The 72,089-nt window shown below is 43.6% G+C and overlaps 1 protein-coding gene across 1 annotated transcript; it reads left to right on the top strand.

The window, feature by feature from the left end:
* The first annotated feature begins 17,528 nt into the window (after positions 1–17,528).
* Positions 17,529–55,834, top strand: CCK (cholecystokinin). Its single transcript, XM_033935292.1, has 3 exons — positions 17,529–17,600; positions 26,266–26,523; positions 55,205–55,834. The coding sequence occupies exons 2-3, from the start codon at positions 26,268–26,270 to the stop codon at positions 55,336–55,338; spliced, it is 390 nt and encodes a 129-aa protein (XP_033791183.1). The 5' UTR covers positions 17,529–17,600; positions 26,266–26,267; the 3' UTR covers positions 55,339–55,834.
* Positions 55,835–72,089: the final 16,255 nt, after the last annotated feature.

Raw genomic sequence — 72,089 nt, 5'->3', positions numbered from 1 at the left:
GCTGCTGTGAGTTCCCGTAGTCTCTTGAGACTATAACGGGAACTCCCTACAGCTATTTCCTAATGGTGATCTGCACGGGGCAGGAGCGTAGGAAGATCGCTCCTGCCCCGAAAGCCCGCTAGACCACCAGGTAAGGCCGGGATGCCGGGGGAGAAGACTTAAGGATGTTTTTTTTCTTTTCTTTTTTCCCCCTCCCCCAAAAATTGCGAATATGTGAAATCGCGATTATTGAAACCGCGAATGGGGAGGGGGAAGTGTAGAGGCTTCTACCATGGCCCAGGGTGCTAAATGCTCCAACGCTGCTTCTATACTCTTAGGAATTCTTTGAGCATTGGAGCAGCGTTGGAGCATTTAGTGCTCCGGGCCGCAGTAGAAATCTCTACCACGGCTTAGTAAAAGGGGGGGGGGGGATTATTTGTTAAAAAGGCTTTTTTTGGGGTGGAGAGGGCAAATTTTGATTATAATTATTGTTTTCATTTTGAATAGTGGAGGTTTCCTGGACTTGTGGTGCTCATTTTTTTTCTTGCATTAGTTCAAGATTTTTTGTATTGACATTGAAGTCCTTTTCTCCACATTTTGATGGAAATATATAATTGTTTCTTTTTTCTGTTTGGCGGTACTCCTGAATCTCCAATAATTCTCTCAGAAGAAATCCTGAAATCCCCAGAATCCTCAGCAAAGACAGCAAGAAGGCTTACAAACCAGATGAAAGGTCTGTATCCCTATAAATAAAATTGGACACAGTCTGGTGGCAGATGAACACTTACTAGCACATTTCCTCTTATCAGAAGGGTGTAATTGTCACGTATCTGTATGCTCAGCTCAGAAATAATGAGCCTTGCGAGGTCAAAAATAATGAACCACATATCAAAGTAATACATAGCTGCAAGATATCTAGCTTAACCAAATGCATTGTTCTTCATCTAGTATAGAAAAATATAACTTACAAGAAAATATAAAAAAATCACAAATAAACTTTAGATGATATCAAACAGATCAATAAGTAATATAAAAATAATCATTAATCAGAATAGATCCAATAATTTAGGCCCCCTTATATCAAGCTGTGTAAGATTTTATTTTATCGCAGACCGCTGTGATAATCACTCCAATGCTCATAGAATTCCTATGAACGTTAGCGCTTTTACCGCAGCAGTCTGCAATAAAAAAAACCCTTGCCCAGTTTGATAAAAAGGGGTTGGGGAGGATTTAATTCTTTATAAACTTTTTTTATACTGTCTTCCTGACTACCCATTCAAAATGGTTTAAATCATGTTGCAAACGACAATTCAATCAGATAAGAACAAATTAAGACCTTCTTTTACGAAGCTGCGGTAGCATCCGGGGCGCTAAATGCTCTTATGCTCGTAGCATTCTATGAGTGTTGGAGCAGTGTCAGAGCATTTTGCGCTTTAGACCGTGGTAGAAACCTCTACTGTAGCTTAGTAAAGAGGGAGGGGGAGGGGAATGTAAAACTGTTAACCAGTATTAATAAACTTCCCCTTCCCTTTATCAAGAAAATAAATATGTGGGGCATGTGATTTCAAAATGTAGCAAAACTTTGGGGTTCTTTTACTAAGGCGCGTTAAGCAATTTAGCGCATGCTAACTGATTTAGCGCGTGCTAAATGTTAAGTCGACTATTATATGCTATGGGCGTCCTAGCATTTAGCGTGCGCTAAATCAGTTAACGTGCCTTAGTAAAAGGACCCCTATGACTGAAGGAGAAAAAGTCAGAAGCAGAGAAAAAAAAAAAAAAAAGAGCAGGAGCCAGCGAGTCTAGGACTAGAAGAGCCACATCAGAATGGTGTAGGGCAAATTAGCATCGACAATAGCCATCTATGTATGTTGTGTCTGTTTTGGGACAAATAGGACTTTGGGTAAGAAAAGGCTGAAACCAACATTTTTTGCATTTTGTAAACCACAGATACTAGAGTTTACACCTATTCTATGGGAAGAACATTATACACATCTGCTGGTTTTATGGTCTTTATTCACTGGGAGCACTCTGTTGGTATTAGGAAATAAATCCAGAGGTAAAGATCACTAAGGGGCCTTTTCACTAAGCTGCATTAGACGCTAACACCTACCTAATGCAGGTTAAAATGGAATTCTGTGGGAGGCCCTCAGGCACCCTGTGGTAACTGCCAAAAGTGTGCATACTAGCCACATGCTAAAAAGTATTTTATTTTTGAGGGGGCATGTCCAGGGGGTATTCCTCTGCTAAACAGTTAAGCCCAGAGTTTATAAATGGTGCCTGAAGTTAGGCTCCTAGCCGATCTAGGTGCCTAACTTACTCAATTAGGCTTAATCGGTGCCATTAATTGAAAAGCAATTACCAAAAAACAACTCGGTGATTGTAGGTATCTAACTTGGTAGGTGTCTTCCACTTCAAGGTAGACATCTACTCTAAGGCATCTATCAGAAAGTAGGCGTGGTTTGACTTAGGTGCCAAAAGGTCCCTAACTTAGGTGCACTCATATAGGCCAAGAAAACCTTGCCATAAATGGAGTGTGCCTATGGTTTCAATGGCTACCAATGCCTAAGACTTCTTTGGCGCCTTTAAGCATACGTCTATAAATGGCGCCTAGCAGATGATTGACAATTGCACTCCTCGGTGCCTAGAAGTTAGGCACTGCTTATAGAATCAGGGCCTTCGTACATCAACATTAACACGTGCTGACATGCGCTAGAAGGCTAGCACAGGGATACTGCATGAGTCGTTACCACTTACACAATGGGTGGTGATGCTCACACGAAAATTCTTTCTAATGGTCTCACACTAGCACTAGCACATGGCCATTAATAAAAAAATCAGCCGTTTTAAGGCTGTGGTAACAATAGTGTTAGTGGGTGGGAAAAGCGGCACACTAAAGCCACTTTTTTACCCCAGCTTAGTTAAAGGACTCCTAAGCTTGTATGAGGAAGAGTTGAATTTTATTCACATCTTGGTTGTTAAAATACAATATAGTCTACCTGCTTGATAGATGTTAAGACCAGCAGGATCTGAATTATGCTTATGTTCCATGATTTCACTGGATAATCCTCATGGTTGTTGAGTTTAATTATTAAAATCTCATAGCAAAATAGTAAGGGAAAGACTAAAGAAAGCCCATCTAGGAGCAGAAAAACACTCATATAATGGAAAAACTATTTATTTGGCCTGTTTGTAGTAGTACATAATCGAAAGACTAAACAATCATAAATCATTGTCTTTCACTGAGACTCATACACTTTTTGCCATCCAGAAAATCTCCTAATTGGGTAGAGTGAAAGAAAACATATTTAACATTAGTTTCTTATACATATTAACAAACAGTAACTCAGCTCTGTTACAACTTTTATTCCAGCATATTCAGCCACAATCCTCGTTCGTCAAAAAAACTAACATATTACATCCCAACCAGACAGGATTCAAAGTTAACCAGTCTACAGAACATTCATTGATTGGATTAACAACCACAATTTTATACCACGTTAATCATAGAAAATCAGTACTATTGATTTCTCTTGACCTTTCCACCTCTTTCGACATACTTGATCATTCACTCCTCATACAACAACTCAAAACCATAGGAATTACTGACCTAGCATTAGACTGGTTCATTTCGTGCTTTTTTGATCATTCTTCTAAAGTAATTAAAGACAAAACTATGGTATACCACTATAGTATACCAACAGAACTATGGAATACCACAAGAATCAATTCTTTCCCCTCTACTATTCAACATTTTTACTGCCCTCCTACTTACCCTGGGACAATCCATAGGCTTTACAATCTACACTTACGCTGATGACATTCAGATACTCCACCCCATATATCCCAATGACCCAAATGCAATTCAAAACATTAACCAGAAATTAGAACAGATAAGCCAATGGCTCGACAAAAATATGCTAACATCCAAATAAAAAAATAATGCTTTTTTCCTTGTAAAGACACATATTTCGTATTGACACCAGTTTACCTTAAGTCAACATCTCTACAAACAGTTCACACTATAAAAATTTTAGGTGTAACATTCGATGAAAAGTTGAGTTACCATAATCATATCAGTACTGTGGTACAAAGCTGCTTCCGTTGCCTACGAATGATACATTCCATAGCAAATTTATTAGAAACTCCTTCACTGAATATCTTTATACACTCTCTCATTATATCAAGATTAGACTATTGTAATGCACTCTATAAAGGGATTACTCAAAGAACTAAGAAGATTACAAATAATACAGAACACGGCAATTAAACTTCTAACCCAATCAAAAAAATATGATCATGTAACACCATTACTGATAAAAGCTCACTGGTTACCAATTTCTTACAGAATCACATATAAAATCTTATTACTGACATTTAAGTATAAAATCTTCAATAAACAGGAATTCATAAATAGATTACTTATTACCTACACACCTATCAGAAAACTCCAATCTCAAAATCAATATCTACTAGTTATACCATCACTGCAACAGATAATACATGATACCACACGCTCATCAATATTCTCCATTACATCCCCTCAATTATGGAATTCAATGCCTAATCACCTCCGGGGGGAAATCAACTTCAAAAGATTCAAATCAAACCGAAAGACCTTGTTGTTCAAACATGCATTTGATTTATAATTCTTGACAGCCAGATCTTATCTTCTATCACAGATGTAATTCATCCTTCCTACATGTGTTAACCTTCTATGTCTTCCTATCCTATTTAAAATTTTATAGTCTGATTAAGTCTACTCATTGTTCTGGTTTATTTACTTTCCCAATCCTAAAAATTGCCATTGCAAAAAGTTTTTTGATAGAGCCTTGGCCTATCAAGTAGGTAAAGTCCAAGCTTGGTTAGATGATATGATTCGATAAACTACATCCTATTGCACTTTCAGGAAGTTAGTAAAGACCTATTTGTTCAAGAAATTTGTTACTTGATTAGTGACTACATCATAGTATTTACACCATATAATTAAACCTCGGTTTGCGAGTAACGTGGTTTGCGAGTGTTTTGCAAGATGAGCAAAACACTCGAGCAAACTGTAACTCGCAAACTGTAACTCGCAAACTGAGCATTGATTTGATTTGCGAGCCCCCACCCGACCTGACCCTGGGAACTGGCAGTATTGCTCCCTCCCTTTGCGATTGACTCCTCCCCCCTCCTCATGAGAATCTTGGAGAGGGTAAGATCCAGATGGCCTTGAGCATGCGCAGATGCTCAAGGTCCAGCAGCATCCCAGTAGAAAACCAGCAGCAGGCACTTTATAACACCAGCGGTGCATGGGTAAGAACAGGTCCGGTCAGTGGGGGGGGGAGGTGATCGCAAAGGGAGAGAGCAGTGCTGGTGGCCTCTGGGGAAGTAATACTGCCGGTACCTAGGGTCGGGTTGGGTGTCAGCTTGGGGGTCGGGTCAGGTGTCAGCTTGGGAGTCGGGTCGGGTGTCGGCTCGGGGATCGGGTGGAACGAATCATCAGAGTTGCCATTATGGTCTATGGGGAAAGTTGCTTTGCTATATGAGTACTTTGGATTGCGAGCATGCTTCTGGAACGAATTATGGTCGCAAACCAAGGTACCACTATAATAGTATAAAGCTGTATATTGTACTGTTGCTTCTCATATGTTTTGTATTTCATCACTGAATTGTTCAGTCTTTTTATTTTGGGAACTGTCTAGAACTCTTTGGGTGTTGGCGGTATAGAAAAATAAAGTTATTATTATTATTTTACCTCTTGTAATCATTGTTAGACGGAGATAGGAAAGAAGTGGTGAAGGAGGAAAAAGAAGTGGCGGATAGACTAAACATGTTCTTTTTGTCAGTATTTACAAAAGAGGACACATCCAACATGCCAGAACCTGAAAAAATCTTCAAAGGAGATCAAGCAGAAAAATTAACATCCATGGAGGTAAGCCTTGAAGACGTACACAGGCAGATAGATAGATTAAAAACTGACAAATCTCCGGGCCCGGACAGAATCCACCCTAGGGTATTGAAAGAACTTAAGGAGGAAATAGCAGAACTACTACAGCACGTTTGTAATCTATCCCTGAAAACAGGCATGATCCAGGATAATTGGAAGATAGCTAATATTACACCCATCTTTAAAAAAGTATTTAGAGGTGACCCAGGGAACTACAGACTGGTAAGTTTGACTTCGTTTCTGGGGAAGATGGTGGAAGCGCTGATAAAAGACAGCATCGACAAGCATCTAGAAAGGAATAAACTGATGAAAACAAGCCAACATGGCTTCTGCAAGGGAAGATCATGCCTAACAAACTTATTTCACTTCTTTGAAGGAATTAACAAACGGATGGACAAAGGGGACCCCATAGACATCGAATATTTAGATTTCCAAAAAGCCTTTGACAAGATACTCCATGAATGCCTACTACGGAAACTGAAGAACCATGGGGTGGAAGGAGACATACATAGATGGATCAAAAATTGGTTGGCGGGTAGAAAGCAAAGGGTAGGAGTGAAGGGCCACTACTCGGACTGGAGAATGGTCATGAGTGGTGTTCCGCAGGGACCGCTGCTGTTCAATGTATTTATAAATGATCTAGAAACAGGGACGAAGTGCAAAGTAATAAAATTCGCAGACGACACCAAACTATTTAGTGGAGTTATAAACATAGAGGACTGCGAAGACTTACAAAGGGACCTGAACAAACTAGGAGAGCGGGCGACGAGATGGCAGATGAAATTTAATGTAGAGAAATGTAAAGTCTTGCATATAGGAAGCAGAAACCCGAAGTACAGCTATAAGATGGGAGGGCTGGTAATGGGTGAAAGTATCCAAGAAAAGGACTTGGGGGTAATAGTGGACAAGACAATGAAGCCATCGGCACAGTGTGCAGCGGCCTCTAAGAAGGCAAATAGAATGCTAGGTATTATCAAGAAAGGTATTTCAACCAGAATGAAAGAAGTTATCCTGCTGTTGTATCAGGCGATGGTGCACCTGCATCTGGAGTACTGCGTCCAATATTGGTAGCCGTACCTTAAGAAGGATATGGCAATACTCGAGAGGGTTCAGAAAAGAGCGACATGTTTGATAAAAGGTATGGAAAACCTTTCATATGCTGAAAGATTAGAGAAGCTGGGGCTCTTTTCCCTAGAAAAGAGGAGATTTAGAGGGGACATGATAGAGATTTACAAGATCATGAAGGGCAAGGAGAAAGTGGAGAGGGACAGATTCTTCAAACGTTTGCAAACTACAAGAACAAGAGGGCATTTAAAAAAGGGAGAGGGGACAGATTCAGAACCAATGCTAGGAAGTTCTTCTTCACCCAAAGGATGGTGGACACTTGGAATGCGCTTCCAGAGGGTAAGATAGGTCAGAGTACGGTTTTGGGTTTCAAGAAGGGATTAGATAATTTCCTGAAGAAAAAGGGGATAGAAAGGTAGAAGATTACTATACAGGTCCTGGACCTGATGGGGCACCGCGTGACTACTGGGCATGATGGACCTCTGGTCTGACCCAGCAGACGCACTGCTTATGTTCTTATTTGTTTATATCAATCACATACAACCTTAGGTGGAAATATTATTTATCCCATTTAGGACCTCAGCGGTGTCTGTAAGAGTTAGTTGAAAAATATATGAGAAATCGGTATGACTGAAGTTATTTATGGTGATTCTCTTTTTCTTTTGTCAGGGGAAATACCTTGATAAAGCCCCCTGGGTGAAACATAGCCTATGTTGGTGAAGAGCCCCTGCTATGCTTCTCTAAAGAGATGAGTACCTAGCTTAATATAAACTTAAAAACTTATCTATTAAGTGAAGTATTTAAATATAAAAATAAGAAATATATATACAACATTGAGACCGATGAAGACTTTAGTGCAAACTACTCTGTGAATGAACCTTTCTCACAGCTTGCACCGCTGAGGTCCTAAACGGGATAAATAATATTTCCACCTAAGGTTGTATGTGATTGATATTTGAGTTTAACCTTGGAAAAGTAATCTTCTATTGCCTTACTTATTTGTTTATGACAAATGTTTGTATAGCCCCTATTTTTTTTATAATTTTATTACTGTAAACTGCTTAGAAATTTGATAAGCAGGATAACAAATTTTAATGGAAACTTGGATTCTCCTTGATGATATCCATCACCACTGCTGATCCAGGCTGGCAAAAGGAGGAGTATGGTGTAGTGCCTTTGGCTATGCCTTCTTCCTCTGTCACCAACTACCTAAAGGGTTGCAGCCTTCAAAGCAGAAATCACACTGGGATGACAAAGGAGGACTTGATCTAAGGCACCACTGTCATTTTCCTCTTCCTGCAATAACAGATTAACAGTGATGGAGTTATAAGCTGGGGATACACAGGAGTGGGTGTAGAGTGGGAATGTTGGGGAGGAGCAGAAAGGATATGAGGGGAGGAGGCACTGGCAAAGAAATAATTTGGGAAGTTGGAGCAGAATCATTAGGGAGGAAAGGGGTTATGTTGTAGAACACAGCCTTAGAACAAACTGTAAAAGCAAGGTTGAAATAATCAAACTTTGACAAAAGAAGCAATTGTACAAAAAAATAAACTGAATGAATCTGCAGAAAAAAAATTCATTGTAGACCTTGGCTTTCTAAAAGTATAAAAAGATTTATTTTCTATAGCATGGACATGATGCAGCAAAGTTAATAAGTTGCCCACCTCTGCTCCTATGGTTTAGGCACAAAAACCCAATTTAATGATATTGCCAATTTAATAATGTTGCCATCTCTATCAACATGTGTTTCAGTCATTAGTGGACCATACCCAGAGAAAAATAGTTTGAACCTCATGGTAATTTTCCTGGAAATGTCCAGTTATCTTCTGATGTAATCCGCCTAGAACTGCAAGGTACAGGCAGAATAGAAGTCACTAATGTAATGTAATGTAATGGTTCTACCTCAGCTATGCCCAAATGCCACCTCCAGGAATACCTAAACATAGGGCACATAAAACTATGCATGTTTTCAGTGGTACACATATACATCTTCATTCAATTTTATAATGGTTATTTTCATGTATAACGCTAATGCACAAAACTGCTTTGGAAAATTAGCCCCTAAAATGAAGAAATCTCTTCAGTGAAGGGCTTCCTAAATCTTAGCTATGAATTCTACAGCCAGATAGATTTTCAAGATATCCACAATGAATATGCACAGACAGATATGAGTGAGCAGCCTTTACTGGATACAAATTTGTCTCATGCACATTCATTGTGGATATATTGAAAACATGAGGTACCCAGAGCAAGTTTGGGAAGCCCTCTGTGCTTACTTATTAATTTGATACCAAGCCAAAGGGAGACATACACCTAAGTCAACCTTTTGTGTCCTGGAATATTGGTAAGCTATTATCCCGATCCTCAGCGGCACCACTTGGAACTCAAACCACTCTCATTGTTCCAAGCTTTACGTGTCAAATCGTCACTGGATCGTTTTACATTATAACCTTATTCTTTTTATCTTTTTTCCTTTTTTTTGAAACTATTCATATTATTTCACAATACTTTTTATGAAGCTAATTTTTAAGCATGTTACTTAGCTTAATTCTGTGGTCTCTGGCAGGGGGTTAACCCCGACATGTTTCGCATTCAAGCTGTATCAAGGAACCCCTCCATATAAATCCCGCCAAACTCTGACCACTGTATCAATTTGAACATTTTTCCTATCAAACTGAACTCTGAAAACTTGACTGCTCAGCAAGAATAATCATATAAGATGTAGTGTTTTGGTGTTAATTTTGGATAATTATTAATTACTACTTCTACTATTATTTCTGTAGATCTACTAGACATTACCCAGCTGTACAGAGTCATAAAGAAGACAGTCCCTGCTCAAAAGAGCTTACAATCAAAATAGACAAGACAGACAAACAGGATGCCATGGATACAATTAAGGGGAATGATTAATCTGCTGGCTGGGTTGGTGGACAGTGGGGAGTAAGGTTGAGGACTGAAGGCTATTTCAAAAAGGTAGAGAAGTAAAAGGATTCCTGGATCTTTTCCAGATAAGCCCCGCCACTAATGGAAAAAGTGGACGCGCTGAAAGTTAAGCCCCGCCACCTTTTGCCAGCGCACGCAACCTTAACCAGTGAAGTTCTCAGCACAACGGCCCCACAACACGGCGTGATGTGTATAAAGTAAAGTGTGTGGGGGGGTTCTCCCCCACGCCCCCCCCCCCGTCGGAGCACCCAAAAAAAGATTATAAAAAAGAGGATATGAAACTTAACATTATAAAAAAATAGGATAAACTGTCGACCATTTTTTTAAGGGCTCCGACGGGGTGTGTGTGGCCCCCACTTTACTTTATACAGATCGCGCCTCTTTTTTATAATCTTTTTTGGGTGGCGGGGGTTAACTTTTTGGCGGGGCTTATCTGGAAAAGATCCGGATTCCTCTCTTCCAAATATATTTCCCTGTAGGTTGTCAACCCAAGAAAAGCAAGGCTTAGATAACCATCCCATTAAATATGCCTCGTCAGATAATCGAAAGTACTACTTCCAAGAGAACAAACTGCCTTGCATCTCTTTTCACAGTTCTCAGTTTGTTCCGACGTCAGTGGCGCTGTCCAGTGCTGAAACCAACAGAAGCACAAAGGCAGCGAGGGTTGGGAGATGAGCTCCAGGTGCCCTCTGCTGTTCAAGTTGCAGAATTACATGGGCCCGCTGGGACAAAGGAAACAAAAGTACCTTCAAAGAAAGGAAGTTAGAAGTCAGGGCAAAAGCCACTGTCATGAAGCTAATTGGTGCAGGTACACAAGTTCTAAGCATTCCAAAGTATGTCGAAATTGACGGATTTTGTAGAGAAAAATACATTGTTGGTAGATCAGAAAGTACTTAAAATACAGTTGAGAGCACAGATAGCACAAAAGGCAAGTGCTCTCATCTGGAAAGTAGACTTTCATAGTACATTATCGGCTTCCATACTACCTCATTTAAACTTGGAAATGTAATCTGAAATACTCGTTAAAATGACAAACAGTAGTATGCATCAGGTAAATAAAAAAAAAATGGAAAGCTAGTGTAAAATAGATGCATGAATTCCGTACCAACCAAATGCCCGAGAAGACCTGAAGGCAAGTCCAAACCCTAATTTGGAGCAACGTCAAAAGATGGACTCGTGCGCTGAACTTTAATTACGCTTTATTTGCGCATCTTTGTGAACACATCCTATGTTAATTGGCATCTTACTCACCCTTTCCCTAACGTGTTTTTTTTTGTCACATCTAAAATGAATCCTACTTCTCCAAGTGAAGGAACCCTTATAAAATAAGCGTGGTTATAACAGCGGTACCTGGAGTGGCCCGCTTCCTGTTACTTGACACCCCCTCCCCCTCCCAGTATACCTCTTACCAATCCCAAGAAGACAACACACCTTAGTTGGTAAACACCTGGCCGCAGCCCCGTTTATTGCATAATAACATATTCAAGAAATTCAACACAATTAAATATACATAAGTTAACAGCCAGAATCAAAACATTAACAAAAACCCCCTAACAATGGTATCACCATTGTTACCTGATCCCGAGCTACACCGAAGTAATTGGCTCCTGACCCCGCCATCCAAGCTAGGGTTTGAGGGGTGGCATGTCCCACACATGCCCCATTATCCAGGATCAACCGACCCACCAGGCCCGGCTCCCAGCCGGCCCACCGCTCATCCCTTGATGAGCCCCAGTAGCCAGTAGCTCGGGATACCGCCACAGGCCTGTAACCAGTTACAGGCCCCACCCCACAAGGAACGGAGCTGCGGCTAGGAGACCAACACCCGCTCACAACAGGTGGCAAAGTCATCCAATAATAAATCCCAACCTATATCGGACAGATGGACCCGATCCCTATAAAACAGCCCCCCGCAAGACACATCCACCCAGTCGTGCCTAACCTGAATGCCTCCCTGAGACTCCACCCATCGCCCGACCTGCCTATTAACCTTAACCAGTCCCCTGGTCCATCGTCGGGACGCCATTCGGCTGGGTCGGGGAATGATATCTGACCAGACCAACCGCGCCCCAGGGAACCAGCCGTGAACCACTCCCAAATCCCCAATGACCATGTCAATAAGGTGCTTGCCACTAAGTGCATCTACATCATTGCCCCCCAGGTGTAAGATCAATAGATCTGGACGCCGAGGACGCCGCCGAAGATCGTTCAGCAAAGGGAGCAACTGGTGCCATCGCATGCCCCTCTGACCCCACCAGGAGACAAAGACACCGCGATGCCCGAGACCCAAATGTCGACCGCCGGGCCTGACCACTGCACGCTCCCCAGCCCAGTGGATGAAGGAATGCCCGAAGATCCAAACCGATAGAGCCCGCTGCACCGCACCTGCAAAGCAAACCCCGAAAGTAAGGCACCAACCACTAACATCCATAGTTAGTAAAGAGGATCATGCAGAGGCCCCCGCCTCCCACCCTTACCCGACACCCGCAACAAAACCACCGACCCGAACCTAAGCCCCCCACAAGCTACCCTCTATTCTAAGTCCCCCACCTGCGAATCGCGGCGAATCGAACCCGACGGGCGAATATAGCCACGATACGCATTCGACGACCACCTACCCAGCCGACGAATGGCCGCATCTGGAACACCCGCGGCGAAGGCGCTGGTAGCCGCCCCAATGCGAAACGAGTGAGTGCCGTATCTGGCCGGGTCCTCACCACACTCACGTAAGGCCAGACGCAGCACCGCCAGGAGCTGATAGCGTGAGAGGAGAGCACCATCCTCATGCACCAACAACGCCGAGGCCGCGGAAGGACGGATCACCATATAGGCAGCCAGTGAGCGGACGGGGCATGACGAACTACCCTCCACTTGATGCAGGATCAACGTACGCCCACTGCCCAGCTGATCCGACTTAGAGCGAGCAATGAACACTCGTAACGTGTGACCGGAGATACACACCTGGCTGCTCAGCAGGCCACGAAGACCCCGCACATCCGACGGGTGGACCAGCAGCTCGCCCACCCGTAGCGCTCCAAAAAAGGATAGGGAGAAAGCGGCCCGAAACAAGCATGCCTCAAAACCCGATCTCGTCACCTGGTGCAGCACATTGACGAGATCGACTAACAAATCATGTGTAATGGGCAGATAAGAGTCAGGTAAACGCGGAGCCATCCTACCCCAGGCCGCCAGCATCCGACGAGGCAGAAACCCCGACGAAGGACAAGACCACCCAAAGGCCCTGCAAAAGAAAGCGAAGCCCGCGAGGTGACCCGCCGCCGCGCTTCGAGAGCAGCCCTGAAGCTGGGAAGAGGCCAAGAAGTCCGCTAGCAGCCTCTCAGACACGGGTCCCGGGGTCCATCCCCGAGACTGAAGAAAACCAGATATCGTTATAAAGCCCCTGTTGTACCGGACCCACGTAGATGGAGCTACCGATCGTTGCAAGAAGTACCAGATCCGTTCCCCACCAGGCTCCACAAATGCTCTGGCATCTGCAATCCCTCCGGCTGCGCTTCCGGCGCCAGCTGACGAAACTGCAAAAAGCGAAAACGAGAAAGAGCGTCAGCAAGTCTGTTATGCACCCCAGGAACGTGCCGCGCCCGAATAAACAGGTTAAGTCGCAAACAACGCACAACAAGCTCGCGCATCAATGCAGTTACCCGTAAGCATTTAGCCGACTGCCTGTTGACTACTTCCACGACCCCCATATTGTCACACCAAAACACCACTCGCCTGTTTCGTAACCCGTCCTGCCACAACTCACAAGCCACCAACAACGGAAAAAGCTCCAACAAGGTGACATTACAAGTAAGTCCCGCCCGCCGCCAAGCCTCGGGCCAGGCCGCCGCGCACCAATCGCCCTGGAAGTAGAGACCGAAACCAACACCCCCTGCGGCGTCAGACTGAAGGTCGAGATATAAATTAGTAACCTCCGGCAGTTGAATGGGAAGCGAACCGTTGAAGAACTCAAGAAACACCACATCCGCAAATCGGCCCGAATCCCCGCCGAAAGCCTAACAAAGTGTCGGCGATCACGAACACCAGCAGTCGATGCCGCCAAACGACGGGAAAAGGGGCGACCCATAGGCAACACCCGACAAGCGAAATTCAGAGACCCTAATAGAGACTGAATCAATCGCAAAGTCGGCTTACTAGCACCCCCTACCTGCGATATCAAATCCAACAACTGCCGCACCTTGCTTCGCGGAAGCTGAGTAACCATTGCTGCGGTGTCGATCTCGATTCCCAGGAACGTGAGACACGTGGAAGGACCTTCAGACTTGTCGACCGACAACGGAACACCGAATTCTGCAGCCATGGTCTCAAATGTAGTTTTCAATAGCAAGCAATCCTCGGAAGCTGCTCCCCCTACAAAAAGAAAATCATCTAAATAGTGCACTACCGAGTCCCTCCCCGCACGCCGTACCGTGACCCAGTGCAAAAAGGAACTAAACAATTCAAAAAAGGCACAAGAAACGGAGCACCCCATCAGCAGGCATCTATCAAAATAAAAGGCACCCTCAAACTGAAAGCCCAACAAAGGATACGAGGACGGATGAACCGGCAACAACCGAAAAGCTGATTCAATGTCCACCTTAGCCAACAGAGCCAACGGGCCGACCCGTCGAATGAGACCGAGAGCGCTGTCAAAGGATGCGTAACGTACCGAACATAGATCGCGCGGAATGCCCTCGTTCACCGAAAGACCAGCCGGTCTGGACAAGTTGTGAATTAAGCGATATTTACCTGGCTCCTTTTTTGGTATGATCGCCAGCGGAGACAGCACCATCACCGGAAACGGCCTGGCACGGAAAGGCCCCACTACCCGCCCCAGCTCGATCTCCTCCGATAACTTCCGGCGAACCACCTCCCGAAGCTGATACACAGAGGAAGCGTTAGCAGCCTGCACGTTAGCTAAAGGCAAAACACACGGGATCACAAACTCCTCGCTAAACCCCCCCAATAGAACATCCGCAGCCCTCAAATCCCGATACTGAGTCAGCCACGGACGCATAGCACTCACCCTAACCGGAGTGGGTAACCCACGGGACCCCGCCTCATTTTCCTGGGGGCGGAGGTAAACCGACTCCCTTCTTGGGGCACTTGGTGGCCGGGTGTCCCTGGCCGCACAGGGAACAAGCGTGTAGAAAACGGCAATCGGTGAAGGAGCAGGTAGACTTATTAAATTGCCAGCAGAGGCCCGGACCTCCACCGGCACCCGCACTTCCGGGGGGACGAAAGGAATGACCCCCGCTCATCGTTTGCAGAACCTGTTTACCCAAAGTTCCCGAACCCGAACCTCCCGGCTTCGCCATATGGGTGAGCCAGAGATTAATGTCTTGAGTACCCCAGGACATGTGCCGATTCTCCTCCATCTTATCGCGAAACGCCTCGTCGTAATTAACCACGCCCAGCCCCCGAAGCGCTGGTACGCATCTAAGACAGAGTCCGCGTAAGCTAAGAGAAGGCCATAATCCTGAGGTCTCTCTCTCCCCCAGACACTGGCCAACCGTAAAAACGCACGCGTCCAATTGACGATATTACGCGAAACCGCACCTATCTTGGGCTTTCCACCCTCTTTCTTACCCTTCTTCTTCCTACCGCGAACCCGACCCTCCATAAGCGCGAAGACGTCTACACAGGTCCGCCTCCTAATTTTCCGTCGCAAGGACCGCGGGACCTTCTCCCACAACTCCGACAACGCCACAAGGGCAGGAGCCCCCCGATCGTCACCCTCATTCACCAGACCCCCACTCACTACCCGCCGCCAGGACCCAGAAGAGGAAGACGAAGAAGAAGAGGAAGAGGATGTTAATGAAGAGGAAGAGGACGAAGAAGAATCCCGTTCCCTACGGCGCTTCCTACCCTTACCCTTCTTCCTCCCCCGCTTACCCCGATTATCAACCCCAGCCCCTAGGGCCATGTTACCCTTAGTCCGGACAGCTCCAGGTCCGCATCCGCCATCTACAGCTTCCACAGCGGCGCCGTCCGCAGCTACCACCATAGCAGGACGCTGAGTGGTCCGAACAGCATCCTCGACGCTCGTCTGCACGGCTCCAGCAGATCCTTCACGAACCGGTCCAGCCGTAGAAGTTCCGGCCATGGCAACGTGTCCAGCGGCGACCTCCTGTGGGAAGAAATCCGGACAGGGGCCAGCAACCTGAACAGCAGGAGGGTAAGTTAGCCCCGAAGAACTAGCAGCCCCGCCAGGGATCTCGCCCCCTCTAAAACCACCCACAAACCCCGGTCCCCAAGGTGACGTAGGGCCCACCGCCGGAAAAGACGGGGGAGGAGGGAACGAAGCCCACGGGCCCATCCCCCAAGGAGAATCCCACATACTCCATGGGGACCAATCACCCCCCATTCCCCCCTGTGGACCACAAACGGAACCCGACGTAGATGGAAGGACGGAAGCCCCCTGAGACCCTCCGGCCTCGCTCACACTCCCCATAACTGGCAAAGCCCCCAAGCCCAGCTGGTCCTCCATTGGCACAGGAACCACCTCCCGAGCCCCCTGAGACACCCCCCGGGACCCAGAAGCAGCAGCAGGCACAGCCATTACCGTCCCTCTCCCTGCCGCGGCCCTGCCACGTGAGCGCGAGCCCAGCAGTCGGCCCCTACCCCTGCGGGTCGAACCCGCACGTTCTTGCACGGTCGGGACTTCCCCCACTACCTCCAGAGCGATCGCCGTTCGGGCAGCCGAACAGGACCGCCTGGGAGGCAACTCCCTACTCACACTATCAGCCACACTCACCGGGGCTAAGTCTCCCTCATCGAAAGAGTCCCCCGCCAACAGGGACAGCTCGGCCAGGTCCGTGGCTGAAGTGGAAGGCGCGCACTCCATTCTGCAGACCGGATACCGCCCAGCGAAATCGGCACGACTCGATCGGCAGGCCGCACTCCGCAGGAGAAAATAGCCGCGAGGCGCAGGAGAAAACGACCACGAGGTGAGCAACGCTGTCTCGGAGGAACAAACCGTTTAAGTCCTCCGAGCAGGCTCCCCTTATAACCCCTCCCACCCACAATCCCCCTCGGCTGCGACGACCCGAGGAGAGGCGGAGAAGAGATCCCTCGACCACAGACCGCCCCCCTTCCACCCCCCCCTTCTCTCCTGCTTTCTCAATTCTCCCTCTGATCTAGCTAGCCCGACGAGCGACTCAGCGGGCCACCCAGCTCCGGCGTTAGGGTCGCCCGTCGAGACCAGCTCTCGGGCTTGCTTATTCTTATTAGGTTTTTTTTATATACTGCCTATCAAGGTTGTCTAAGCAGTTTTTACAATCAGGTACTCAAGTATTTTTCCCTCTCTGTCCCGGTGGGCTCACAATCTATCTAACGTACCTGGGGCTATGGAGGACTGAGTGACTTGCCCAGGGTCACAAGGAGCAGCACAGGGTTTGAACCCACAACCCCAGGGTGCTGAGGCTGTAGCTCCAACCACTGTGCCACACACTCCTCCTGCTTCATTGTTCGATTTAGAGAAAGGAAGAAAAGTAGCCTAAGGCAGTCACTCAGACTTTAAGAAATTTTTTTACATAGAAGAGATCACGTCAGTTTTCCCCAGACTGGAGAGCCTTATAAATAGTCCTCACCAGGACTGCACTGGTACAGAGGTCGCTCGGAGAGGTATCAAGACCAACAACTTTAGCTCCAAATACCTCTGTTGCCCACAGCCGGAAAAAGCAAGGTAAGATCTGATCTCTGACTAGCTTGAAGTTTCCATCCAGTTTAAGAACCAGAGGTAGAAAATTATCTGTCTGTTAACCTCAACGGCAAATATTTTATGTTTTCCCTCCCTTTATGTCAAGATCCCCAATTCCTCCTTCCCTCTTTCTCTCTCACAACTGCTTCGACCTGATGTCAGATATTAAAAAAAATAGTGCATTTACGGTAACTGCTGGACAAATGAATCCCTAAAACAAAAAGATCATAAGAGGATGCGAACGAGTGTGCTTCTAGGTGTTTGCAAATGCAGTTTAAGCTGGGCTGGTTGACATGTAGTCTTGGGCTCGAGTTTAGCGCTAGACTAGAGGATTACTGGAGAGCTCGATTTTGGGATCGTCCGGTGACGGTTACGAGGGGGGAGGGAATAATTTATTCTCGTTAGGTTTTTCTTCAAAGGGTTGCTTATCCACATCAGAGACCCGAAGGCTATATTGTCTGGAGAAGAGCTTTATCCAGTCTGTACTTATGCTGAGAGTAGGTTGGGGAGCTCAAGCCATACACGTGGGTCTGCCAGCTGGGGAGTGTGCTTAAAAGGTCAGAAACAGCGACTTCTCTGCTATCGGTTTGTTGTTCTTTGTCACAGACTCTCAGCTCTCTTTTTTTTTTGCCCGGATCGGCAGAATGATACCTGCAGAAGCCGACACATCTTAAAGAATAATGTATTCTTTCGTTTTACAACTGTAAATGGGATTCTCACAAAAAATCCACAGCTTTTCAGAAGAAATTGTAGATCACTTTGCATTTCGTTTGAGATTTTTTTTTTTTTAAGCTTCTTCACTAAAACAGTGCGTCTTAATCCGTTCCTGGTGATTGTTCTCCCCTAGCCAGTCAGCTTTCTAGGATTATTGTAATAAATATGCATGAGATATATTTGCATAGAATACGTCTCCAAGATATGTAAATTTTTCTCATGTGTATTCATTGTAGTGATCCTGAAAATCCCACTAGTTTGGTATGCAATTTCTCAGTTGGACCATTGCAATGCCTTATATCAAGGCATTAGCCAAAAAAAAACCCTCAAATAATTCAGAATACAGCCATAAAACAATGCACATTGGTTATCTATAGATCATCGACTGACTTATAAAATTCTAACTTTCAAATCTAGAATGACACAATCCCCTGGATTTATTAATAGATACCTCACACCATATACATTTACATGATCACTACACTCAAGCAATCAAAATCTATTAGCAATTCCATCACCACGTCCGATACAACCAGAAAATCAATTTTCTCTGTCTCTGCTCCATTATTATGGAACAGTATGCCTATGTACTTTTGGGAAGATTCTTCTCTTACTAAATTTAAATCAAATTTTGAAACATTGTTATGTAAAGATGCCCTTGATCGTTAATACCATCTATATGCTTCTTTTTTCTTAGTGGATTTTATTCCCCTCCCTACTGTATTTCCCTCTTAGGGCCTGTTTTATGAAGCCGCGCTAGCGGCTGCGCTGCGGTAACGGCCCCGAAGCCCATAGAGATTTAAAGGGCTTCAGGGCCGTTGCTGTGCGGCTTCGTAAAACATGCCCTTAATGTCTCTCTTTTTTCTCAATTATTGTATTTCTTCCCCCTCCTCCCCCCCCCCACACTGTTCTGTTAGTCTGTCTTGGTTATTGTGATTATTTTTATTATTATTATTTTAGCTTTCTAATTATGTACACCGCTTAGATATTCGTTAAGTGGTATATCAAATTTTTAATAAATTTGAAACTTGAGAGGACTGAGAAGTCCTGTATTGGAATTTGTCCCAGGGAAAAGAATTCAATCCATTTTCATAGTTCACCTTTATTTTCAACTAGCTGATGCCCCGGCGTTGCACGGGTATTTAATTATAGCAATAACACTGTAAATGGATTCAAATAAAGATACTTTATAGTGTTGAATGAAAGTATTTTTTTACAGCTTAATAAAAAGTACAATATTCAAATTATAAAGTGAAATATTTGACAAAATGAATACAATACAACTAACGCAAAACGTGATTATAAACAACAATTTTAGTTTCACCTCCTGGAGCAAGAACATATAAATTCTTGGGTGAACCCACCCTTGAGCAAGCAAAATAGAGTTGTGGGCCGTGAGACCCCAGAACATATCACCCCAGGTAGTGAGGGATCTGCATACCAAGTTTTGTCCAAATCGGTCAAGCCATTTTTGAATTACAGTGAGAATGGCAGCTTTTTACATATTTTCCATTGACATGAATGGGTGAAATCTGATTTTCTGTTTGTAGCTCCGCCCACGTGTGCAGGAGGGCCGCGAGACCCCCAGAACATATCAACCCAGGTAGTGCAGGATCTGCATACCAAGTTTCGTTCAAATCGGTCAAGCCGGTTTTGAATTACTGTGAGAATGGCAGCTTTTTACATTTTTTCCATTGACATGAATGGGTGAAATCTGATTTTCTGTTTGTAGCTCCGCCCACGTGTACAGGAGGGATGCGAAACCCCCAGAACATATCACCCCAGGTAGTGAGGGATCTGCATACCAAGTTTCGTTCAAATCGGTCAAGCCGTTTGTGAATTACTGTGAGAATGGCAGCTTTTTACATTTTTTCCATTGACATGAATGGGTGAAATCTGATTGTATGTTTGTAGCTCCGCCCACGTGTGCAGGTGGGCCGCGAGATCCCCAGAACATATCATCCCAGGTAGTGAGGGATCTGCATACCAAGTTTCGTTCAAATCGGTCAAGCCGTTTTTGCGTGATCGCGGCACATACACACACACATACATACCTCCGATTTTATATACCGTATTTGCCGGCGTATAGGACGACTGGGCGTATAAGACAACCCCCCAACTTTTAGTTAAAAAATAGAGTTTTGTGTTATACTCGCCGTATAAGACGACCCCTTCTTCCGCACACCTTCTCTACCGCCCCGGGTGCAGCACAGCCGGCCAGGTTCCCTTACTTTTGTGGCACTTCCCCGACCGACCGACAACAGCCCCGGTCCGACAAACCTCCCTGCCCTTAACCGCGAATCTAAATTACCTTCTTACAGCTGGAATTATATGAATTATATGAATTATATGAAGCAGCACCAAGCCTATGCTTGACTTTACAATGATTTAGTAGTCTAAGGGCCTCTTCTATCAAACTGCGCTCGCAGTTTTTAGCTCAGAGAGCCGCGCTGAATTCTACGAGCATTGGGAGCAGCGCAGGCCATTCAGCATGGCTCACCGCGCTACAAACTGCTAGCGCAGTTTGATAGAAGAGGCCCTAAGTTCAAAGACTTCTTAAAAATTGATGTTTTAATTAAATTACATATTTTTCCTCATCAAAAAGCTAGAAACCTCTTGAAAAGTTCAAGACTAAACTTAAAACATTGCTTTTCAAAGACACCTATGACTTCTGATTTCTTCCATTTCAATTAGAGCCCTAACAGCTTTTCCTTGCAGTTGAACATGCTAAGTTAAAACACTTCTTTTGAAGCAAACCCTACCCTCTTGTTTCAAACCCCTCCCCTTGCATCCTTCCCTTTTATTTTTTTTTTTTAAATCTCAATGTATTTATTGATTTACCTGTTCCCGCCTTTCGTATTGTTCTCCCTTCTAAGTTTTTAATTCTTTTTTTCTTTTATCCTGATAGTTGTTAACCATTTAGGTATATACTTGATAAATGGTATATCAAAGATTAAATAAACTTGGAAACTTGGAAGTAGGAACTAGCCTTGCATTGACTAGAGCAAAACTTGTACTGATCTATAATTAGACCTTGAAACATAGCTCGAATGTCATTTCTTCAATGCAAATAATCAGACAAGGCAAGTCACTGCCCCAGGTAGATTAGGTAGATCGTAAGTCCACCGAGACATATAAAAAGCTGGTCCCTTTGCTTTTAAAAGATCCAGCTGGAACTGATATTGAGTAGAAATCTTAAGACTCTACAGTATATGAAAACTGGATCACATAAGTGCTATGTCAGGATGTCATTATCTAGGGAAACCTGAAGATTTTATTTGAAATAATAAAAATGCTAGAAATACAATCTTCTGAACTGCTTGGATAGACCAGTCTGCTTATCCTACCTGTACTTTGACTTGGTCTTATCCCATCAAAACAAAAAATATACAGTAAGTATAAGAAACCAGGCATTGTCTACCTATTGTTTACACCTACTACTGCTTCTGCACCTCAGCTTTCTATCCATGCTCCTGAAACCAATTTATGACGACCTACTGGTTTGTGAACCAGTTTGATGAGATAATATCAAAACTACTGTATAATAAAGTAGGCTAGGTAAAAAAACAAAAAACCACAAAACACCAAAAACTGAAGTTCTGCCCTTTTTACTGATTTTCTGACTTCTGTTTCTGCTATATGTGGTGACCAGGTGAGAAGTGGAAACACCACATCTGTAGCCATTTGAACAAATCAATAATCAAATAAATAAATAAAAACTGGAATAAGTTAAGTATCATACTACAAAGAAAAATGACTGAGCTGTCCCAGCTTTGAAACTCCAGAGAAATAGATTTAGGGCTCCTTTTACTGCCTCCTTTTAAGCAGGCGGTAATTTTTCGACTAGCGTGCGCTATAGTGCGCGCTAATCTTGTGCGTGCTAAAAACGCTAGCGCACCTTTGTAAAAGGAGCCCTTAATGACCAAGCCTTTACACTGGTACAGTCCCACATCAGTGCAATGCAAGATCCCCACCTCTTATTTCAAAACATGGAGGACTTGCTGAGGAATGTGGAAAATATGCCTCCTTTTTTAAAACAGCGTGTGAGGTTTTTAGTGACCCGTTAAAAGCATGCCGGACTTTGGCACGCCAACAATCCCGCGGTGACATATGCGCATAGGACATGTGCGCACCACCGCTTCTGCCGCTTTTAAGCCGTTCCATTAGTGCTGTGAGGGGGGGGGGTGTGGGGAACCTCCCACTACATTTACAAGTCTTTGCGCTCCCTTTGGGGGGGGGAGAATCCCCCCAAGTACACTGAAAACTACCATTTTCTGTTTTTGCTGTTCGTGAGTTTTCAGTGTAGTGTGGGGGTTCCCCCCACACACAAGCCAACAACAGCACGAGGACTTGTAAATGTAGTGGGGGTTCCCCCCCCTCACACACCCTCACAGCACTAATGAAATGGCTTAAAAGTAGAAGTGGCGGCATGCATATATCCTGCGTGCAAATGTCACTGCGGGATTTTTAGCGCGTGTAACAGGTTTTTAGCTGGCATGCTGAATATTCTGCATTGCTTGATGGTCATACACTTCCTATGAGCATTGGAGCAGCACAAAGCATGCCGGCCACTGGTAAAAACCTTGTGTGGTTTTGTTAAAGGGGTGTATATGTGTGTGTTATATTTGTTATGCCTGATCAGTCCTAAAATATAACAGATGCTATTGTCTGTGTTTGGGAAGAGGTGCAAGAGAAACACAGAAAAGTGACTGCTCCTGGTATACTGAAGAAGGAAATGTATATACAATATACATCCTAGTTCTATAAAAAGCACTAAAAATTGCATGTGCAAATTTTGGGCCACTTCCAATTTTCGCATGCATTTTAATTGAATAATAAGCCAATTATTAGGATCTTAAGATTAAAACATTAAAATAGGAAAACCTTTCTATCTTATTGTTTATTGAGTCCATATATAAGACCACGTAGATCAGGAAACTCAAAACCCTCTTACAGTTCCAACATATCAAGAAATAGTTCATGAATATGTCAGAGCTGCTATCTTTTCAGTAACTGGCCCCAAACTTTTGAAATCTTTACCATTATCTCTTAGATTATTGAATTCTGTTGAAAAAACTTGAGACTGATCTTAAAAGATTTTTATTTGTAGATGCTTACAAAACATAATAGAGAATGACACGGGGACAAATTTGTCCCCGTCTCCACGGGAACTCAATTTCGCCATCCCGTCCTCGTGAGTTTGTCACTGTCCCTGTACCATTCCTGTAAGCTCTGCCTTAACCGCACAAACCTCGAACACTTATGATTTTAGTGTTTGAGGCTTGTGCAGATGAGGACAAAGCATGCAGGAATGAGGCAGGGACAGGAAAATAACTCACCGGGACGGGATAGGAAAATGAGTTCCAGTGGGGCCGGGAAAAAATTTGTCCCCGTGTCATTCTCTAAAACACAGGTGTCAAAGTCCCTCCTGGAGGGCCGCAATCCAGTCAGGTTTTCAGAATTTCCCCAATGAATATGCATGAGATCTATTAGCATACAATGAAAGCAGTGGATGCAAATAGATCTCATGCATATTCATTGGGGAAATCCTGAAAACCCGACTGGATTGCGGCCCTTGAGGACCGACTTTGACACCCCTGCTCTAAAACATAACAGTCAACTTTGTTAAAATAGAAGAATTGCATGGTGTGTTTAGCTGTGCTGGAGGAGCTCTGCAGAACACAAGATTACTGAAGTGTACTTATCTTCCTTTTTCTTTATTATAAAAATTATAGTTCAACCTTTTATCCTTAAATTCATGTATATGTGAGTGGTTTGAAATTGTTTTAATTGTATTACTGAATTTTAGATTGTAAGCCACCCAGGATTGTCAATGGTGTGGGATAGTAAGATTTTAATAAACTTGGAAACTTGGAATTATTGTGCTAATTGGAATTAACTAAAACTTTACACATGTATATTTAGGCACAGAATCCACATGTAAATTTTATGTGCAGTTCCAAAAAGGAGGGGGGGGGCACAGCCACAATAGGTCAGGGGCTGATCAGGGACGTTCCCACAATTTACACATGTGGTTAGAGAATAAGGGAGATGCCTGCTTAATTTAGAGACCCTTTTATGAAGCCACGTAAGAATTTTTTTAATGCCGGCCACAGCGGTATTAGCTCCGACACTCATAGAATTCCTATGCAGTTCCCATTGCCAAATGCTATTCTAGAAATGATACTTAACTTTGCATACCATTTCTAGAAGAGTGCTAGGCATTATTTTTCAGAGCTCATTTTTTTGCACACCATTTCTAGAATCTAGGCTGTAGTGTTTGTGAGGAGGACAATGTAATAGCTCTCACCATCTCCCAATACACTTATAACATGCAAATTATTCTTTGAAGAGGATTGCCTAAATTCTATGCAAGATTCTTTCTTGAGGAAGGTTAGGAGAAGTGGAATCAAGTTTCCACTGCACCTTTTTCTCAAATGAACCCCACGAAACAAATTCCCAGAGATCCTGGAACCTGCTAATTACCAACACGTTTCTGTTCTAACAGGGAAGGATAGTTTGAGAGGATGCAACAGGCTACTAGTTTTATAAGGACAAAAGGTGCTTTTTTTTTGGTTTTGATGACACCGAAGGATTAGGAAAGGGAAATGCCTGTCAATGTTCTTGGGGAAAAGAGGTGCTGGAAGTAAAGGGTGAAGGTTCCCCCAACACTACTTTGCTTCCTACTCAATAACATCCAGCCGAGCATGTGGTGATCCTTATCTGCGTCAGAGCTGTGTAAACAGATGACAATACAGTACGCTTTGAGCTAGACTATTTAAGGGACAGTACTGCAACGCAGGAATAACTTAGAGTAGCTTACCTGAACACTGCTTTCTCAGCTGTTATTAGGAAGCACTATCTTGCACAAGGGTAAGATGAAAGGTTTATCGATCTTTGTATGTATATTTTGATTGAAAAGTCTTCCAGAAAGCAAAAGAAACTTGTTTTAGCATTCTCTATGAATCGGTTTCTATACATGTCTGCATCTTGTGGTTTCATGTCACTAAAAAAAAAAAAAAAAAGGCATGGGAAAATAAATTATTTTGTTTTTAGCTTTTGTGGCATTTTGTTAGCAAAATATCTAACTTCATGTTTTAAGCATGTCAGTTGTGTTACTCACAATTCTTGCCGAGTGTCCCAGCAACCAATTTGATTTGCATTGTGTTTTAAAACCAAAGCCTTTAATAATTATACTGTTCACTAACTGATTCCTATCTATATTAATCCTAACTTATAATACTTTAATAAATAATTACTGCAATCCTAACCAATAACCTTTTTTTATGACTAGTTACTAGCTCTGGATGTGTCATCTCATTTTGACCTAGTGAAATAGGATGTCTTCTGAGGTTTCTAGAATTTTAAGATTTTGTATATATTTAAAACATTATTGAGGCATTTTATGGATGTGTTTTTCAGTCTCGATTTATAACAGAGCACTAATAAAACAGCATAGGTTGGCTGGGGGGAGTTACAGACAAAAATATGTAAACAAGTTAGTGTTTTATTGAGATATTAACCATATTGCACTGATATATTGAAACCCTGCTTAAAAAGCAATGCTTCTTAGTGGAACAAACTAGCACATACATAAAACATATGACACAGGCAATTACCACACTGTTTTCTCTGATCGTTTTCATTAACTGTGAGGCAGTGGCATGCTTGACCATCTCTTCTCTTTGTAGAGTTGTTTCCGAAATGTTCCTATTATAAATCCATTTGGGCTCCTATTAATGCACTATTATGCTTATCTGCTCTAGCTAAAGACTAGTGCCAGCTGTTGACCCATCTTGTTAGATAACTGTGCATATTAATCTTATTGAATATTAGCTTGCAATTGGGGCAAATGTATCCTGTCTATAAGGTATGTCCAGTCAAGAATCGCAGAGTTTCCCCAGTCCTAAATGTTTGTTTTTCTGTTTTTGCACAGCTATGTGTGGAATCTGTGTTTGTGTGTTCCTCGCTGTGCTCACAACAACGAGCACTTTTGCACAGCAAATTGCGGGGTCTAGTTACGGAAATCCAGTGGGCACTGAAAATGAGCAGAACCTGTCAGAACATCTCAGACACCTCCGTACACTGTCCTCCTCTGGTCAGCTGAAGTCCTTCCACAGGATGGATGGGAACTCTGACCAAAAATCCAACATCGGCACTGTGTTGGCCAAATACTTCCAACAATCCAGGAAAGGTAATGACGCCTTCGACCCATCCATTTTACCAGCATAGGCTATAGGTCTTTTCATAGATTATGAGAGTTGGATATGTTATAGTGTATGTGTGTGTTTTAATTCCCTGCAATGATAAATAGTCCAAATAATTCAAAGTATCCACTAACAAAGTAACTTAAAACAGATGTTAGCAGAGGAAAAAACAACAACTCTCTTTTATCCATAGGACAGTTGTTCTCCTTTGTAGGGTTTGCACATGGTTTCCTGGTGCCCAAATTTGTGTATCAAAATTTGGGGATGTTCCCAAGATGCATGCACAAATTAATTATCAAACAAGCAAATTAATGTCAATAATTATGTGCTAATTACTGATGATGCGCTATTACTGATGATAATTGGCACTAATTAGGATTTGCATACAAATTGGGCTGCAGTGCTAATATAACACTATCTACCCAGCAAATAAATTACTATATTCAAGTATAGATAAAATAAATGCAATCTTTTCAATCAAACAAATATCAAAACCATTTTTTGTTGTGTGTAGAATTCTCAGAAGGCTCACTTTTCCTTTAAATAAAGTTCATATAAGGATGATATGGGCCAATTTCTTCAATGGATCCTTTTTTGTTGTTTTTTTTTTGTATATATATATGTTATTGTGCAAACTCAGCGATAATAAGTATATTTTCTTCCCAAAATTTATTTTTAAGAACTTATTTTAAGATAAACTATGAGAGCGCCTCCACCGACATGCCATGTTTCAAATTTTTCTTCAGGGTCGAGGCTCCCAGCATGTCGCGCTCCGTTGAATTCCTTTCAGAGTGGCCAATTTAGCCGATAAGTGGATTCTATAAGGCCTAGCATGTAACTCAAAAAAGGAGGCATGGCCATGGGAGGGGCTTGGGCATGTCAGGAATGTTCCAAAAAGTTACGCACGTTATTAAAGAATACTGCCTCAGTGCACCTAACCTGGGCACCAGCATTTACATAGTATTACATGGGGAAGTGCCATGGTATTTGGTACAAATTTTGAAGAACTGCATTCCAACCTGAACCTTAAGGTCACAGATAGCAATGAGATAATCTCTGGAATCAATGAGTGAGATATGCCACATGATAACATGGTCTACGTCTATTTCTACAGCTGCTCCACAGATATGGACTGGGTTCTCTGAGGCTATGTAACCATAAGATGTCCTTTAAAAAATTGCTGAAAACCCATTTGTTTGTGAAATCTTTTTATTCGTCTCTCTTTAGAGCTTTAACATTAACATTCACACTCTGTCACCTGCAACTAAAAGCTAAACACAATCAGTCAATAATCACACAACTCAATTTTAATGGAATAAATGTTTGGCTGCAGCTTTATTATCTATCTTAATATTATCTCCACTTACAATACAATCAGTGTCCAAACCCCCAATGCATATTTCACCCCCCCCCCCCCCAGGGAGCTATTTGGTGTTGCAACAAGCTCCCGTTGAATCTTTAAACTTATAACATTCCCCCAAATATGACCCACGGTGACACCAGGCCATGCTTCCCCTTCCCCCAAACATGACCCACGGTGATGCCAGGCTATGCTTCCCCTCGCCGTGGTGTCGCCTACGAGTGTTACATTTATTTATTTATTAACTGCTCATTTCCCAGATCCAACTGGAACAAACCCCACTTTCAACCCACCCAAAGCTGCAACCACCTCCCCCAACCTCCAAAAGCTCAACCACACCCACCCAAGTCCACATGAAACCTGCAACCATCCCCACCCCCAACACTAACACAAAGCATACTACCACATGGGAGGGAACTCCCTCCAACCTGCCTCAACATCCAACCAGTCCCATGACTGCTCCACCTCATCACCTCAGAAACCTACCCAATCCTTTAACATCGGGATCTGGATAGTCCCTTCTGTTGTCATTATCCCTCCTTTCTCTACACCCCACATTAATAAAAACAAAACACCTTATTGTGGTAAATAGCCGCAGCTCTTTATTATATCACATTAACCAATAAATTAACTTGCATAAATTAACATCATTAACATATTGAACCTCAATTAACAATCAACCTCAGCAAGCTCCTCCCGAGCTACCCTGTGTAAACAGTACCTTTGCCCCCGACCCCGCCACCAACAGCAAGTGTCTGAGGGGTGGCATGACCTCATGCCCCTTTAACCCGGGTCACCTGACCCCAAGGCACGGCTCCCAGCCGGCCCACCGCTCATCGCCGGATGAGCCCCAGCACCCAGTAGCTCGGGAGACCCGCCTCCCACGCCACGAAACCTCACCAAAGGGAGGGAGGGTGGGACAAAATTCTGCCTTGGAGGACCTGCAACGAACTTAGTCCTCCAAGGCTCGTTCTAAAAACCCTATGTAAAAAACGCCCCCTTTTACCTACACTATCCAATCCCTGCCTCTCCTTTTGGCGTGAACCCCTCCCCTTCTTCCATACAATTCCTCCTTCTAACGGTTCACTTCCACTACCCCCCCTTCCCTATCTTGCCTGTATGCAACACAAGGGCCTCCCAGCCCCGTGTTAATCTCCGCCCTTTGAGACCAGCTCTCGTGCTCCTTCTTTCTTTCTTATAAACTCTGTTTATTAACCCTTTCTTACTCTTCTCATATAAATTTGCCAATCCTTATTCTACATACTTTTGACATCACCTCATATATTTCCCTCACTCTCTGCCCTCCCCCCTCATTTCTCCCATACTACCATCCAATAAATATTTCCAGCAGGTGACATCAGCTCAACTAATATTATATCACACCAGATGAATCTGGTGATCTTCTTTAGAGAAATGCTTTTGAATTGAGGTCTTTAACAATTAACAGTTTGTGATGGATATGATGAATAATGTATCTTATTGAAGTAAGATAAACTGCATCTAACAGTCTAACTCCCCACCCCACCCCTTTTATGAAGATGTGTTAGCATTTTTTATCACATGCCATGGCTTTAAAAGTGCCAATGCTGATAGAATTCCTATAATAATAATAATAATAACAGCTTATATACCGCAATACCGTGAAGTTCTATGCGGTTTACAAAAGATTAAGCAAAGGTACAAATTGACTGACTTCAAGAGGGGAAGAAGAAAGAGAAGTAATTAGACAGGAAATTCATTGTTGAGTAGAAAAGTGATCAAAAGGATAGTAGGTCGCTATTGAGAGGAAAGAGATAAGTGGATCAGTTGTCAAGATGTTTTAGGAACAGGTGTGTTTTTAGACGTTTCCTAAATACCTCATAAGTAGAGGGCGAAAGTAATTGTTCTAGGTCTTTACCCCATGATGCTGCTTGGTGTGCGAGAAGGAATTCATGGTGTTTTTTCAGTTTGCAACCTCTCACTGGGGGGGAAACGAAGTTGGAATGTGAACTTCTCTTGTGTCTGTTGGTTGAGAAGGAGAAAAGGTCAGTAATGTATTTGGGGGCAAGTCCGTGTAATGCTTTAAAGCAGAAACAGGCAAATTTGAACTTTACGCGTGCCTTCATCGGCAGCCAATGTAGCTGCCGGTAGTAGGGTGTCCTATGAGATGTAGTTTACGGAGGACCATGAATAGGATGTAGTTATACTGGGATATAATCTGTTCAGGAAAGACAGGGTAGGAAGAAAAGGAGGGGGAGTAGTGTTACATGTTAAAGATCATATTAAAGCCACACAATTGCAGGATATGCAGGGCAAGGAAGAAGCACTATGGATCAATATTTTTATACAATTTGTATGGAAGTCACTTAGGTTTCAATAAACGGTATATCAAATAAAATAAAACTTGAAATTAATTGGAATATATTTATATTGGTGAGATATACAAGCCTCCTTCACAGACAGAAGGAGTGGACAGAGATTTAATAGTAGATATTTAGAGTATATCTATAAAAAAGGGGAAGTTTTACTAATAGGTGATTTTAACATGCCGAATATTGATTGTGGGGTCTTCTAGAAGTAGGGAATCCTGGATTCTCTACAAGGAAAACTGTTCCAGCAGTTGGTAATGGAATCCACGTTGGATGGGGTCTTACTGGACTTAGTGCTTACAAACGGGGAAAGTGTTTCCGAAGTTACAGTGGGTGATCATCTGGCATCCAGTGATCACTGTGTGGTACGGTTTAGTATTAAGATGGGTATAGAGAGGGCTCATTCAAAAGCAAAGATTTTAGACCTTAAAAAAACTAACTTCATTCGGATGGGGCATTACATCAAGGAATTGTCTGGATGGGAACATCTGGAAGGAATGGAAATGCAGTGGGCAAAACTGAAAGGATTAATTGTAAGAGTGACAAACCATTTTGTGAGGCAAGTAAATAAAAGTAAGAGGAAAAGAAGGCTGCTTTGCTTCTCAAAAGTAGTAGCTGATAAGGTAAGAAATAAGATGCTAGCTTTCATAAACTACAAAAGATCACAGAAAGAGGAAGACAGGCAAAAATATCTGGAAAAGTTAAGAGAGGCTGGTCGTGTAGTCAGGGAAGCAAAGATGCAAATAGAAGAAAAAATAGCTGACAGTAAAATGGGAAACAAGATATTTTTAAAGATATAGTAGTGATAGGAAGAAGTGCAAAAGTGGCATTGTGAGAGTCAAAAGTGAAGGGAAGAAATATGTAGAAGCTGATAAAGAAAAGGCTGAATTGCTTAACAAATATTTTTGTTCTGTGTTCAGGGCTGAAGCGCTGTGATAGGGATTGCAGAAGACAAACATGAATAGGGATGGAGGAGTGTTAGACCCTGATCGATTTTAAGAGGGTTATGTTCGTGAGAAGCTGCTAAAATAAAAGTAGACAAAGTGATGGGGTCGGATGGTATACATATGAGAATGCTGAAGGAACTTAGGGAAGTTCTGGTGGCTCCGCTGATTGAACTTTTCAATGAGTCTCTAGAGTTGGGAGTGGTACCGGAGGACTGGAGAAGGGCGGATGTGGTCCCTCTCCACAAAATTGGAAGTAAGGAAGAAGTAGGGAATTACAGGCCAGTAAGTCTGACTTCTGTGATAAGCAAATTAATGGAAATGCTTTTAAAACAGAGAATGGTGAAGTTTCTGGAATCCTATGGATTACAGGATTGGAGGCAACATGGATTCATTAGAGGTAGGTCTTGTAAGACAAATCTGATCAATTTCTTTGACTGGGTGACCAGAAAATTGGATAGAGGGAGTGTGCTAGATGTGGTGTAATTAAATTTTAGCAAAGCCTTTGACAGTGTTCCATACAGACGTCTAATAAATAAACTGAGTGCCCTCGGGATGGGTCCCAAAGTGACGGGCTGGGTCAAGAACTGGTTGAGTGGAAGGCAACAGAGGGTAGTGATCAATGGAGATCGCTCTGAGGAAAGGGCTGTTACCATTGGTGTGCCTCAAAGTTCTGTTCTTGGGCATGTTCTTTTAACATTTTTATAAACAACATTGCTGCAGGGCTGTTGGGTAAGATTTGCCTCTATGCAGATAGAGAATGACACAGGGAAAAAATCTGTCCCCGTCACTGCCTCGTCCCCGGCCCACCGTCCCCTTCACTGCCCCGTCACCGTCATTCCCTTCACCGCGGTGGTTGAAGCTACAGCCTCAGCACCCTGGGGTTGTGGGTTCAAATCCCGCGCTGCTCCTTGTGACCCTGGGCAAGTCACTTAATCCTCCATAGCCCCAGGTACATTAGATAGATTGTGAGCCCACCGGGACAGAGAGGGAAAATGCTTGAGTACCTGATTGTAAAACCGCTTAGAAAACCTTGATAGGCGGTATATAAAATCCTAATAAACTTAAACTTAAACTTAAACTTAAACTATCACCGCCATCCCCTTCACCGCCCCATCACCGTTATTGCCATCCCATTCATCGCCCCTTCACCGTCCCTACAGCATCCATATAAACCCCAGTACTGCAATATTTAGCTTATTCCTTCCTTATAAATCAAAGTTCTGGCTGCTGAACTAGAGAAAGAGATGTTTAGCTGGCAGGGCTTTGTTTATAAATTTTTATCAACACAACTAATATACTGCTTTATGCTAAAGCAAAAAAAAAAAAAAAAAAGAAAATGAATAGAATTTTTTTTTCTACCTTTGTTGTCTGGTTTCTGCTTTCCTCATCTTCTCATTCAATTCCTTCCATCCACTGGGTGTCTTCTCTCTGCATCTTCCATTTGCTCTGTTACTGTGCCTATCCCTTCACCCCCCCACAATTGGTCTGGCACCCATCTTCTTCCCTCCGCTCCCCCATAATCTAGCATCTGTCTTCTTCCCTTCCAGCAATCTTCTCCCCACTCTGTCTTCCACATTTCCCTTCAGGGTCTGTTCCTCTCCACCCTCCTTCAATGTCTGTTCTATTCCTTTCCACCACCACCCTTCCCTCCCTCCTCCACCATCTATTCCTTTCTACCACCCTTCAGCTCCTCTTGCACGGCCTATCTATCTTTCTACCTCCCTCCCTCTTACTTTCGTGGCACGTTACAATGTAATTTATGCAAGCTACTGGAGCCTGCGAGCTCAGTCCCCAAATAATCTGGCTTCTGTGTTCCTATTTTCCCCATTTCTAATATCTCCCCTATATATCTGGCATTGTCCCCCCCCCCCGTGTCCATATACCATCCCCATGGCATGTATGTCCCTTTTATGTCTCTGTCCCTATGCCCCCATGCACATAATTTCCCCTCTGTTTCTGTTACCTTCCTGTGTTCAGATTTCCCCTCTCTTCCTCTTCAACCCCATCTAGCTTCTTTCCCTCTTTCTTCCCCCCCCTGCTTCCAGCATCTGGCTCACCTGCCTGTCCTCCCCTTTATTTCCTGCTGTGGGTTTCTTTCTCTCCCTCTTCATCCACTTGGCCCAGAATCTCTTTCCCTTTCACTCCCTCCTTCCTAGTGTGAGCTGGGAACACGCGCAATCGCGCGGTCCAGCAGCCCCCTCCCGCCCGATGGCAGCGTTCCATCATCTCCCTCCACCTCACCTTAGATGCCAAGTTTGCCGGCTTTCTTTTTCGCCCAGCCGCATGCGTTCCAAAAGCTGCGCACACGCGGCTACTCAATTGTTCAATCTTCTCCTCTGACGCAACCGGAAACAGGAAGTTGCAGCAGAGGAGAAGATTGAACAACTCGAGCAGCTGCGCGTACACGACATTTTGAAAGCGTGCGGATGGACGAAAAAGAAAGCCGTCAAACTCTGCATCTAAGGTGAGGTGGAGGGAGGGAGATGGCGGAACGCTGCAGGTGGGTGGGGGCTGCTGGACCGCATGATCCTTGATTGCCTCACTGTGGAGACAAGAACATTCACAACTCCATGGGGCGGTGAATGGCCTTGTCCCCATCCCTGCAGCGACCACTATTTTTTCTTTCCTCGTTTTGGCGGGTAACAACCACTATGTCATTCTCTATATGCATATGAAACCAAAATCTGCAATAGAGTTGACACCCAGGATGATGTGAATAACATGAAGAAAGACTTGTCAAAGCTTGAAGAATGGTCTGAAATTTGGCAGCTAAAATTTAATACTAAGAAATGCAAGGTCATGCATTTGGGCTGCAAAAACCTGAGGGAATGGTAGAGTTTAGGAGGTGAAGAACTTATGTGCAGGACAGAAGAGCAGGACTTGGGTGTGATTGTATGTGATGATCTTAAGGTGGCCAAACAGGTTGAAAAGGTGATGGCGAAAGCTAGAAGGATGCTAGGGTGCTTAGAGAGAGCTATGTCCAGTAGGAAAAAGGAGGTATTGATGCCCCTGTATAAGATTCTGGTGAGACCTCATTTAGAATATTGTGTACAATTCTGGAGGCGGCACCTTCAAAAAGATATAAAAAAGATGGAGTCTGTCCAGAGGAAGGCTACTAAAATGGTGTGTGGTCTTCGTCATAAGGCATACGGGGACAGACTTAAAGATTTCAATCTGTATACTTTGGAGGAAAGGCGGAAGAGGGGAGATATGATAGAAATGTTTAAATACCTACGTGATGTAAATGTGCATGAGTTGAGTCTCATTTGAGGTGGTGGAGACAGAGACTGTCTGATTTCAAGAAAGCTTGGAATAGGCACGTGGGATCTCTTAGAGCAGGGGTGCCCAAATTTTTTGGGCTTGCGAGCTACTTTTAAAATGACCAAGTCAAAATGATCTACCAACAATAAAAATGCTAAACATATATATATTTATTTATATATATATATATATATATATATATATACACACCAAGTGTACTTTGTATTTATGTTCAAATATTTTTTTATTATACAGCCCCCCTCCCCCGAAGGCCTGACCCCCCCTGAAGGTCTGCACATTCCCCCTCAAAGGTTGACTCCCCCCCCTGAAGGCCTGCACTACCCCTTGAAGGACTGCACTCCCCCCCACCAGGCCTACCCTCCCCACATCCATTTACCTAATTCCAGCAGGGAGCAGTCTGCAGAGAGGATCGCTGGTACTTTAGCGATCCTTGCAGGTTGCCATAGGCCTCAGGAGCTGTCTTCCCTCTGCCCCAAGCCTGTCTCTGACTTAGAGGAGGGGCAGGACCACGGCAGAGGGAAGACAGCTCCTGAGGCCTATGGCAACCTGTAAGAATTGCTAAAGTACCACCTGCCACCGGCCGTCTCCCATTCGTCCCCTTTGGAGATCCCCACAGGAATAAGGAAGTTAAATTAATAGAATACTTAGGCACAGAAAAACAAAGAAATACTTCCAAGAACTGCCCCATAAGAACTGCCTGTCACAATGCTCATTAGTGGAACTGAATAAAAGACAAGTACAATGGATTTAGAAGGGGTCCGATCCGCCCGGGTGCATGGCTTGGAGGGGTGCACAGCCGGCCAGGTCCGGGTCATCCTGCCTTTCTTTTTCCCCAGTCCGCGCTCGGGGCTTGCGCCTGCCTGGTCCCGCGCCGACACTCGAATGGTGCCGTCAACTCCCGCGAGTCTCGCGATAACCAACAGCACCATTTGGGCGGCAGGTGCGAGCCCCGTGCGCAGACCGGTGGAAAGGAAGGGCAGGAGGACCCATACGGCTGTGCATCCCTCCAAGCCGTGCACCCGGGGCGGGGGCGGACCGCCCCACCTCGGTACGCCACTGATTGGGAGGCCGATTTTGGGGTTTTTTAAATTGTATATCGGGCAGCATTAGGCCTCGCTCTTACCTCAATCATTACAGGCGCTTCTATTTCTTGTGATGCGCTGAGCTCCGTCCCCCACTGACCTTCAGGCCAGCGTTCTTTAAGAGGCGGGCCAGTCAGGAGGGGAAAAAAAGAGAAGGGAAGAAGGGAATCTGCTGTGCGATCGACTGGGGTCGCCTGAGTGAACGACCTGTCGATCGCGATCGACGCGTTGGGCACCCCTGTCTTAGAGAGAGGAAAAGATAATGGTTTCTGTGGATGGGCGGGCTGGATAGGCTATTTGGCCTTTATCTGCCATCATGTTTCTATGTCTAATCAAGTTGAAATTTTACACATGAGTAAGACATTCCAAGTGGACAAAAATAAGCCCTGTTGAAACAAGATTTGACAAGATTGATTTTTTTTGCATACTACCATGGACCACCCTAACACTCAATTAATCTGGACTTTCACAGGAATGCCAATGTAGGAGTGGAAAATTAAATAAAAAGGCTAGAGTAATTTTGATTTGAATGTGCACCTATCTTATGAATGGATAATTTAAAAACTGTACAAGGACACCTTTGTTATTTCAACTGCTTGAGTCTCTGTTATGCCAAAATAAGATAAATTGAGGGGCATATTTGCCTCATATGCAAACACACACACACAAACACCCCTCCCACCCTCTGAAAGCTGACCTCAGCATCTTCTTCCTTCCACCTTCCTCCAGCCCCATTCTAACACCCTCTTCCTTCTTTTTCCTGCCCAATTCAAGTGCATTTATTTGTAGGGTTACCATAGGGCTCCAGAAAAAAATGGACGGATTGAGACACCCAAGTTTTACTTCCATTGAAAACAATAGAAGAAAAACCCGAATGTCTCAATCCGTCCTCCTTTTTCTGGAGCCCTTTGGTAACCGTATTCATTTGCGCCTCCTCATTTCTGTTTGATCTTAGTCCTCTCTCAGTCAAACTTTAGCACTTCGCCTCCCCCTCTCTCAGCTATACTACAGCACTATTCTCCTTGACCTGAGACCCCTTCCCTAGCACGCTTCTTCCTTCCTCCCCAGTATAACCCCTCCTCAGCTAGCCCCATCACTCTTTTCTTACCATTCACTCGACCTGTTTCCTACATCCTACTTTGTTGGATGAATCATCTCAGATTTACCAATTCTAAAGACAGTAAAGACTTCTACTTCAAAAGTATTTTTAATGAAAGTTTAATATTATAGCTTTGCTTTCTTGTGAAATTCTCTCTCGATTTTATGTGAGGTTACATTGATTTATAATAGATTTAACATAGATTTAGATTTTGTTGGGGTTTTTTTTGCATTTTATTATGTTCATGTTATTATTGGATTTTACGTGATTCGTAATTCCTTGTTATTGTCCAAGATTCTTGATTTGTTATCCATGTGGAACTTGAGGAGGGATGTTACGGAATAATCCCCCCTCTTTTACGAACGCATAGCGCAGGTTTTAGCACCGGCAGCGGCGGTGACTGCTCCAACGCTCATAGAATTCCTTTGAGCGTCGGAGCAGTTACTGCCACAGCCGGCGCTTAAACCCGCACTATGCGTTCGTAAAAGAGGGGGAATGTAATGTGATATTTCCTGAGGTTTGGCCGTCAGGCTGCCTTTCTCTGGCCACATAACCGTGTTTTCTAGGGCCTCAGTCTGTCTATACAGTTTTGCTGTTGGTTCTCCTGTCAGTGCACACTGTTGCCTATTTTTGGTCATCCTAGGAAGACCACATGTTGAAGCATTGGAGAGCATGGCTCTTGCACCATGTGAGGTCAGTATGATCCAGTGCCCAAGGCTTACCCCCCTCTTTTACTAAGGTGCGCTAACCGATTAGCACACACTAAACGCTAACGCGTGCATGTTAATCTATGGACACGTTAGAATTTAACACGCGCTGATTCGATTAGCGCTCACTAATCGGTTAGCGCACCTTAGTAAAACAGGGGGTTAGTGTACAACTTACCCCTAGTTTTACTAGGTTCATAATCTAAAGCACGCGAGGACAAAGGCGCGCTGATAACCGAGCGTGGACAACTGAGCGCAGGACTTCATCGCGCCAAAAAAATGTATTTTAAAGGGCTCCCCCCACTTTACTTAATAGAGATTGCTCTGGCATTTTGGGGGGTTTGGGGGTTGTAACCCCCCTCATTATACTGGAAACTTAACTTTTTCCCAGATTTTTAGGGAAAAAGTTAAGTTTTCAGTATAATGTGGGGGGTCACACCCCTCACACCCCCTCAACATGGCAGCGTGAGGCAGCGCGATCCCTATTAAGTAGAGTGGGGGGGTTCCCCCCCATACTCCCGTCAAAGCCCTTTAAAATACGGGCTTTCTTTGGCGCAATTAAGCCCTGTGCTCAGTTGTCCGCGCTCGGTTGTCGGCGCGCCTTTGTCCTCGCGTGCTTTTGACCCGTCACCGTTTTACTAAGGTGCGCTAACTGATTAGCGCATGCTAATCGAATTAGTGCGTGTTAAACGCTAACGCATCCATAGACTAACATGCACACATTAGCGTTTAGCGCATGCTATTTCGATTACCGCACGCTAATCAGCTAGCACACCTTGGTAAAACAGGGCCTTAGTATAGGCTCTGTGCACAGTTTTCTATACTGTTACTGCATGCCACCTTGGGCTTAGAGGAGTTTAGAGCATAAGAAAACTGCACAAAGAGTTGTGTAGATGCTACTCCTTGAGACCCTGTGACCTTGTGACCCTGGGAAAGTCACTTAATCCCCCATTGCTCTAGGTACGTTAGATAGAGTATGAACCATTGGGACAGATAGGAAAAAATGCTTGAGTACCTGAATGTAAACCATTTAGGCTATAATTGGTATATAAATACTAAAATTAAAGATTAAAAATAAATAAAATAACAGTGCACTGTTCATTTAAATCAAATGATGAGAGGCTTTAGCTATTAAACTCTTATGCAAAGTAGGGTACACAGCTCAAAAGTTTACTGACATTGGGAAATTAGCCTGTGATCTGAGAAGTATTGTTAGCTCACTTTTTTTGTGGCTATTGTTAAGTTTGTGCCAGCTTAATTTCTTTCGTGCCCTATCATCAGCTGCTTTTGTGCGTTATTTAGAAGTCAACCAGAGATTTTGGTTCCAGCTGAAACCAACTCCACATCTGAGATTCACCCTTTAGTTTTAGCCAGAACCAAAACCAAAAATTGAATTGCTGTTCTCCCTGCCTCCCTCCTGACAGGAATAGAGACCACTCATTCCTGCCTGCTGTCACCCAAGACCCAGGCAGTCTCATGAGGCTGCCACAGGAAATCTTGGTAGCCATTGTGATACAGCAGGCAGGAGAGAGTGGGCTCCATTCATGACCCTGAAGAGACCACTAGACCACCAGGGTTTGTTAAGGTAGGCCCAGAAAGGGCCTACAGCAGGGCTGCCCAAGTCCGGTCCTTGAGATCTACTGGCAGGCCAGGTTTTCAGGATATCCACAATGAATATGCATGAGAGAGAGATTTGCATACCAAAAAGGCAGTGCAGGCAAATCTCTCTCATGCATATCATTGTGGATATCCTGAAAACCTGGCCTGCCAGTAGATCTTGAGGACCGGACTTGGGCAGCCCAAGGAGCCCGATTTCTGCCAAGGGGGCCACAGCACAACCTGTTTTCTACCTGAGTGTGGTGGTAGCAGAGACTGATCGCAGGTGAGTGTGTGGGGGGTGAAGAGTTTCAGTTTCTGCCAAAAAATGCAGTGGTATTTTCAAAACTTAGATTTCGGGTTGGGTCTTTGGCTCCATTGAAGGAGATGGGCGGACAATCTGGTGAATAAAGTAACATAGGAAGCAGAAGTGACCATGTGGCTGAATATGGGCTTGAGCATTTTTCCTGCTTTCTTTGGAGGATAAGGGGTAAGGAAGTCACATTGGCAGTGGGAGCAGAGGCATAAATTCAGTAATAGTACCCACAAAATTTGGGAAGCACTATCCTTGTGCCCACACCAATCCATGCCTATGATTAAGGGGGAGGTGTCATGGGTGATATGTTTGATTGCAGAAATATACGAGTACATTGAAGCCTATCCTATATAGGAAGATAGATATCTAACTTCGGCTGCTTGCTGATAGGCACCTCAGTGTAGACGCCTACCACCCGAGTGGTAGACGTACCAAGTTAAGCACCTACCAGAGAATTAATTGGTTTTTTAATTCTTTTACTGGTGCTTTCAATTATCAGCACCAATTAAGAAAATTAACCCCCCTCCTTTACTAACACGTAGCGCCGATTTTAGTGCTGGCAATGCTCTATAAGCATTGGAGCAGTTACCACCACAGCCGGCGCTAAAACCTGCACTACGCGTTATTAAAGGAGGGGGTAAGTTAGGCACCTAGATTGGCTAGGTACAATGATCTAGGCATTTAACTTTAGGTGTCATTTATAGAATCAAGGCCTAAACGAGCAATGTAACAAGCCGGAGTTCAACTTCTGTGCCCACATTTCATGAAAGATTGCAGCAAGATCCCTAAATAAAAGCCTACATCTGTATCTTAGGCCATTATTTAAGAAAAAAACCCATGGGTAAATAGAGGCGTGCAGATATGCATATCGCTTACATGTGATTCGAGGTCTGCATGGGAACGGGGATCGCAGGAATCCCCCCTAACCCACAGGACTCCCAGAGGGATCCCCCTCTGGCCCACGGGACTCCCACGGGGACCCCCTTCTAGCCAACGGGTCTCCCATGGGGATGGAAGGCTTTGGAAGCAGGGTTCGTCCATATAATATAATGGATACGTCAGCCTTAGTAAAAGAGGGGGTTTATAAGTTAATTACCTGAACAGAAAACAAAAAAGGGTTCCACCAAAGAGATTCCACAAGGAAAACAGCAGCGCAAACACAAAAGAAACTGTGGAATTGATGATCCTGTCAGAAGTAATTGTTGCATTGTATGGGGACGGGCGGGGATGGGTGGGGACGGAGAGGATTCTGACGGGGATGGGTGGGGACGGAGAGGATCCTGGCGGGGACGGGAGGGATGGGTGGGATTTCTGTCCCCGCGCAACTCTCTACATGTGATATGATTTCAGAAAGTCATTAGGGGGCAAATTCTAAACTTAGGCGTCAGTGGGTGCCCTAACAGCACTTAAGTTAATTGAAGAATGTCATTAGAAATGGCAAGGTTGAAGTGCCTACTGGTGCTTAAATAAAAGGCACAGGAATTGTGCCTATGTGGGCATGGCCAACACCAAGGTAGGCGCAGCCAGCACCGGAAGTGACATTAGGCTGCCTGACGTGCCTACTTAGGCACGATCCACACAAAGATAGGGACCGGAAAGCTAGGCATGAAAAACCTTGGCCTACATTTCTTGCATGTATCTTTCCTATAGGCCAGGGGTGTCAAAGTCGATCCTCGAGGGCCGCAATCCAGTCTGGTTTTCAGGATTTCCCCAATGAATATGCATGAGATCTATTTGCATGCACTGCTTTCATTGTATGCTAATAGATCTCATACATATTCATTGGAGAAATCCTGAAAACCCGACTGGATTGCGGCCCTCGAGGAGGGACTTTGACATGCCTGCTGTAGGCTGATGCATGATTGACATGCAATCGGCAGCCGCTTTTAAGGGGCTCCACATATGCAGAGGTTTCAAGAGGCAAAGTTTGGATAGGACAAAACATACAAGAGCATTCCCCAGTTTACAAAGGGAGTGCATGTGTGTGGAGAAAAATTCCAGGTTTTATACTAGATCAAAGGCATGCATGGGTTTTTACATGAGAGATTAAGGGAGTCGGTCTCTTTATTTCTGCATCCAAAATAAAACCAAGTTAAAATTGCATTCTCGCCATTTAATTGATGGCACCTTTAAGTGTAAGTTTCTGAAATGGAAAAGACACATGTACTGTAGAAGTTGTGGCAGTGGCGTAGTAAGGAGAGTGGGATCAGACCGCCCTGTGCACTGTCTTGGTGGGGGTGCTGGCACCTCTCCATCCCCCACGCCATGCTCGAACCTGGCCACGCCATTCTTCCCCACCCCCACCTCTTTAAATTTTCACCAATGTGAGCAACTTTTCCAGCCTGCTGTTTGCAATTGCCTGGCTCCCCTCTGAAATCACTTCCGGGTCACGGGGCCAGGAAGTGACATCAGAGGAAAAGCCAATGCTGGTGCAAGCGGCAGGCCGGATTCGCTGCTCATGCTGGCAAAGATTTAAAGAGACATGGGGGAGGGAGGAAGGAAGGGTGCAAGTGTGGAAGGAGCGAGAGGTGGAGAGGAGGGTGTGGAGTAGCACCACCACCCCAGGCGCCTCCTACCCTCGCTACACCATTGAGTTGTGTAATCACCACTTCCATGTATAAGTGGCAACACTTTCTCGTGGAAGCTGCCAGATTCATGCCAATCATTATTTTAATGTGTATTTTTGTAAAATAGCTGTTCCTGCTGCACGTGCCAACAAATTACAGGTGCACTCCTGCAGGTTTGTTTTAGAAAATGATCAGCGTCAGCAGATCTTTTTCTAAAATACCACAACAACTGAACACATTCTCACCTAGATGTCTCAGTTATGATCTACTAATATTCTATTTTCATCCACAGGGAGAGTGTAAATGTTAAGGGGAAATTGAGAAAATTTGCAATTCTTGCATCTTTTTGAGTAAGCTTGTTTAAGCTGCTTCCATAAGAGGCTTTTTGGTTTTCTTACGTAACAATGTATTTCTATTTTAAGATGGCTGAGCAACACAGGTTCTTGGTGAATATGGTGGTACTTCTGTGCTGGTAAATTGTTTCCCAAATGTACAAACCACTTCTGCACATCACAGGCACAAATAACTGATAATGACGTGTGAATGTGCACTACTGCGCTACGCACTATTCTATAAAGCCCAGGTTCTATAGAAAACGCCCAAAGTCAGGCACCTAGATTTGTGGGCCTAGCTGATCTAGGAGCCTAACTTAATTTTTTTTATCAGCTTAATCAATGTCATTAACGAGCAATAATGAGTTTAATAAGTGGCAAAAATTAAAATTAATTGGATGATAGGCACCTACCGGAAAGTGAACGCAGTTAAGGCACAGATCGTGGGCAAATCTTGGGTGTGCTTTTCATATAGGTGCCTAAAATGGACTTAGGCGCCAATATTTAGGCCAAGAAAATCCAGGCACAAATAGGGGTCACCTAAGTTTCAGGTGCCTACTGGCACTTAAGTCCATTATAGGTCCCACTAGGCATGATTCTATAAACAGTGCCTAACTGAAGATTGACAGGCACTATGGCCCTGATTCTCCAAAGTGCGTCCCGATTTTAGGCAGCTGTAGGCGTCCTACAGCTGTCTAATCAGCCAATCGGGATGCACGTTTTTTAAACAAACGCTCCCCAGGCAGGCCGCCTATATTGAAGGCGAGGCCCGCAAGACACCTAAGCTCGCCTAAGGGCCTTAGGTGGGCCTTAGGCGAACCTAGGCGGCCCTACACGTCTCCCTAGTAGAGGAAGAGACGCTTACAATGTAGGCCAACAAAATGCTGGTCTACATTGTAAGTAGATGCGGCCACTATACTTATTGCGGCAAGGGATCTCTCTGCTGCTATAAGTATAGCGGGCCGCGGACGCCTGTCCAATTGCTGGCAGGAGGGTGCCCAAACCCTCCTGCCAGAAGATGCCCCCCCGACACTACCGGCTCTAGGCACCTGGGCCAATCAGGCCTTAGACTTAGTGGGGATGGGCAGACCCGCTATGCCTAAGACCTGATTGATCCAGGTTTCTAGAGCCTTGGCCAATCAGGCCTTAGGCTTCGGAAGGATGGGCCGGGAAGGGGCGGGCCCGCCTCATTTCGACGAGATGGGCCTGCCGGCTGGACGGGCAAGTCCCGTCTGACCAACAAGGAAAGGTTAGTTTGGTTGGGGGAGGTTTGAGGGCTGTTAGCGCGGGGGGAGGGGGTGCGGAGGGGATGCGTCTTCCGGCAGGAGGGATTGGGCACCCTCCTGCCAGCGATCGGTAGTGTCGGGGGGGGCGGTCGGTAGTGTCGGGGGGGGCGGTCGGTAGTGTCGGGGGGGGGGGGCGGTCGGGCCTCGCCTTCAATATAGGCGGCCTGCCTGGGGAGCATTTTTTTTTTTTAAAACGTGCATCCCGATTGGCTGATTAGACAGCTGTAGGATGCCTACAACTGCCTAAAATCGGGACGCACTTTGGAGAATCAGGGCCTATGTTTCGTATCCCTTGGCATCTATCTTTTAGGTGCCATTTATAGAAACTTCAGGCAGGCATGGGAGTGTCTTCAAGAGATACACATAACTTATAGAATGCTATCACTTACATAACCACTTACATCTGCCATTGACATAGCACAAATGATCAGGCCTAAACCTAGATGCAGACAACAAAAAGCACCAAGGACCATCCAGGTTAGGGGCAATCAAATGAAATTGATTGCTGGACCCGACATGGGCTGTGTTCCAGTGAGAATCGCTTGTCTCAGGGGTTGAGAATCTAAGGAAATGAATATGATCGATAAACTGGAGCGATCGCTTCTCAAAAGAACCAATAGCCCAAATGGCGTTCACTTGCAGTGCTGGAGCAGCCAATTAATTTGGTGGCTAAATGGTGCCAACTTACACTAGTACTCTATAACATTATCTTGGTGCACAGATGCCATTATAAACTTGGCACCCAGTGCTCAGCATCAGCACGCCTAAATGGAGGCAACCAATTCATAGAATTCCTTTCCATATGTTTATCATAACAATTACTTTAATGGCCTCAGTTAATTTAAGGGTCCTTTCACTAAGCTGCAATATAAAGTGGCCTTAGTGCACCGTTCCGTGGGGGTTTCCCATGCACCAAGGTCATTTTTACTGCAACAGTAAAATGGCTGTTTCCCTCCTTTTTTGCATTTAATGACCGTAAACTAATGCTTCTATTAGTGCACAGTCATTTAAAAAAATATTAGTGTGTGAGCACTTAGTGACACCTACTTTTTAGATAGTAGGACTCATGCTAATTCTGCGCTAATCAGCTAGAATGCAGGCATGTAGCTACGGTAACTGCATAGAGCGGGCGTGCCCCCTCCACAGTAAAATCAAAAATATTTTTTAGCGTTTGGATCAGGAAATTACCAGAGAATGCTTGAGCATGTCCTGCAGTAAGCCATTTTAAACTGTGATAATACAATACAATCCAGTCTTCATTTATATACCACCAATACCTCAAAAAAAAAATAAATACAAAAATACAATACAAATAAATGCAAAAATACAATACAAAAAAATACAAAAAATAAATGATCTAATACAACATTAGGATAAGTAGATGCTAGCACTTATTGCAGCTTAGTAAAAGGGTCTCTTAATATTTATTGTGTTGGAGGGATAAAGCCCAATTTTGACCTACCTCCACTATTATAGTTCAAGGGATCCTAGAACTGTATTTGGAAACTCTTAACTATCTCACCCTGGCTTGAGATTTTGCCCTGATCTTTGGTGATCCACCAGGACCTTGAAGGTAATGAGACAGTTCATGGGTGCAGTAGTAAAAGCATTAGGCTTTTATTATATGAATATGTAAGCAGGCTGAACCCCCATCCTTCTTTTCTCAAATCCTACACCATTTTATCAATCACAGTTCCCAAACATTTCTGGAGTGATTTTTCTCTCCCCTTGGAAAAAAATACCTTAAGTATGGTAATTTATCATACAAAAGGACCCAGGATGCTTCTGATCAGTGATGTAGTTGGGACTCAATGGGCCCTGGATGGAAGGACCATAATAGCCCCTCCCCCCCAGCACATTCACATGCCCCCCCCTTCTCCCTTTTCTCTGCCACATGCTATCCACAGGAAGTTGCATTAGCACGGCAGGATGTGACAGAGAGGCAGCCTTTAGCACTGTCTCTGATGCTGTAGCTGTGTAGGATCAGGTGGGTAGGTAAGTAACAGAGTGGGGGGGAGTGTAGGGGGTACCAGAATTTGATACGCAGGTGGCTTCAGCTGCAGGGAGACCCTGGGCATTTTGCCAGGTTTGCTCAGTTGTAGCTAAGCGCCTGTTCCTGACTGTCTTTCACTGCTCATTATAAACTCTTTTATCACACATGGATCTTCCTGGAGGCTAAAGAAGATTAAGTTCCCAAATAACTATTTAATTATTTAGTAGCTAGAACAGTACAACAGGAAAAACTGCAATTACTTTGGGACACACTGAAGAAAATATATATTCTTAAGAGTCTCTGACAGAAATAAGAAAGAGACATAGAGACTCATTTTCAAAGCACTTATTTATTTATTTAATTATTTTCTATCCCGTTGTCTCCAAAGAGCTCAGAATGGGTTCCAGGTTGAACATACATAATTTAGACACAGAAAGCTCCATTTTGTATATTCTGTGATATTTTATCTTCTACATGCATTATCAGAAACAAAACTGATGAAAATGTTATACCTAGGACAGTATTTGGGGTTTATAAATTGTATCCATCAGAAGACAAGCCTTGGACTGTGGTAGTAACAAAAATAAAATCATAAAGAGGCCAGTATTATTGTGTTTGTCTTTGCTAGCATTAATAACGAGTTAATACAAACCAACACAATAAAAATGTTCATTCTTATATTGTACTATACTGTATATAACATTCATTTATCACTACTCATTACTGTTTGATCTCTCAGCTAAACCTCCCCTGGCTGTACTACAGCACTCTTCTTCTCAACCTGAGCCCCGTCCCTAGCCCTGCCATAGCACTCTTCTTCCTTGCTCCCCAGTATAACCCAAAACCTTTTCCCTCTGCAGCCAGTCCCATCAATCTTTTAACCCCTCAGTCCAACCCCAGTCTGACCTCTCACTCAGCCTATTTCATATCTGTTACTTTGTTGGATGAATCATCTCAGAGCTACCGAAGTGGCATCTTCTTTCCTGAGCTTGGCCATCCTTCTGCCTTCCTCTGGCCACATGACTGGGATGTAGAGCTTGATAGGATCCCTCGATCTGTCTGTATACACCATTCTCTATTAATGCTCATCCTGGGAAGATCATATGCTGAAGTGTTTTGAGAGCATGGTCTTGGCACACTGTAAGGTCAATGTGAATTTCATTTCCAAGTTTTCCAAGTTTATTCTTTATTTTATATACCGTCTATCAACGTGTACCTAGACGGTTTACAATACTAAAATTTAAAAAAAGATTAAGGATAAAAGTAAAGAAAAAGGGGAACAGTTCATAAAAGGAGTATGTTTAACAGGCAAGACATGAATATATTGACAAAAAAGGATTCAGGGTTAAGAAGGTGCAAAAATACATCAAGATAAAATAAAATAAAAAAAGAGATAAGAGGGGAAGGAGAAAACAAAGGGGGGAGGATGACACTTATAGTCCATTATTTCAATCTAAGTGCATATCAGGTTACAAACATATGAGCAGCATCACACACAAATGCAAGCTAAGGAACTTAGAGATATTGAAAAAGGGTTATTCAATAATAATGCAACATTTCAACTTACTTATCATGAGTGTTGTGAAGTCTCTTCCTTCACATCTACCTGTTTATCCATTACTAATATCCAGCTAGCAGCACAGGTCAACCCCATCAGAAGTCATTCCACAATCAATGGGGTCAGAAAGAAGTTGTTATCACAGTGCCAAATTCCAAAATGGCACTGGCTAACCATATGCAGAGTTTTATCTCATATGTTTAGATCCAAAGACTGGCTTGGTCAGCTGCTAAAGTTTATGCAAGTTAAGTGCAATATTATAGAAACATAGAAACATAGAAGATGACGGCAGAAAAGGGCTACAGCCCATCAAGTCTGCCCACTCTGCTTACCCACCCCCTGTCTATGCCCTAATGACCCAATTTCCTTATCTTGACCCTCGTAGGGATCCCACATGGGTATCCCATTTATTCTTAAAGTCTGGCACGCTGTCTGCCTCGATCACCTGCACTGGAAGCTTGTTCCAATGATCAACCACTCTCTCTGTGAAGAAATACTTTCTGGTGTCGCCATGAAATTTTCCGCCCCTGAGTTTGAGCGGGTGCCCTCTTGTGGCCGAGGGTCCCTTGAGAAAGAAAATATCATCTTCCACTTTGACACGTCCCGTGAGGTACTTAAATGTTTCGATCATGTCTCCCCTCTCCCTACGTTCCTCAAGAGTGTAGAGCTGCAATTTGTTCAGTCTCTCTTCGTACGAGAGACCCTTGAGCCCCGAGATCATCCTGGTGGCCGTCCGTTGAACCGATTCAATTCTGCGCACATCTTTACTGTAATGTGGCCTCCAGAATTGCACACAGTACTCCAGATGAGGTCTCACCATGGCCCTGTACAACGGCATTATGACTTCAGGCTTTCGGCTGACGAAACTTCTATTGATACAACCCAATATCTGCCTTGCCTTAGATGAAGCCTTCTCCACTTGATTGGCAGTTTTCATGTCTGCACTGATGATTACTCCTAAATCTCATTCTGCTGAAGTCCTAGTTAAAGTTTCTCCGTTCAAGAAGTACGTCCTGCATGGATTTCCGCTTCCGAGGTGCATGACCTTACATTTCTTAGCATTGAAGCCTAGCTGCCAGGTTGAGGACCAACTTTCCAATGTAAGTAGGTCCTGCGCCATATAATTCTGTAAACTGCATTCACTTACTATGTTACATAGTTTGGCGTCATCGGCGAATAGTGTTATTTTACCTTGAAGCCCTTGAGTCAGATCCCCTATGAATATGTTGAAAAGGAGTGGACCCAGGACCGAGCCCTGCAGCACTCCACTGGTCACCTCCGATGTTTTAGAGAGGGTACCATTAACCACCACCCTCTGAAGTCTGCCACTCAGCCAATCATTGACCCATGCAGTTAGTGTCTCTCCTAACCCCATCGATTCCATCTTGCTTAGCAGCCTGCAGTGTGGGACACAGTCAAAAGCTTTACTGAAGTCCAGGTACACGACGTCCAAAGACTCTCCCAAGTCCAACTTTCTTGTTACCCAGTCAAAGAAGCCCTTTGATCGCATAAGCTGAACCACTTAAAGGTTGTACATAACGCAGCAGCAAGATTGCTCATTGGATTGTCGAAATATGATTAAATTCCGCCTTATCTTCAACAATTGCACTGGTTACCAGTTGTTTTCAGAATACCATATAAAGCAGTAATGATCTGCCATCAATTCTTATATGGAATCAAACCAGAATTGTTTAAAAATAACATGTTCAGTTTTTCACCAAACATATCATTACGTTCTGAGAATTTAGCTGTACTGAAAACAAATGTGAACTCAAGGCTTCTGGAGACTGGTAAGATGACTTTCTGCTGCGCAGGAGTTAAATTATGGACCTCCCTTGTGGGCCAAATACGAAATTGCCGTGAAAAGGGCTTGTTTAGAAAACTACGCAAGACGCAATTGTTTCTGGACGCTTTTTTCTAGTCAATAACTTGTTTCTCCGGTATAATTGATGAATTATTCACGATCGCTTTATATAAGCTTTGGTGTTAGCTTGCAGATATGATCTCCGAGGATTGTTTGTGTGTTTGTCTTATTATGTTTTATCATTCTATGTATGTAAATTATGTAAACCGTTTAGTGCTAAACGGTATAGAAATTTTTCAAATAAATAAATAAACTGCTGTTTATGTGGCCCAATTTAAGCGGTTATCTTATCTGGTCAAAGGCTGAATATTAGAACTTAGCCGCTTAAGTGCCAGCTCCGCCTCTCGAATGCCCGTATGTTAGCAGGCTTTGATGCAGGTGTTAACAGCAAATATTCAGCAGCTCTGAAAGGCTAAGTGCTGCTGAATACGAGTGCTTAGCCACAGACAAGTGATTTAAGCAGGCAGGAGCCTCTTCTGCCTGCTTTAATCATTTTGAATATTGGCTGAATAGTGTTCTCCAGGCATTTAATATCCACTTTAAAGAAACAGAGAAGCATGATGGCTGATAAAGGCCAAATGGTCCATCCAGTCTGCCCATCCACTATCTCCTCTTCTCCCTAAGAGATCCCACATCTTGTCCCACAATTCAGACAATCTTTGTCTCTACCACCTCTACTGGGAGTCTGTTCCATATATCTACCACCCGTTCTGTACAACTTCCTTAAATTACTCTTGAGCCTATCACCTCTTATCTTCATTCTGTTCATCCTATTCAGGAGTTTCCCTTGAAATGAAAGAGACTCAGCTCATGCACATTTATGCCACATAGGTATTTAAACATCTCTATCAAGTATCCCCTTTCCTGCCTTTCCTCAAAAGCAGTGGTTCCCAAACCTGTCCTGGGGGACCCCCAGCCAGTCAGGTTTTCAAGATATCCCTAATGAATATGCATGAGAGAAATTTGCATTTAATGGAAGTGACAGGTATGCAAATCTCTCTCATGCATATTCATTAGGGATATCTTGAAAACCTGACTGGCTGGGGGTCCCCCAGGACAGGTTTGGGAACCACTGCTCTAAAATATACATATTGAGATCTTTGTCTGTCCCCATATGCCTTATGATGAAGACCACCAACCATTTTAATACCTTCCTCTAGACCAGTATATCGCAAACTGTGTGCTGTGGCACACTAGTTTGCCTCCTGAGATTCCAAGTGTGCCATGGCACACTGAGGAGGGAGAGAAGCGCTGGCCAAGTGACTTGCCTCTCACCACAAGAGGCACCTCCTGTAGGGCCAGAGGTTCACGTGCTGGCGCTTCATGTCTACCGGCAGCATCTTCCTGCTGCCGTCGTGTATCTCCCAGGACTCCTGCCTTCCACGTCTTCTCTCCGCACCCCCGGACCAGCAACGGCAGCTCAGTGTGCTTTTAACTTGGCTGCACAGCTACTGTTAGGATTAATTTAGACGCGGTTTCATCAGGCAGCCTCGGGGCCTTTGCTAGGTCGGCCCATTTTGACGAGGCAACTTCCTCTTTCATCAGATACAGGCTGGCCTAGCAAAGGCCCCAAGGCTACCTGATGAAACCGTGTCTAAATTAATGCTAGCGGCAGCTGTGTGGCCAAGTTAAAAGCACACAGTGAGCTGCCGCTAGAGACAAGAAAAGTACTGCTGTGTATATTGTGTGTATATGAAAAATGAATGGAAAAAATTACATTACAATTAGTAAAGGGGGTGGGATCTGGGGGAGAGCTTGGGTGGGTCTAGGGTGCAGCTTGGGAAGTCTGTGGTTGGGGATACTCAGTTGATGTTTTTTAGACTTTCCTGCCATTTTGGAGAGCTAGCTCGCTGTTATTTGAAAGCAAGTTTTGCTGTGTTTCGGATGCTGTGTGAAGCTAGTGTTTATATGATTCCCCTGATGTAGCCTACTTGAGAGGTGAAACAGGTGATCCCCTATCGGGAGTATTCTGAGAGCAGCACATGTTGGTGAAGTCTAGAATGAAGATAAGTAATCTAATTTTTCTACTTGTATGCTGCTCAGTTTGATATTACGCTGTTGGAAGCCTACACTACAGCTTTTTGACCTTTTTGACGTACTTAGATTGAAGAACGTATAACTGTTGCCAACACACATTTATAAGTTAGTTGCTTGTGGACTTTCATTATAGAACATGGACTGAAACTATGGATGAATGAATTTGTTTTTGAACTTAGTGGAGTTTTTTTCAGACCTGTGATGATCTGTGGTTTATTGAATATTTTGTAAGTTCAGGAGCCGTGTATTAAGGTCTGTTTTTCTCCACATTTCACTTTATGATTTTCTTTTGTTTTCAGTCTTTTGTATGAATGAAAGAAAGCCCAACAACTCTTACAACACATATAGTAATTTTTCCAAGTGAATTTTTGGGTCCAATTGTTTGGTGTTACTAACTGGTGTGTGCTATGGCAGTCAGAACAGATATTCAGGAACTGCCTTGTTAAGCAATGCTGAAAATCTCCTCCTGACCCAAATCAGCACAATTTAACCAGGCAGGGGACACTCCTACATGATTAACCCCCCTCCCCCTCCTTGTTATCCAGATGTACTAGAGGTTTTTTGTGCAGGCCGGTGATGTAAGTGCTCTTGACGCTCTTAAGAATTCTTTGAGCATCAGAGTCTTTACAATGCCAGTTTATGCTAAAAACCTCTACCGCAGCTTGATAAAAGGGGTCCTAAATCCTTACCACTTACCTAAAGTGATTCATTCTATGTCCAGCTTTGGTTTAACCCATCCTATGATTTACCTGCAGATTCAGGCAACAGCATAATTAGCTCACTTTGCATACATAAAACCCATGTAGGTACAGCAGAGGCTACCACAGGTGGACAATGCAACAGAAAACAATGGAAGAAAATTGGTTTAGCCAGAAATTACTCGTAAGAAATATTGAATAAGGTTCTTGTAACTTAAAAGAAAATAATGCTCTGCCTTGACCCGATGAAGGCAATGGAACCCTGGAAAGATAATTACAAAAGAATTTAAATAGTCCAACAAAGAAGAACCATCTATTACTTGCTTTTCTGATCTTTATTTCTTTGTATCTATTGTATTACAATTGTTCTATTGTTACATCAGGATTTTCCAAATCTACCCTATACACTTCTCCCTCCGTATTCGCTGTGATAGGGGATTAACAGAACCGCAAATACAGAAAAACCGCAAATAACTTTTTCAAATGTTATTTGCTGTTTTCTATTTAAAAAAACCTCATGAATATCTTTATTTTTCTTAAATTGTCTCTTCAGGTACTTTAGTTAGATTGTGAGCCTTTGGGACAGTTAGGGAATTTCCAAGTACCTATCTTATTTATTTTTATTTATTGTATCTTTTAATACATTCATTTTTGTAAACCGCTTAGAAACCTTACAGTTATTAGCGGTATATAAGAATTAAAAAAAAAAAAAAAATATGGTGAAACCTCGAATAACATGATGGGAGACCTGGCCTGTTCCTGAAGGAGAGGCAAAACAGTGAAGAAAATGCTGGGAATCGGTGATTTTCTCTGTAAATGCTTGGAATCAGCGATTTATCTATGCAAGCTGATGTAATTTTGGGGGAGGAGCCAGCAAGCTAAAAACCATGAATAATCGAAACCGTGAATACGGAGGGAGAAGTGTAATCAGTCAGGTTTGTAGGATATCTACAAATGGATTAGGATTTAATTAGTCACCTTTCCAAACCCAAGCTCCATGTGAGTTAAGATTCACTATTTCCTTGTGTTAATTCAAGTGAATTGCATAGTTAAAAAATTATGTTATTGATAGTTATGGAGCTTGTGTTATTTAAATACACATTAAATTGCATTAATGCACCTTAGTGCGTGATGATATAAATACATACCTGTGGCAATGAAGAGTGAAGTGACTTGCCTATGGTCACTAGGAGGGTTAATAGGAAAAGCTGGATTTGAAACCTGGCTTTCCTGGTTCTCAACCTGCTACTGTAAGTGTTAATGTGCTCCAGATATGCGCAGATATTTCATGCACACAGAGCTAACAATATACCCAGTTTCAGAAGGTAGAGATTGTCCCAATTCTGATTTTGAACTTATATCCTACTGCAGTGTGGTATTTCTAGTCCTTTATTCTACTAACTGAAGTCAATGCTGTAGATCCCATAATGCATCAGGATAGTGCTGTCAGAAATCCAGGATTAACCTAAAATGTCCTCCCTGGATGTGGCTAACTTAGCAGCTTGTACAAACTCGATCTTGAATGTCTAACTGACTGTGAAGTTTATAGGGCAGGCTTGGGAAGCCCTGCTTTACCTGCAACTAGAGAATGACACAGGGACAAATTTTCCCTATCCCCACAGGTTCTCATTTTCCCATCCCATCCCAACAAGTTCTTTTCCTATCCCTGCCCTATTCCTGCAAGCTCTATTCTCACTCGTTCTTGTAGTTTTTGAAAGTTTGAAGAATCTGTCCCTCTCCACTTTCTCTATGCCCTTCATGATCTTATAAGTCTCTATCATATCCCCTCTAATCCTCCTCTTCTCCAGGGAATAGAGCCCCAGTTTCTCCAGTCTCTCAGTGTATGAAAGGTTTTCCATACCTTTTATCAAACGCGTCACTCTCCTTTGAACAGGAGTCAAGGAACCAATCAAACCTCTTAATTCTTCCTCAATGAGATGGTGACTCTTCTAGGTACATGGTGGTTATCTTATTTATGCCATTTATTTTAGTGATGTAAAATGGGCTTTAGAATTTAATGCAAGCTAATTTCCTTAACACGTGTTAAAAGTACATTAAGCCCTAACGCTGATTGATGAAATAGCCTGACTGAGAGGTGTCATTCATAAAAAATTCACACAGTATGTGAAGTTAGAACTATTCTTGTATCCCATCAAACCTCATGGAGGAAGCGATGATAGAAATGTCATTAGCTCTCTAACCATTGCATGCGTGAAAAATCAAACAAAGACAAAAATGGATTGATATTCAGAACAATTTAGCCAAGCAGGAGTGGATCCTTTCAGGTTAAGTCATGGCCCATCCCTAGATTTGCAGGAACATTTTTACCACACATTATTACTGAAAATCCAGTGTGACTGCCATGACACTCACTGGAGAATGCAAAGACAATCTGAAGATAGTCAGAGAGGAGCATTGAGTTATGCAGGCACCAGTGATATTCAGTGCCTGTTTATATTTATTTTTATTAATATTTGATCTACCGCTTAAGCATATTACAGATCTAAGCAGTTACAATAAAACACAGGTACTTAAGACTTCCCTATCTGTCCCTAAGGCTCACAATCTAGCTAAAGTACCTGAGTAAACAATTAATAAAATAAAATAAACAATACAAAAGCAGAATGTAAGGAAAAATAAAGATGATGCAAAATAAAAGTTCAGGTCGGCTCAGTTCAATCTAAGGCAGCAGCAGGATGGGATGAGATGGATGGGAGAGGAAGTAGGCCGCAGGTGATCCCTCGATGCCAATCTGTCGTTGGCCAAAGACGGTCTCAGAATCCCAACTGTAGATGAACGGCACACATCCATCTCCGCAAACACCATTTTAAAACTCGAGAATCCAGATGAGTTGAGCGAAGATGACCAGAGGGTGGCTCGATCAGAATGAGCAGAGCAGCAAACCCGTCAGCAGTCCACAATCAAGCAGGCATGTGAGGACTCCACAAAAGCAGTCTTAACTCTGCTATGCGGATATGATAGTAAATATCCACCGTTCCCACATAATCAGAAGCATAGCCAAGTATTGTCGAGAAGGAGAGCAGACCTTTTGTAAAATAGGCATCGGTACAAGGCTGAAGGGCCAATATATGTAGGTGACATTTCATTGAAAATACATTTCAGGGAGCGATTGCTTTCCATGAATCTAACCCCCCCCCCCCCCAGGTTATACCTCTGCACATAACTTCCAGGTGCTGCTCAGAAGCTAGATATTCAGTGTTGGGAACTGGCTCTAAATTAGCCAGCAACATGCAGATCACCACTGGCTAAATATTGACCTGGAAAAGTTGAATCACACTCTTCCTACAGATCACCTATGGTGGTTTTTACATTAAAAACAAAAAAGACTTTAGAAATGGGTTTCTGATGTAAACAATTCAGGTTAAGAGCCTCCTTATTTTCTCATGAGAAAGCTGAAAGTAGGAAGATAACTCATTGCTTTATTTTTTTGGTCTTTTTTTAATAGTACAGTACTTGGGAATAAGGTAATAATCAAAGCACTTTTTACATTGCATGATCTGAGAAACAGACTCATGGCTAGACTATGTTACACCTTATAATGCTTGCTTCTAAATTGTATTTCTTCTCTTCCTCAGGATCTTCAGGAAGATATGCAGTTGCCCCAAACAGGCCTGTTATTGATCCTAGCCACAGAATAAATGACAGAGATTATATGGGTTGGATGGATTTTGGACGTCGCAGCGCTGAAGAATACGAATATTCATCCTAAAGATAACAAAACAAAAAAATATGTTCCCTTTTCTTGTACAGAAAAAAATAATAATTTGCTGTCTTTACAAATCAGTGTTTTAAGAAAACATTATGTACCTAATGTAAATTTGTTTGAAAACTAAACAATGCAATATATATATGCAGAATTTTCCAGAAAATGCTCTTTAAGGGTTTCTTATTACATGCTGTTGATACTACATTAAAAGACGATTTCATTTTACACTCTTGTCCTGTCACAACAAGTTGTTGAGTGCTTTGCATTAAATGAAATAGAGAAACAACATGTGATCTACTGTGAAAACTAAAACCTGTATTTTTGCGGCCATTCTGCAAAATTCTCACTGGTTTTAAGTAGTACCCTAATGAAATTGCCATAGTAAGCTATTCAGGATAATAAACCTACTGTCATGGTTGTTCCATTGAATTATCAAGAGTGCTGAATCATAGGAAATTTTCGCTTCTGTGACTCATGCTTTTTAGGATATTTCAGTAAAATGGGAAATTCTGGTAAAATCTTGGAATAAATACAACATTCCCAGGCAAGCAATGAATGCATTTTTTTTTCTAGGGACTGGGAGAATGCTAAGGTGTTTTTGGTATTCTTGATATTAATCAAGAGATTCAAAAATACCCACCACATTTCACATCTACCCCACAAATTACATAGATATCATCAAAGAGGAAAAGCACCAGGCTAGTGATCAGCACTTTACTTCTTCAACATGGATAGAGTCACGCCAATTATCATACAAAAACCTCTTTATCTTCTGTCTTCTACACCAAGGTGGCTTCAAAAAATCAATGTTCAAAATATCTTTTTAACATCCAATACACCAGATAGCTCTTTCACATGTAGTCTCTTAAAATTTCTTTTTTTATTTAAAACATTTTTTTATTAACTTTTCAAATATAATTTACAGTCAAATAAAACAAATAAAGCAAGAACCATTCAATGAAATAAGTGTCGCAATCAACACAAATAGATAAAAACAATTGTTCAAGAAACAATCCCACCCAACCAAAACCTCCCCCTCCCATCCCACCTATCTCAGGACTACAATACTAAAGAATAACTAAAAAAAAACCCAAGATTTCAATTCAAAATTATATATATACTAGTCTTATAGCCCGTTATATTAACGGGTGCTAGCTCCAACTTCCTTGTGGAGCAGCAGCATTTCCCTACTCCCCCCACTTTCCTGTGCAGCAGCATTCCTACATTCCCTCCCCCTCCATTTCCCTGTGCAGCAGCAGCAGCAGCATTTCCCTTCCCTCCCCTCACCCCACTACCCTGTACAGCAGCATTCCTACATTCCCTCCCCCTCCATTTTCCTGTGCAGCAGCAGCATTTCCTTCCCCCCACTACCCTGTGCAGCAGCATTTCCCTCCCACCCTTCCCTGTGTAGCAGCAGCATTTACCTCCCCTCCCCCCACCCCACTTCTCTGTGCAGCAGCGTGTTTGTTTCTGACCGATTCCCTTACCCTTTCTAATCCCCGCCTGCATCGCATGACACCGTTGACATGCCTGCAAGCACCGGAAGCTTTTATACTTTAAAGGAAAGAGCAGCAGCATGGGCAGCAGCAGCAGCATTCACAATTCATTGCTGTTGCCGGCTTCAGTTCTTGCTCTCTGGCGCGTCCTGTCTTCATGAAAACAGGAAGTAGGCAGGACCCGCCAGAGAGGAAGGGCTGAAGCCGGCAACAGCAGCGAATTGTAAACGCTCCTGCCTGAAGCACCCAAGGCAGATGCTTCTCTCCCCTCCCAGCCCAACCCCCGCTGACTCTCCTATCTCTCCCTCCCATGTGACCCTCCCAGCGACACAAACCTCCCTCCAGCGTTGGCAGCCGCAGCACAGGCTGCTTCGTGGCTTTCTCCTGCCGTTGAGTCTCTCTATCACGTCACTGAGGGACTCCCATCTTCCGGTGCCCGGCGCAGAGTGGCATGTGGGACCCTGAGGAGTTCAGCCAGCACTGGTGAGCGGAGTTCGCGGGTGAGGAGATTCCGTCGATGCAGCTGCTCTCTGTCCTGGGCACATCTGCCCTCCGCCGACAGCCACCTCGCCTCGAAACCCTCCTCCCGGCAGCTGCCACTCCACACATTTTGGAGTCCTGCTGACGTAGTAAGAGTGCATGCACACTTTTGCCGTCACAGGGAAGCATGAGGTAAGAGTCCGCATGCGCGCTTAGCGTTTTATTATATATATATATATATATAAATCATATGTAATTTGAAAGAAATGTTTAGTAGATACGATTCAGGAATAGGAAGGTTAGGTGGAGGAACAAATGATTAAAATATTGGGATTGGTGAAGTGGGTTCTGAAATAGCTGTGTGCTATAAGAGGCCGCATGATCCTTTTCCCATGTTGAATTTCTGATGTTCCTTTCCTGGTTAGTTTTAGTTCTTAAAAGAAATTTTAAGTCCCCATACTTGAAGTCACATATTCCTTGGTCATCCTCTGTAATGTGGGGGGATTCTCCCCCCCCTCCCCCCCACACACACACACTCCCAATGGCAGTGGCAACAGTACTAACTTAAGTGGGGGGTTCCCCTCACACATACCCCTCGGAGCACTTTAAAATTAAGTTTAAGTCCGGCACACTGATGTCCTGCATGCAAAAGACCATAAGATCATAAGCATCGCCTCTGCCCAGTCAGACCATAGGTCCATCGTGCCCAGCAGTCCGCTCCCTTGGTGGCCCCCCAGGTCAATGACCTGTAAGTGATCCTATACTAAGACATTTTATCCTGTATATTACCCTCTAATTATACCCTTCAATCCCCTTTTCCTTCAGGAACTCGTCCAATCCCTTTTTGAATTCCAAAATCGTACTCTGCTCTACCACCTCCTCTGGAAGCACATTCCAGGTATCCACCACCCTCTGAGTGAAGAACTTCCTAGCATTTGTTCTGAATCTGTCTCTCTTCAAATTTTTTTTTTTTTTTTTTTTATTTATAAAATTTACACATTTATTGTCAAGCATATCATCTTGTACAGAAAGTGAGATCAAGAAAACATAATAATATTATTTACTCTCAAACCTGAAAGCAATTCAAAATAATAAAGAAAGTATACATCCTAACTTAATCACACACTAGTCCTCAAATTAAGATCCAAGATTAACGATAAGAGTAGAAATTAAATTAAAGTAAAACGTTTTAACAAGAAAAATCACTTAAGCTACTACTGAGAAGTGAGCTAATTATTATTATCACAATGGTACAGATGGTTCTACAAACTCAAGACGTTTCGCAGAAAGGAAAGTAGTCAAGTGAGCTGGATCTACAAATACATATTTCAAGGAACGGTATCTTATGACACATTTACAAGGATACCTAAGAAAAAATAAACCCCCTATTTGAGTCACTCCTGGTTTTAACATTAAGAATTCCCTTCTTCTCTTCTGAGTCTCTCTCGAGACATCAGGAAATATCTGGATATGAAACCCCAAAAAGTCCTTGGCCCTATTTTTAAAGAAAAGTTTAAGAATCCAATCCTTGTCTGGGGCCAAAGCCAATAAGAAAGAAGATGAAGGAATACCACAGAAAGAATCCTTGGACGTTTCCACTTTGTTAGAGCAATCAGATAGAGAATTGGCTCTTCAAATTTTTTGAGTGCCCTCTTGTTCTTGTTGCCCCCGCCAGTCTGAAGAATCTGTCCCTCTCTACCTTCTCTATACCCTTCATGATCTTGTAAGTTTCTATAATGTCCCCTCTAAGTCTCCGCTTTTCCAGAGAAAAGAGTCCCAGCTTCTCCAGCCTTTCAGCATATGAAAGCTTCTTCATGCCCTTTATCATTCTTGTTGCTCTTCTCTGGACCCTCTCAAGTATTGCCATATCCTTCTTAAGGTACGGCGACCAGTACTGAATGCAGTATTCCAGATACAGGTGCACCATCACCCGATATAGCGGCAGGATAACCTCTTTGGTTCTAGTAGTGATTCCCTTTTTGATAATGCCCAACATTCTGTTCGCCTTCTGTGAGGCCACTGCGCATTGTGCCTCTGGCTTCATTGTTTTGCCCAACAAAACCCCCAAGTCCTTTTCTAGGTTGCTTACCCCCAATACAATCCCTCCCATCGTGTAGTTGTACATCGGGTTTCCTTTCCCTATGTGCAAGACTTTGCATTTCTCTACATTGAAGCTCAATTGCCATATATTTGCCCATTCACTCAGTTTGTTCAGGTCCCTTTGTAGTTCTTTACATTCCTCAACAGTTCTAACCCTACTGGAGAGTTTTGTGTCATTCGCAAATTTTATAACTTCGCACTTCGTCCCTACTTCCAGGTCATTTATGAATATATTGAACAGCAGTGGTCCCAGCTCTGACCCCTGCAGGACACCACTCGTGACTCCTTTCCAGTCAGAGTAGTGTCCCTTTACTCCTACCCTCTGTTTCCTGTCCGCCAGCCAATTTCTGATCCATCTGTGCACGTCCCCTTCCACCCTGTGGTTCCAGTTTCCTTAGTAGGCGCTCGTGGGGTACCTTGTCAAAGGCTTTTTGGAAGTCCAGATATATGATGTCTATGGGGTCACCTTTTTCCAATTGTTTGTTTATCCCCTCAAAGAAGTGCAGTAGGTTCGTTTGGCAAGATTTTCCTTTACAAAAACTCTGCTGGCTGGTTCTCAACAGATTATTTCTTTCTATATGCTCATTGATGCTATCCTTGATTAATGATTCGGCCATCTTCCCTGGAACTGAGGTTAAGCTCAACGGTTTGTAGTTCCCCGGGTCGCCTCTGGATCCCTTTTTGAATATAGGTGGAACATTCGCTATCCTCCAGTCCTCCGGGATTACCCCTGTTTTCAAGGATAGGTTGCAAATCTGCTGTATTAACTCCGCTATTTCATCTCTGAGCTCTTTCAGTATTCTTGGGTGGATTCCATCTGGTCCCGGAGATTTGTCAGTTTTTAATCTATCTATCTGTTTGAGTATGTCTTCGAGGCTCACCTCCATTGACAATAGTTTTTCCTCTTGATCCCTCTTGCAGAATTTTTCCGGTTTCGGCACATTGGATGTGTCCTCTTTTGTGAAGACCGACGAGAAGAACGTGTTTAATCTGTCTGCCACCTCCTTTTCGTCCTTTACCACTCCTTTTTTGTCTCCCTCATCCAGGGGTCCCACCTCCTCCCTTGCCGGTTGTTTTCCTTTCACATATCGAAAGAATGGTTTAAAATTCCATGCTTCCTTGGCAAGTCTCTCTTCATACTCTTTTCTCGCTGTTCTGACCACACAGTGACATTCTTTTTGATGTTTCCTGTGCTCTTTCCAAATTTTCCTCGGTTTTATCCTTTTTCCACTTCCTGAATTATTTTTTCTTGTCTCCTATCACCTTCTTAACTTCATTGGTTATCCATGCCGGGTCTTTTGCTTAATTCTTTTTGCACCCTTTTCTAAATCTGGGTATATACAGCTTTTGTGCCTCGTTTACCGTGTCCTTGAATAAGGTCAAGGATTGCTCCACCGTCTGTGTTTTCCTGGAGCTGTTCCTGAGTTTTCTCTTTACCATTAGTCTCATGGCGTCATAGTTCCCTTTCTTGAAGTTAAACATGGTTGCAATGGTTCTCTTCCCCTTTGGCATTCCTATTTCCATTTTGAATTGGATCATGTTGTGATCACTGTATCCTAATGGTCCTACTACTTCCACCTCTTGGGCAGGTCCTTTCAGCCTGCTGAAGATTAAATCCAGTATAGCTATCCCTCTCGTTGGTTCCTTGACAAGCTGTTCCAAGAAGCAGTCCCATACAGCCTCCAGGAACTCTGTTTCCTTTGAAAACTTTGAAGCTCCATGGCTCCAGTCTATCCCGGGATAATTGAAATCTCTCATAACTATGATGTTTGCGTTTTTACATTCTCGCCTCAATTCGGCTCTCAGTTCTTCATCCTTTGCTTCTGTTTGTCCAGGTAGGCGGTAGTACAGTCCCATCTTTATTTCGGTTCCCTTTCTTCCTGGTATTTTAACCCATATCGATTCCAGTTGGTCATTTGTCGCTGCTGCGTCCACTTCATCCTTTGCTTCTGTTTGTCCAGGTAGGTGGTAGTACAGTCCCATCTTTATCTCGGTTCCCTTTCTTCCTGGTATTTTAACCCATATCGATTCCAGTTGGTCATTTGTCGCTGCTGCGTCCACTCCGGTCAAGTGAATGGTATCCTTTATGTAAAGTGCTACTCCTCTTCTTTTCTGATGTGTCCTGTCTCTTCAGTAGAGCTTGTACCCTGGCAGTACTATGTCCCATTTGTTTTCTTTGTTCCACCATGTTTCCATGATCACTATGATGTCTAGGTTCTCATCTTTGGCCACGATTTCTAGTTTGCCCATTTTGTTCCTCAGGCTTCTTGCGTTAGTGTACATACAATTTAAGTCTTGATATATTTGTTTTTCTGTTACTTTCCCTTGCGATTTATTGTTCTTTCCATCTCCTTCCTGTCCTACAGACTTCTGTTTATTGTCACTTTTGTCATCCCCTTGTCTGCTCCGTATTATCGGCGCTCGATTGTCTCGTGCGCTTTTGTTCCATCACCATTCAGGTTGGCCTCTTATGGAAGGGGCCTTAAGCTCCTCCCTGGTGCATCTCAGGATGCATCAGGAAGGAGAAGGCCTGCCATTCTTTGCAGGCAAGCCTGCTGGCTGAAGGGAGTGAGCATCCCTTCAGCCGGCCTACAAGAAAAAGGTAGGAAGGGGATCCGGGGGGGGGGGGGGGGGTTGTCAGGGGGGCATGTTTTCAGGGGGTTCTGACAAGAGGGAGTGTTATCCCTCCTGCCGTTGATCTTCAGGAATGGGAGGGGGGTTTCCGGCAGGAGGTACTGACATGATTGTGTTCTACCCTTTCCAAGGGTTATGTCAGGGGCTATAAGAAATAGTATAATATCATGAAAACTTAAAATATGCAAGAATAAAACCATTAAGACCCATATTCTACAAATGGCACCATCGTCAGTGGCCACCTTAAAAACGGCTGCCGATCATTTGTCAATCACACATTGGTACTGTTTCTAGAATTGCAGCTTCGGGAAAGGCGCCAGAAATGTCGGCCAGGGTTTTCAAGGCCTACATTTCCAGTGCCTATGTGAATCATGCCTACAGAAGTGCTTTACGATGCCTAACACCACTTCTGGCATTAGCCACCCCTTCAGTGACATCAGTCATCATAAAGCGCCTCTGTAGGCGCTGTTTTTATAAGGCGCTAGTGGGCATCTATATATGTTGATTTAAAATATTTTTAATTTTTTAAAAACAGCATTTTCAATTTAAGTTAGGCACCAGTAGGGTCCCTCCTGGCGCCATTTATAGAATATGGACTTAAGTGCATAACTAAATAAATAGGTAATACCACAGACCAAACATATAAAGTTAAGAACACCAGAAGTCAAGTATAAAACATAGGGACAACCATACAGCTACATAAAAGTTGATATATCAGTAAATGAAAGTAGAATAATCAATACATGTTCACTTGGTGCATGAATGTAATGTCACCTAAGTGATAAATACTGCAAAACAAATAAGTCCTTATTTAAAAAAAAAAAAAAAAGCCCTACTAAAATCTGCCAAAGTAAAAACAGAAATAACACTTCAGAAATGTATTTATTTATTTAATTTGTTTTCTATTCTCCCCATAGAGCTCAAAAGTAGAAAATGACATGGGGAAAAAATTTATCCCCATCCCCACCCCTTCCCTGCAAGCTCGGCCCCGTCCCTGCCCCATCCGCTCAGTCCCCGTCCCTGCCAGCTCAGTCCCCATCTCCATCCCGTCCCCATGAGCTCGGTCCCTGTCCCTGTCCCATCTATGCAAGCCTCGAATACATATGATTTTGTACTGAACTTATTTTATTAAAGTATAAAAAGAAACAATATTCTGTACAATTGTCATTTTATAAACACAAATAATACACAGCAAGGATCAACAAAACCCCTGTCTCCCTTCCCCTTCACAAATATCACCTTCAGTATTGAGAAAACTGAATAAGCCAAATTATTACAGAATTGTACACAGAAAAATCATGCTAACAGAATACTACAGTCACACATGACAGGAATAGTTTTAGAGGAGTGCAACTAGGGCAACTGCCCCCTGGTCAGAGAGAGCCTTATGCCAGCTGAAAGCTAAAGAAGCACAGCCTGGGCTTTGTAGCCCACAGTTATGTCACACCTGCTCTAGCAGGATTCATATTTCAAATCATATATTCTAATCACAAAATAGAAAATAAAATTATTTTTTCTACCTTTTGTTGTCTCGTCTTTTTATTCTTCAAATCATGTTGGTCTCAGGCGCTGGTCTCTGTTTTCTTTTGTCTTCTCAACTCACTTGCCAGAGTCTCCTGATCATTTGACATTTCCTCTTTCTCCATGCTCACCATCCATCTTCTATTTCTGTGTATATATTGTTCCCCATGTTCAGCATCTCCCTTCTCTAGGTCTTCTATATGTCTCTTTTAGTATTCCTCCTGTGCCCTTCTCCCTGTCTTCAACATCTCAACATTTTATGATCCCCTCTCCCTGTGTACAGGGAGTGGGGAAATAGAGAGAGAGAGAGATCCAGGGTGCATCTCTCCCACTCTCTAGTGCCACAGCCAACATTTCTCCCTCTCTCATCCCCCAGGTCATGTGCAGCATTTTTCACCATTGCCCACAAGCCCCATGCCCAACATTTCTCCTTCTATCACCCCTCTCCAGCATCATGCCACATCTCTCTCTCCATCACTATGTCCAACATTCGTCCCCCTTGCATCCCCCTTCAATCTGTCCCTCTGTTCCCTCTCCACCATCATATCCAACATTTCTCCCTCTCATCCTTCTCTTCCCCATGTATCTCTACCTCACTCCTCTCTCTCTATGCCCAACAAATTTCCTCTTTCTTCCTTTCCCCATGAGCACCATCTCTTTCCCTCTCACTCACACACTCATGCCCAACAATTCTCCCTTTCTATGCCCTCCCTCCCTTGTGTTCCAAGTTCATACACCCTTCCATCCTTCTGTGTCCCGAGTTCATGTCCCCATCCCTGCCTTCCAGCCTTTGTCCAAATTCATGCCCCTCCCATGCCCAACATGCTCCTTCCCCCCTCCTTTCTCCCTCTGTCCCTCTCTCCCTTACTTGTTCCCTTCAGGGCTGTCCAGCTGGGCATGCCCCCCTCCGCCGAAACCACCCCAAAAGGCTACCTCCAGTGTCAGAGCTGATGGTCCAGTTACCTCAACAGTCCTCCTTCCAGGTGGGCTGCTCCTTTCTGCCTCCAGCTGTATTTGTTTGCAGGGACGCGTGCCATATCTCCAACAGAGATATGGCTTCCGGGTCAGCCATATGCAGCATGGAAGAGCTGCTGCACACGTTTCTGCAAACAAATGCCGCTGAAGGTAGGAAGGAGCAGCCTAGCTGGAAGGAGGACTATTGAGGTAACTGGAATCCCTGGCTGACCCAGAAGGCTTCTCTCCAATGTCGGCTCTGACTTTGGAGGGAAGGAAGCCTTCAGGGTTGGCTTCGGCAGAGGGGGGCCTGTTTATAAATAGAATCCATGGCAGTGGCAGCAGCAGCAAATGCATTGGGTGCAAGGGTGAGGTACTGTTCAACCAACAATAGGGAGGGTGGCTGCTGAACTTGTGAGGGGGGGAGGCTGCTGCTGCACCCGCAATCACGAAGGGCGCTACTGGACATGCGATCGTGAGGGCGGCTGATGACCAGAGGGAGGCAAATCACGGCAGATCCTTTGCTGTGGAGACAAGGTCATTCACCACTCCATGGTGTGGTGAATGGCCTTGTCCCCATACCTGTGGCAACTAGTTGATTTTTTTCCCCATTCCGGTGGGTGGTAACAGTTACAATGTCATCCTCTACTCCAGTGGTTCTCAACCCTGTCCTAGGAGACCCCTAGCCAGTCGGGTTTTCAAGATATCCCTAATGAATATGCATAAGACATATTTGCATGCCTGTCTCCTCCATTATATGCAAATCTCTCTCATGCATATTCATTAGGGATATCTTGAAAACCCGACTGGCTGGGGGTCCCCTAGGACAGGGTTGAGAACCACTGCTCTATTCAGAACGGGTTACAGGTTAAACATACATAATATATAGGCTACAGGTTACAATTTGCCTCAGTTAACAGTGCAAGATTTTTTAGTACAAGTTTTTATCCTAACGTGACACATAGCAGGATTCAGTACCAATATACATTCCTTAGTAATAAGAACATAAGAATTGCTGTTGCTGGATCAGACCAGTGGTCCATCGTGGGCGGTGGAGTTAGGTGAAGAGGTATTTTTTATTGCTTTTCTAAAGCTCAGGAGTCCTTCAAGGGATCTGATCTGTGGGGGCAGTTGATTCCAGTGGCTTGGAATGAAGTGGGAGTAGGAACGTCGTTTGGGAATGTGCAGTTGAAGAGCCTTACTAAAAACAGCGGTGCACTCCCTATGTAACTACAGCACAATCAAAAAGAAAAACTGATGCGCTCACTTCTGTGCCTTTTCAAAAGTTAACAGTGAATAAAAATAGCAATAAATAAAACTAAGCCAGAGTCAAAACAGACGTAGCACTTCCTACACATCTATATAATTGCAGCACTAGAATAAAAACAGAAGTGATGTGCTAACTTCCCAAATTCCTGTGCCCTTTAAAAGTGGCAATAAATTAATATCTAATCTATTATTTATGGATCGCAATATACCTATAGAGGTTCAAGGTGATTTACAATAATAAGAGCCCGTGCAGTTCATGGGGAGATTGCATAAGTCTGGGAGAACATCAGACAACAGACAAGCAGAGTGCATTAGTCACATTTCAAGCTACAATATGGATAATTAAAGGAAAGTCAGATGGATCTAAGGAGGTTGGATAAGAGGATGCATGGTGAGGTTTCCACTGGAGTATAGGAGCAGCCTTGCTCTAAATATGTATTCACATCCCAAAGTTCTGTAGTCCTGCTAAAAAAAAAAAAAAGAAGTAAAGCGCTTCTTCCCAAACTTTGTATAGTAGCTGCAGAAACATACAGTTCCTTGATGTATTGAAACTGAATTTAGGATCAAAGAACAGGCACTTTGATCTGGATTATGTAAGTGGTGCCTAAATCAGATAGCACCTAGAAAAATGGCGCCGGCCATGTGTCAATCACATTTACACAGTAACATAGTAAATGACGGTAGATAAAGACCTGAACAGTCCATTCATTCTGCCCATTAGTTATATCCATTAAAAAGTAATGATTAAATTAACTTGTCTCTTCTTTGATATTTCTGGGTCGTAGACTGTAAAGTCCACCTGGTATTGTCCTAGGTTCCAAATGCTGAAGTTGCCATCCAAGCTCACTCCAGCCTATCCAACCATCCTGTTTGCAGGATATCTACCACAAAGTCTGGCCATCGATGCCCTCCCCAGCCCAATCCTACACCAAATCATCACATATGGGACACAGACCGTGCAAGTCTATCCAGTACCGGCCTTAGTTCTTTAATTTACATCCTTCGTTTTCTAATTAGAGATCCTCTATTTTTATCCCACGCTTTTTAAAATTCCATCACCCTTTTCCTCGCTACCACTTCCCTCGGGAGGGCATTCCAGGCATCTACCACCTTCGTGAAAAAGAATTTCCTAACATTGCTCCTGAGTCTTCCTCCTTGCAACCTCAAATTATGCCCTCTAGTTTTACCATTTTCTCTTCTCTGGAAAAGATTTGGTTCTATATTAACCTTTCAAGTATTTAAATGTCTGTATCATATCTACCCCTGTCCCTCCTCTCCTCTAGAGTATGCATATTTAGGTCTTCAAGTCTCTTCTCATACTTCTTTTGGTTCAAACTCCTTACCATTTTCGTTGCTTTCCTCTGGACCACTTCATATCTGCACGGATGCATGTGACATCATCGTGTCACACCAGCTTAAGCACAGATGCCATCCCGACGAGCACACAGGTTAAGGGGCAGGCCTGGGGCGGGGCCATGGGTTCCTCATTAGAGAGTTCAAAATAATTTTAAAAATGAAAATAAACTCTCATATAAAACAGAATTAAAAGTGCACACAAGTACTAAAAAAATGATGATTCCTTCAAAAATACTAGGTGCTTTCACTTACTTCTCCTCCCTGAAGCAGGCCGAGTAGATGACCCCTACCCCCCAGCAGGCCCCGAGACCCCCGCCCACCTGTGGCAGGCCCCCAAGAGATAGGGTTACCAGATTTGTTTCTCCAACAAAAAGGAAACAGGGCACACCCTATTCCAACCCCCAACCTAACCCTATTCTTCCTCTACCCCCTGCCCCTCATCTCTTCTTCCTTGAGTCTGGGCTGCAGCTGGAGGGCCTCCGATCATGCGCAGATGCAAAGATCTGGGCTGTCTTTCCCACTACAAAGACATTTAAAACTGCTTTGTCAATGTCATCTCTGTCTCTTGCTTACCCACCCATCCCTTCCTCTTCCTGTGAAATTATTCCTGAAATGCTTTCATGTTTTCCTTATATATATTGATATTTGTCAGCGTTTGCTTATTTCTGATATGAAGAAGAAGGGTTACTTTTGAAAGCTCATCATAAAATGCATTGAGTTAGTAAAAAAAAAAAAAAAAAAGGTATTACCTTATTTCCCTTGTTTTTGTTTTACAGCTCTCCCTCCGGATTCGGAGTTTCCCTACTCGCGAATTTGATTAGTTGCGATTTTTTTTCTTCTTCTTCTTTTTGCAGGCTGACTGAACCTACCTGGACCTTACCTGGTGGTCTAGCGGCGATGCGGGGTAGGATTGATCATCCTGCGCTCCTGCCCCGTGCAGAACCATCATCAAAATGTCTGTCGTGAGTTCCCATTGTAGTCTCGAGACTACAATGTGAACTCATGGCAGCCATCTTGATAATGGCTTTGCATGGGCAGGAGTATAGTAAGATTGCTCCTGCCCTGCATCACCGCTAGACCTCCAGGTAATGTCCAGCGATGCAGGAGGGAGGCGAGGGTGGGTCAGAGATGGCCCAAAACCTTATTCACAATTTTTTCCTATTTGTGGGCCAGCTCTGCACCTAACCCCTGTGAATACATAAGAACATAAGAATTGCTGCTGCCGGGTCAGACCAGTGGTCCATCGTGCCCAGCAATCCGCTCACGTGGTGGCCCTCTGGTCAAAGACCAGTGCCCTAACTGAGACTAGCCCTACCTGCGTACGTTCCGGTTCAGCAGGAGCTTGTCTAACTTTGTCTTGAATTCCTGGAGGGTGTTTTCCCCTATGAAAGACTCAGGAAGAGCGTTCCAGTTTTCTACCACTCTCTGGGTAAAGAAGAACTTCCTTACGTTCATACAGAATCTATCCCCTTTTAACTTTAGAGAGTGTCCTCTCGTTCTCCCTACCTTGGAGGGAGAGCTGTATTTCTATATGTTACCCAGACATCTGATAACCCTAAGTATCCATACTAACTAAAATGATTTACTTTCCTTTCCTCTATCACTCCCCTTCCGCTCTTTTTTCATCCCTTCTGCTCTGCATGATTTTCTCTTTCCTGTTTCTCTCCCTCACCCCTCCTGCAATCTATTCTTCTACAAATCTCTCTTACTTCCCCTGCTCATTCTCAGCCTCTCATTTTATTCCAAGCCTAATTCTGGTGCTCCTATGGCCTCTTTCAGTGTGTTCCAAGTCTCACCCTGATTTGTGTATGTCCTTTTTGTCAGCTGCAGGGTAAGCAAGCAGTCCACTCCTCTTCTTTGCTCCTCTCCTGGATGCATGCTTAATGTGAGCATTTATTTTTTTTTCCTCAAAAAGGGACATCGACTAATTTTTAGTCCCGCCCCCAATCCTGCCCTAGCCTCACCCCCAATTTCTTCCATTCTTTTAAGGCCCATACAGATTCTCTGGTTAAGAGATGCTTTATTGCCCTCTGGAAACTGCATACTATTAGGAAATATTTTGATTTTATATCATTTAAAATCCTGGTTCAATCTTCAATCTTTTCAATATTGGATTATTGTAATGTTTTTATCTGGGATCGTATAAAATAACTACTAGCCGACTAAAAATCATACAAAATACAGCTATTCATTTGATTTTTAATCTGAAAAATTGTGATCATATCAGTATATATTATCAAAAGCTTCATTGGCTACCGTTTGAGGCTAGAGTGTTATTTAAATTTGGATGCATTTGTTTTAAAGTTTTATTTGGCTTACATAGAAACATAGAAATAGACGGCAGATAAGGGCCCACGGCCCATCTAATCTGCCCACCTTAATGTCCCTCCCCTACCTTTGCCCTGTGAATAGATCCCATGTGCCGATCCCATTTGGCCTTAAAATCAGGCACGCTGCTGGCCTCAATCACCTGTAGTGGAAGACTATTCCAGCGATCAACCACTCTTTCAGTGAAAAAGAATTTCCTGGTGTCACCTCGTAGTTTCCCGCCCCTGATTTTCAACGGATGCCCTCTTGTTGTCGTGGGACCCTTGAAAAAGAAGATATCTTCCTCCGCCTCGATGCGGCCCGTAAGATACTTGAACGTCTCGATCATGTCCCCCCTCTCTCTGCGCCAGCTTACCTTGTTTCTCATTTTAGTTTTTTTATCTCTAAGAAAAATATTTGTAGATCTGGTTGGTTTTATTTTCCTTCAGCAGTGCATGAGATCTATTTGCATGCACTGCTTTCATTGTATGCTAATAGATCTCATACATATTCATTGGGGAAATCCTGAAAACCCGACTGGATTGCGGCCCTCGAGGACCGACATTGGACACCCCTGGCATAGGATGAAGTTAAGAGGTGATATGCTCCGGAGAAATCTAAGGAAATACTTTCTTACATAAAGGGTGGTAGATGCATGGAACAGTCTCCCGGAAGAGGTGGTGGAGACAGAGACTGTGTCTGATTTCAAGAAAGCCTGGGATAGTCATGTGGGATCTCTTAGAGAGAGGAAGAGATAATGGTTACTGTAGATGGGACATTTGGCCTTTATCTGCCATCATGTTTCTATGTTTCTATCTGGTGATTAGGAGATTACAAACCTTACAGAATGCTGGGTAATCTCCAGAAATATGATCAAGACACTCTTGGGTTTGTAAATACCACTTGCTCCTGCTTAAATACCGGTACAGTCAGGGCCAGTTCAAGAGATTGTGGTGCCCTGGACCAACTTTTGGTTTATGTCCCTGCCTTACCTGTCCTTCCTCCTACCAGTTCCACTGCTGCACCACCCCCCTCCTTTCACACATTTCCTTAACCCCCTTCTCAACTTGTGTATCCTTTTAGCCCTCATCTACCCTCCACTCCATTTATTTATTTATTCATTTTTATAGCCCGTCCTCCCCAGAACGGGTTACAAGGACACATACATAAAGTTTTCAGGAACAGAGATACGTACATTACAGTCAATAACATGCTACATGCTATAGAATCAATAATTTACAACTTATAGAGAATGTGACTAAGAACACTATAGGCAGATTTATGGGTATAACTAATTAGTGCAATATAAACAAGTCATATACACATCTCGTATCTAAACATAGTAACATAGTAGATGACGGCAGATAAAGACCCGAATGGTCCATCCAGTCTGCCCAACCTGATTCAATTTAAATTTTTTTTTTTTTTTCCTTCTTAGCTATTTCTGGGCGAGAATCCAAAGCTCTACCCGGTACTGTGCCTGAGTTCCAACTGCCAAAATCTCCGTCAAGACCCACTCCAGCCCATCTACACCCTCCCAGCCATTGAAGCCCTCCCCAGCCCATCCTCCACCAAACGGCCATACACAGACACAGACCGTGCAAGTCTGCCCAGTTACTGGCCTAGTTCAATATTTAATATTATTTTCTGATTCTAAATCCTCTGTGTTCATCCCACGCTTCTTTGAACTCAGTCACAGTTTTACTCTCCACCACCTCTCTCGGGAGCGCATTCCAGGCATCCACCACCCTCTCCGTAAAGTAGAATTTCCTAACATTGCCCCTGAATCTACCACCCCTCAACCTCAAATTATGTCCTCTGGTTTTACCATTTTCCTTTCTCTGGAAAAGATTTTGTTCTACGTTAATACCCTTTAAGTATTTGAACGTCTGAATCATATCTCCCCTGTCTCTCCTTTCCTCTAGGGTATACATATTCAGGTCTTCCAGTCTCTCCTCATACGTCTTCTGGCGCAAGCCTCCTATCATTTTCGTCGCCCTCCTCTGGACCGCCTCAAGTCTTCTTACGTCTTTCGCCAGATACGGTCTCCAAAACTGAACACAATACTCCAAGTGGGGCCTCACCAATGACCTGTACAGGGGCATCAACACCTTCTTCCTTCTACTGACTACGCCTCTCTTTATACAGCCCAGAATCCTTCTGGCAGCAGCCACTGCCTTATCACACTGTTTTTTCACCTTTAGATCTTCGGACACTATCACCCCAAGGTCCCTCTCTCCGTCCGTGCATATCAGCTTCTCTCCTCCCAGCATATACGGTTCCTTCCTATTATTAATCCCCAAATGCATTACTCTGCATTTCTTTGCATTGAATTTTAGTTGCCAGGCATTAGACCATTCCTCTAACTTTTGCAGATCCTTTTTCATATTTTCCACTCCCTCTTCGGTGTCTACTCTGTTACAAATCTTGGTATCATCTGCAAAAAGGCACACTTTTCCTTCTAGCCCTTCAGCAATGTCACTTACATACATATTGAACAGGATTGGCCCCAGCACCGAACCCTGAGGGACTCCACTAGTCACCTTTCCTTCCTTCGAGCGACTTCCATTAACCACCACCCTCTGGCGTCTGTCCGATAGCCAGTTTCTGACCCAGTTCACCACTTTGGGTCCTAAC

The sequence above is a fragment of the Geotrypetes seraphini genome, chromosome 2, assembly GCF_902459505.1.
Source record: "Geotrypetes seraphini chromosome 2, aGeoSer1.1, whole genome shotgun sequence".
NCBI lineage: Eukaryota > Metazoa > Chordata > Amphibia > Gymnophiona > Dermophiidae > Geotrypetes > Geotrypetes seraphini.
The sequence above is the reverse complement of the archived record's forward strand: the minus strand, read 5'-3'. Positions and strand labels throughout refer to the sequence as shown.

Bases quoted from the DNA above. Each gene is read 5' to 3' on its own strand.
- CCK (XM_033935292.1), top strand. From the start codon at position 26,268: ATGTGTGGAATCTGTGTTTGTGTGTTCCTCGCTGTGCTCACAACAACG. The intron at 26,524-55,204 runs GTAATGACGCCT...TCTCTTCCTCAG, and splicing joins CTTCCAACAATCCAGGAAAG to GATCTTCAGGAAGATATGCA.